This window comes from Catharus ustulatus, chromosome 4 (genome assembly GCF_009819885.2).
Source record: "Catharus ustulatus isolate bCatUst1 chromosome 4, bCatUst1.pri.v2, whole genome shotgun sequence".
Lineage (NCBI taxonomy): Eukaryota > Metazoa > Chordata > Aves > Passeriformes > Turdidae > Catharus > Catharus ustulatus.
In genome coordinates this window covers 33,228,937-33,301,025 of record NC_046224.1, presented here as the reverse complement: position 1 = coordinate 33,301,025, position 72,089 = coordinate 33,228,937, and the positions used below count along the sequence as shown (strand labels likewise).

General features: G+C 40.0%; 1 protein-coding gene across 1 annotated transcript; it reads right to left on the bottom strand.

The window, feature by feature from the left end:
* Window positions 1–37,992: 37,992 nt before the first annotated feature.
* Window positions 37,993–66,459, bottom strand: TES (testin LIM domain protein). The gene is made up of 7 exons (XM_033059279.2): window positions 66,342–66,459; window positions 55,622–55,707; window positions 46,231–46,480; window positions 44,764–45,102; window positions 41,297–41,512; window positions 40,616–40,774; window positions 37,993–40,101 (listed from the first exon to the last, which is right to left on the bottom strand). Exons 1-7 carry the CDS (start codon window positions 66,366–66,368, stop codon window positions 39,910–39,912), a joined length of 1,269 nt encoding a protein of 422 aa, XP_032915170.1. The 5' UTR covers window positions 66,369–66,459; the 3' UTR covers window positions 37,993–39,909.
* Window positions 66,460–72,089: the final 5,630 nt, after the last annotated feature.

Sequence of the window (72,089 nt, the reverse complement as noted above, 5' to 3'; positions counted from 1 at the left end):
TCAAGGAAGTTCTAACACGGACCCTAGATGTGAAAGCTGAAAAGCAAATTTTGAATTCTCCTGTTCAGCTGCCTAAACTCTGGATGCCCAAACACCACTGAATGCTGATTATTTTACTCCAAGGTTCCCTAGGGGCTTTCTGTGCAAATGCAAAGCATCTTGGCATCTGTCTCAGGACTGAGTAATTAGTAATTATGTATAGAGAAATACCTAATGGTATCCCTATGCTGAGCACTCCCAGGGGACCATCTTTACTGCCAGTCCATGTGTTATGTGAGATGGGAGAAGGCAGGAGTGCATTTTACCTTTCTTCTCTAAACTGTGTTACTACACAGAGGGTTGGGGGTGAGGAAGAGCTAAGAGTCTGTGCTACACAGTGTGTGAGAAACCATAAGGACCAGAAATGAGGTTTTCCCTATTTCCTGCACTCTAGATGAGTCATCTTGATGACAGCTCATTTCCCTCTTTCCTCCTTTCTTTTCCCATGCCCGTCTCTGCTCCTGCCTGCTGCTCTACAACTCTCCTTCTCACATAATTCTTTATTACTGCTCTTTCATTATCAGCTCTCTATCATCGGGTCACTGCTTCTACCCTGCCTTCAGATCCCAAACATTTGAGCAGCGGGATCTTAACATGCACACAGCTTTCACATCCAGACCTGTGAGTTCTTCCTTTTTGCTACAGTTGCACAGAGCACCTTGAGACGGTACAGAACCAGTGAAGAAACTACAAAGTCCCAATAAAACTCCATTGTCCATGGAAAATGGAATTTGTCAGGGAGTTGTAACACAGTGCATTAGTGATTTTCTAAGGGACTTCAAAAAGTACATCCTACCTCTTACTTTTCTACTAAATTCAAGTCCCTCCTTCCTACTAAGCAGAAGAATTTCTCAATACAAATACCTTAAAAAATTCTTTGACATAGAGAGAACATGTATTTTCCCTTGACCTTATCCTGGACAACAGCCACAGCTGGGGTTTTAAAGCCTGCATGTGGAAAATTAAAAAGGGATCAAATTCCCTATTGACTTAAAAATGCACAGAAACTGCATCTGCTTAAGCTATTGCCAAAACTGGCCTCTCATATCTTCCTCAAAAACATTTCAAAATGATAACACTTTTCAATATAATTCTCAGTATGGTTAGTGAAAATGACTACTTGAATCATGTTGATTTAAGAAGTGTTTGTCACATAGCCACTGGCTGTTATGAGTTTTTCTGTACTGGTGTGTAGCAACCTATCTGAAGCACTTTAGCACAAAATGTGCTCCAGACTCTCCCTATTGCTCACTTCTGAGTTTCAATCCATTGAATCATCTCGCATGGTATCAGGATGCATTTTTTGCAATCTTCCTGACTTCGCCTACTGCTTTAACAGCACATGTGCCCCAGTACAGTTCAGCTGTATGGAATTCAGGAATAGGTGGTAGGACAAGATGACCCACCAGAGATTTGTGCTGAGAATAGAAAAACTGAGATTGTGCAATGAATTTCTGTACAAAACTGTAAATACACAATAATAATTCAGCTGAACATGCTGAAGTTTAAAAAAAGTAGTTAAAAGGACATCTTCAAAACCTATGCGTATCTTCTAGCTAGTAACATTTAAAAAGAATCAGCAAAGAATAGCTGATTTTGAGAGAGGACAAGGTGTTCACTCGGGCAGTGTGAAGGTCTTTGGTGAATACGTTTTGTTCTTTGCACGCCTCACTCAGCTGCTTTCCTGGTCTGGCGTTAAGTTAGCCCAAGTGGAGCTGCGTGCTTTGCTTCCTTTCCAAACATCTGCCCTCGAGGATGTTTTTGTTTGTGCCTGCCCCAGAAACGCGGGAGCACGGAGCTTCCAGCTCTGTCCCCTCCCGACTCCAAGCTGCTGTGGAGCAGCCATCGCCTCCCTGCCCTGCCCTGCTGCTCTCAGCCTCGGGGGACCTGACAGCCCCGGTGGCCCTGGCTGGGAGCATCCCAGGGCTGTGTTTTCCTGCCCCCTCTGGGCAGCCCCGGCGAGGCAGCAGGATCTCGCTGTGACTCAGACAGGAGCAGGCTGCAGGGCAGAGCCTGTCCCTGCATGGGATAAAGGTGCTGGCCCGGCACATGTCAGCGCAGCAGAGGAGTGCTGGCACTTGCATGAGATGCTTCTGGCTCCTTGCGAGGGCTTGCACCAGCATGGCCTGTGAAGCAAGGAGTCCCAACCCTGCAGGAGAACAAATTCATTCCTCTGGGGCACTGTGTGCCAGCCCTGTGCTGCTACCAGAGAGTCAAGAGACATTTTGCAATATCTGCTCTCGGTCCCAAACGTGGCAACACATGCCAGATAATGCAACTGAACAGCACTCAGCAAGCTGTGTTCTTGTCTGGCCAAGTCTTTCCCTAAACAAGCTGGCTTTATGAAAATATTTGGGTGAACTTCTGCTGTGGAGTTGGGCTTCAGTGCTGTCAACTTTGTTTGAATGTAAGAATGTTATAAAGAGAGCATTGAAGAGCAATGCTGGGCAGAGCTCTGGTGGCCGAGGGGAGCGAGGTTTGTACCAGAGACACCGACAGGGAGGGAAATGCAGCAGTGCTGCAGCTCTCTGTCCCCACACAACTGCCGGTACTTTGCTGTGTTTCCTTTCTGTTTGTTTTTCTGCTTCCCCTCTAAACTTTTTGCATCATCCTGGCAGCTTTCCCGAGCTGAGGCTCAGCGCCTCGTTTGCTCTCTGAGTCCTCCCACTGCCCTCCTGCACAGGCACTAAACGGTGTTGCCATGGGAAGGGGCTGTTTGTTACCTATTGCACCAGGCTCCAAAACTGGGGAGGACAGGTCCCGGTTAAGTCAACATACTGCTGGAAAAGTGCATGAACTTTTGTGATATACACACTGAGGAAAAAAAAAGAAGGCAGATTTTGGCTGCTTTGAATGCACTTGAACTGGGCAGTGCCCATACCACAGCTCTGACTAACCCATTTGGCACAGCCCGGATCCCCAGGGCTGGGTTCTCCTTGGAGGTAAATTACAGCACTCTAGAAGTACCTTGGAGGTACTGGAGAGGGTGGTTCCAATTGGCAAAGGGCAAGCACCTGAGCAAAGCCTTTGTTCACCTTGTGTTGAGGAAAGCCCAGCTGAAGCCTGGCAACGCTCCCTGCCTCAGCCACGGCAGCTGAATGGGGAGCACAGGAGGACAGAGATGTTAGGTGCAAAAGCTCTGATCATGCTGAAGTTTTACCATGGAAATTGACTTTGTGCAATTAATAAGAACAGGAAATACTTCTTTTTTTCTCTCAGGAGGGAAACATTAAGTAATGGCTTTATCTTAATTTTTCAGGCTTTGCCCTAGGGACCAAAATTAAATGGCTGGAAGCCAGCGTAGACTTGAAAACTGAAGCATTAACACTCCGATAAATAAAAAAGAATTCATTTTAATTAGTTTTCCAGCTGAAAAATAATGAAGCTCTACATGCCAAAAAGCTGTAATGGAGTAATGGAAAGGCCTGTGCTTATACAATGGAGCCTGATTGCGATCTCAGGGCTCCATTTGTATTCGTTTGTAGCATGAAACAAAGGAAGGTGTTTGGATTCTCTCTCTTTATATAAAGCCTCTGCTCCAGCACTCTGGGCTGGTCTTCAACCAGGCTTCCCACAGTCCTACTGCCAAATCTACAAAATTTTCCTGGCTGACATTCAGGAAAGTACTGCTCGGGCTCTAGGATGGAAAGTTAAAAGACTTTGCCTGGTTACTCTGAAACATATACAAACAGTACTTGACGTATGGCACTGATTCATCCTGCACAGGCTGTCCCTGCTGTATCCCAGGGGGATACAGCATTGTAAAGTTCCCTGAAAGCATCTCACTCACTAGTGTTAGAATCTAGTGAGAGGAGTCCTCTTTAACACTTGTAGGGACACTTTCCCTTGGAGGATTAGCAGCATGTAGCTAGACTGTAACACTCATCGGATCCAGGCTGGTATTTGCCTGGGATAAACAGCCCAGATGCATTTATAAAAAGCAGTGCTATGGTCAAAAATACCGTTAGCTGATGTGACTAAGAGGCTGTCCTGACTGTTGGAGGAGTGATAGACACTTCAGTGCCCAGAGCTCTTATTTCCTGGTGCAGAGGGCTAGTAGAATTTGAGTCACAAGCTCATATTTACTTACTGTATTGCTATCCAATTAGTAACAGATTAAAAAAAAAGAATCCCTGCTCAGGGGAGCAAATAGAGAAGGAATAGGAAATGTCTCCCTGCCATGAACAGTCTAACAGATATGCACCTTGTTTATAAAACCACATTGTCTCTCTGAAGACAATGATCAGCTGGGAAAACATGTCCCTGGCTCTGCCCAGAGATCATGCTTTAGGGAGCAGGACTTGGAGGCTGATTTGGTGGTTGCCCTGCTGTGCTAGTGTCCAGTGGGGAGGTGCACAGCAGGAGCAGGCACAGCATGCCTACAGCTGCCTGCTTCCGGAGGATTAGTCCTGGAAGGGTGGCATGCACTGTTCCAGTCCCCACGAAGGATGCAGCCACCTCCACAGAGGAAGCAATGTACACTGTGCCCTTTGCAGCACTCCTCCCAGCCAGGACAGCCTTGGTTCCTGCCATATACCTCAGCATTTCTATTTGCTTCTCCATAAATGGCCTGGATATATAAAGACAAGAATTTACCCTTTGCTCACCATTACTTCAATTACCTTCTGCCCACAAGGAGCAGGACTGCTCTGTTTTTCACACTCAAAAAGCACTTGTGTAGTCTGCAGCCAAAATGACACTGAGGAGAAGAGCCCAATGCAAAATCAGATATTGTTCTTAACCAGGACCCCATGAGAAAGCACAATGTAAGGTATTCTACATACTTGGAGTTAGAAAAATATGAGTTAAGCAGCAAAAAGCAACAGACGGGCTTAAAACTGAAGCAGTGCTGGTTTTCCTTTTTTACATCTGGCATTTTCAGGCTTTACGTCAAGTTGTCAGGCCTTTCTGGTCTTAAACCTTCTCTTAAGAGTGAATTCAGTGTCTTAAGGACAACGATGTAGTCCTGGAAGCTAGGAGTCCCCAGATATTAAAAAAAAAAAAAATAAAAAAAGGAAAAGGTAACATTGAAGCACTGATGTCAGGAGCAATCACCCATTTTCAGTTTGTTAAGAGTTGGTTTGGGTTGACTTTCCCAGCTGCAAGCTATGATGGAGAACAAATATGACTTGTATACTGTCAGTCCCATGGCAGGGGAGTAGAATCCTTTCCATACAAAGCTGTCATGTGCCGAAGACAAGCCGGAAGCAAACAAGCAAAAGGTAGTCAATAAAGAAAAAACCCTATAAAAGTTAGGAAAATAGAAAAAAATATTTATCATAGAATCATGGAATGCTTTGAGTTGGAAGGGACCTTAAGCACCATCTAGTTCAAACCCACCTGCCATGGGCAGGGATGCCACTCACAAGGTGAGGTTGTTCAAAGTCCCATCCAGCTCTTCCAGGGATGGAGAATCCACAACTTCTCTTGGAAACCTGCTCCAGTTCCACCCTCACAGTAAAGAATTTTTTTTCCTAACATGGAATCTAAACCTTCCCTCCAGCAGTTTGAAGCCATTCCCCCTGTCCAATCACTACACACCCTTGTAAAAAGTCCATCTCCATCTCTCCTGAAGGCCCTCTGATCATCTTTGTGGTCTCCTCTGGACTTGCTCTGACAGGTTCACATCCTTTTTAAGTTGGGGGCCCCAGAGCTGGATGCAGCACTCCAAGGTGGGGTCTCACCAGAGCAGAGCAGTGGGACAGAATCCCAGAATCCTCAACCTGCTGGCCACACTGCTTCTGATGCAGACCAGGATATGGCTGGCATTCTGAACTGCTGCACATTGCTGGGTCATGCTGAGCTTCTTGTCCATCAACACCCCCAAGTCTTTCTCCTCAAGACTACTCTCAATTCCTTCTCTGCTCAGACTGCACTTGTGTTTGGGATTGCAATGAGCTGGATGCAGCACCTTACACTTGGCCTTGTTGAACTTCTTGAGCTTCACATGGGACGACCTCTCAAGCTGATCCAGGTCTCCCTGCACAACATCCCTTCCCTCCAGCGGGTCAGTGGCACCACACACCAACAAATTTACTGAACATGCACTCAGTCTCTCTGTCCGTGTCACCAGCTAGGTGTTAAACGGTGTTACCAATCCAAGAGACAGGAGCACAAAGCAAATAAACAACTGTTTTCATAGAGTCAAAAAAGGATGAGACATTAGTTATTAGGTTTACTTGGTTGCATTTAAGTTGGGCATTTTATTTATTTATTGTGCAATATTGTTTATGAGGGATGGCTGTTACCCAAAGTTTTGAACAAGCACCTTTCTGTTTAAAATTAAAAAATATGAAAATAAAAGACTGAGCAGATTTTTAAGGAATAATGAGTATTTAGGGACAGAAGAAAGCCCTGGAAAACTTAACACAGACTGAAGTGTTTTGTCTCACTGTTTTGCAACTGATCCTACAGCTTGTCTTTGATTGAAACATATACTGAAAGGGATACAATCTTGATTACAGATGTGAACAGACAGATAATCCATCACTTGATGTGATGACTTCTTTAAATAATTATGGGTCCTGATTTTAAAAGACTTTTTTCAAAAGCTACATTTTTCTTTTGACTTGTCTGACCTTCTTCTGTTGGCTCTTGTTGTGTTTGGCCTCTTAGTACCAGGAATGTCTTTCAGTAAGATGTTTATGCCCATGTGTGGCAAAAACATGCTGTTTTTTCAAGGCTAGTGTTTTTCTCAGGGGAAAAAAATAGAAAATAAGTAATTTTGTAATGGATTGAACTAAACTGTTGTGAGGAGCCTTCTGTGTCATGTCTATGAATAATCATCTTTCTGCCACTTTCAGCTCTAGAAAATCTGAACCCTAAACCAACACAGAAGGTGTGCATGGCTATTATTTAGTCAGTGGCTGTATCATTCAGAACCTGTGTCTTCATTGATTGAAAACAGATTAAATGCCTTCTGCGAGATACAGAGATTAGTTGACTGAACTGCCTGGTTGTCAGATGTCATAGAATCAGAGAAAATGCTGAGTTGGAGTGGACCCAGAAGAATCATCAAAGTTGAAATCCTGGCCCTGCACAGAACAACCCCAAGGGTCACACCATGTGCCCAAACACTTCTTGAGCTCTGTCAAACTGGTGCCATGACCACTTCCCCGGGCACCCTGTTCCAGTACTCAGCCACCCTCTGTGTGAAAACCTTTTCTGGATATCCAATTTAAACCTCTCTTGACTCAGTTTCATGCCTTTTCCTTGAGTCCTGTCACTGGTCGTGAGGGTGAAGTGGTTGGTACCTTCCCCTCTGCTTCCCCTTGTGTAGGTGTTGAAGACCATAATGAGGCCTTCTCCCAGTCTCCTCTTCTCTAGGTTTAACAAACAAACAAACAAACAAACAAACAAACAAACAAACAAACAAATGCTTGTGTTTAAGTAGACAGGGTTTTTTACTGTTTCTGTGATTCAACCGTTGTTCTCAAATCGAATGTTGCATAGAGTCTCGTTATTTTGTGTGTAGGTGTTCAACAATCCAGTGTCAAGTGCTCCTACAGATCTAAAAACATGTTAAAAGTCAACTGTGAGTGAAACAATTTTAAAATAGTATTTCTTCGTACAAGCAATTGCAACGATGGTGTCATGTAGCCTTAAATAGAAACAGTCCATGCCATAGCACAGAGAAGCCTCATCAAGCTTTGAGCCAGATCTGCTATTTAGTGCTGTAAGTTACAGCATAGAAGTAAAAATCTTATGGGTAGCTTAAGTCTAAATATCATAAAAGAAAGACTAAGAAAATGGTATTTTGATTGTAGGCTGTTGCCATTGCACTTACAAAAATGGTATTTGATTCAAGACAAGTGTAGTACCGATCTGGACATTAGAGTCAAAATGAGGAACAATTATCTGCCAAATAATTGTGATAATCTGGTAAGATATGTTAATCAAATAATTAGTTTTTATTTTAAATTGTCATCTTTGTGACTAAAGCAGTGATTTACATAGATAAATGGTATGTTTCAACAGTACCCTCACCTCCCAGCTTCAAGTCCTTGGTTATGTCAGAAAGCCAGGTTTGTAGGAAATTATGTAAAAACTTCCCAAAATCAAACTAAATAAATGAGAGCAGTGGCAGTGGTGGGTTTTGCTGAAAAATCCCTGTTCTAGCTGTGCCCAGCAGGTGTGTGGTAGGGCTACCCCAAAATTACTTGTGAAAAACAAATAATATTCAGGTGGAGTATTCAGAGAAGGTTCTGGAATCTTATTGCCATGTGAAGCACATCATCAAGCCACCTTCAAGACCTCTGCCAAAGTGCTGTAATCCAAAATAGTGTTTCTGGAGTGCAGCAGCCTTCCATCTGGTACTTTGAGGATCTAAAGGAGCATTTTTCTGGTTCAGCCAAACACTACCTTCTCAATAAATTGATGGTACCTACATAGGCTTTTGCTCTTCCAACAGAATATTACAGATTCCAGATCCCACAGCGCATATACATGAATGACAAGTTTTTAGAAAGGGGTGTGAAGTCTAACCATTTACCCATTTACTGTTTTCAAAAAGGATGCTAAAAAGTCAAGACAATAAGAACTGTAAAAAAAAATCACAGAACTCATTTACAAAAGGAAACAAAATTGAACTGCTAAAAAACCAGGAAGTTCTTGAAAATGTTTGTATTTGTAACTACTATTCAAATTTAACAATAGACTGTGAGAATGTTCCCAGTATAATGGCTGTTAGGAGTGTCAGATACAGAAAGAAAATCTGCTGCTGAATGGGAGGTCTATCGCAGCAAGTTTCAGCGTGTCAGAGAATTCATTTCAGTGTTCAGTTCTGCTCACCATTTGGTCACCATTGCTTAACATCTGCAAGGATAACCTCCTATCTTCCAATCTAAAACACAGTGAACATAGTTTTCTTGTTATTGACACCTCTGTCATAAAGAATTATTCCCATTCAAAGTCACCTGAGAGACCAATGTAACTTAAAGGTTAAACAAGAGTAGTGTGTTTGTGGCTGTACCCAAAATGTGTTTACTGGCTCACCACACCTCACTCTTGTGGTCTTGCTGTCATCATTTGTAATCTGCTTTTGCTCTGTGTGATTGAGCTGTGAATGCTTTTGGCATGATACTTTCATTCATCATGTTTTCACAGCACTTCACAAAACCTTTGGTTTCTAAACCTGATGTTTCATTACCAGAGAAAGAAGAGAAAGAAATATTGCTTAAAGTGCCAAAATCAAACATTGCTTAAGATTGATACGAGTTGGTATTTTTAAATGTGAATTTTCTAATTTTGTTTTCCTGAACTCACAGGTTCTGTGTCTCATTCTGGTGTTGCATCCTGCATTACCATGGGCGCTTGGACCTGGACTCATTCTCATTCTGACAAGATTAGGAGAACATCTTCCCTGAGATCCTTGTACAATGGGGAGAGGTGAAGAGTGTGTTGAGTTCTCATGTCTGTCCAAAAAGTCTCTGAGCAAGAATCTGTGGAAATGGCTTCCATTATCTTCTACCACAATTATATAGTTTGTGAGATTTATGTTGTCCAAATTTCTACCAATACGTAAATGTAGTCATAATGAGGTCAGAAATTGTGATTGCAGTATTTAGAACTTTCACATTGCTGCATAAACTAGAAATTTTAAAAATTTTCAATAAAAGAATGTTTTACTGCAAAGCTGCTTGGTATATGTCTTTGAAAAAGTATTTTGTATTTTTGACTATGTATAAAAATTTATTTACAAAATTAAGAATCTTAAAAATACACAAAAAATTTATACTACTTTGAAAGAGGAGATTATGCTAATTTTATTGAATTTTTTTGATGCAAAATATAAATTTTTATATTTTAAACATCAGCTTATAGAAACTAAATTATCTGTTGGAAAAAAGTTTTCTTTGAGACTTTCAGCTTGTTATATCTAGAAGCCCATAGTTTATATTACAGAGAGGGAAGAAATTAGAAAACCCTGTCAGAGCCACTCCGATAAATTGGTTACTGAATTTTAGTCCATGGGAAAGGGAATCTGTTGGGAAAGGATGTAAAGAAATCCAAACCTATGACTGTACTATCATCACTTCAGTGTCTACATGTTTTGCAGGTCAAACTAATCTGTGTGGCTCAGGCTGTCCATCACCAGAGGCTCTCAGGCTTGCCATCAGTCTGTCAACAGGCTGGGACCAAACCCTTCTCCTGAAAGTTACCTTCTGCCAGATTAATTTATTTTGTGTGGTTTATTTGAATGCAATGGATGAGTTTCCTGAGGCCAGAGCCATATTCCAAACAGAGGAGGCACAAATGAGTTTTACGGCACTTTCAAGTAGGATCACAGGCCTGATAGAAATTGTAGGGTTTTGCTGGTATTTGGGAATATGCATGTGATGAGGATGAGGTTACCAGCTCAGTGCATCTGAGAACATCTGGTCTGGCTGAGACATCACAAGAGGCATTGTCACTGCCTAGCACTACACAAGTAACATGAGGAGCTTGGTTCCCCAGTTGTCCTGATACTGAGGAAAGTGGAACATCCAAAAAGAAAATCAGAAGAAAAGTTTAATGTGTTGAGGAATATGACATTTTCTGGGTCTTTTTAGTTTTGGTTTTTTTTTTTTTTTATTTTGTGGAATTAAAATGGTGAGATACAGCTCAAGAACTACACTCCTTTGATAATACCCAAATTTCTCCAGTGTAAAATATTTAATCGAAAAAATCTAAATAAGCTCTAGTGAAAATTTGCAGGTCAGGGTAAAGATACAATGCAACAAATTTATAGAGCAGGTTTCACATAATTTGCAGCCTTTAAATCAAGAAAACATTTCTTACTAAAAGATATATGATGCTTTATCTCCAATTAATGGGATTCGGTGCAAGAATTACTGGGTAAAATTTGATAGCCTATGCTATGCAGGTCAGACTAAATGTTCACATTGGCCCTTGACCTTTGCAGCTATTAATCTTTCATGAGAGCAAAGCCATAAAAGACAGATGAATGCAATAAAAGGGAACTGCTGTCTCTGGAGGACTATTTAGAAGGTTCTCTTGAATTAGCTAATGTGAGGAAAAGACGTTTTCTGATAGAAAGGCCTCCAAATCCCTGAAGTTACACAGATTATCTTTCATTTTGACATGAGAGGAAATTGCATTTTGGTTAAAGATATTGTTTACTAATATCTTCTTGTTTCTGATCATTTGGAATGTGACCAGAAAGTGGAAGAGATTTACTGAAAAAAATGGAAGACGAAAATGTTGCAGGGTTGGCCCTTTTGGAGCTTTCACTATTTTTTATCTTTCAAAAAACCAAGTCACTTTGGTGATAAAGTAAAATTTTCTCTCTCCTGTGGTGTGATCAGGATTTATAGATGCACTTAGGGCACTGGCTGTGTCTTTTGTCCTCTCTCCCTCCATCCAGTGTCCTTGAGGCGGGGTTTGGGTGGGAGGTGCACCAGCTCTGCCCTTTGGGAGTAGAACACAAGTGGTTTGCTCACACAAATACCCAGCCAGGAGGACACTGCCCTGTGGCCAGGGAATCTTGGTCAGTAGGTGCTCAGGTCTTCTGTCCTGATCACGATGAGCTGAAGGGGCTGAAGGACACCTGAGCTGCTGCCCAGAGCCCTGTAAGCCATATCCTGAGGAAGAAAGGGCCCTCAGGAACTGATAGGATGTTTCTTCCCTGAAATGGTTTTTTTTTTTGATACCTGTAATTAGGGCTTTATTAATTCAGCTACCTCTGTTACTACTTGTCCCTTTTGGTTTTACATCCTTGCCATGAATTACACTATTATTTGAACATATGTGTTGCAATCTAGAGGACAGTCTCTTACTGTGGCAAGAAACAATGCATCTCTCCATAAGAAACATACATCAACACCTGGCTCTGGAGATTCATTTTCATCTTCTCATGGAATTTTTATAATTCTATCGAATCACTCCTTCTGGGGTGATTTTTAAAAATTCTGGATGTAGGGTATACCTCGTAAATGAGTGCAATATGCCAAGCTGTTGCAAGTGGCAGCAATGAAGCTGCAACAGCTGGTTCTCATGGAGGACATGGTCTGACTAATACACAATTTACCATGGTTAGAGACAAGTGCAGGGAATGCAGCTTGCCAGCTGAGCTCACTTTCTGACAGCTGAGATAGAGCTGAAAAAGGTTTTTTTTAATGACTGTCCCACCACCGCCAAAGACCAGAGGAGACAGCTCAGGATTTAGTCCCGCCACCAGCAGCGTGGGTCCTCACTGAGCCCAAGGTTGGCTTTGCTGGCTGCTGGCTTACAACCCATATATCAGTTAGGAGCACAAAACTTTTCTTCTCCAGCTCATCTTATGTTCCCTAACCACAGAATTTCCACCATCACTCTTATGTATATTATTTTCTAATACCTGTGTGTATTTTTCAGTCGTTACTTAAATAGGTCTTCTCCAGTGAACTGTGCCTAAGGCATTTTGCTGAGTCACAGGTATAGCTTTTCCCACAGGGATGTTTAAATTAGCTGAAATGGGAAGGCCATTATAGGTGAGCAGCTTTTCTTTTCTGCCTAGTTTCAGCTGAATCCTGGCTGTGAGTGCACTTGGTATGTGCTCAGCTCCTCGCTCGTATTCCCGCTCCATGGGCGCTGACTCACCCTTGCTGGCTGAGTCAAGGTATAGGAACAGATACTGAAGGCTGCCAGATGGAATAATAGGAAAAACACTTAGGCCAGAGTTTTACAGCAAATACCAAAGCAGTTGAGCCTGTTTAATTTCTTGTTCTAGAATAAAGGTTTTCATTGTTGTCTAAGCTCTTGCACTTTCCTTTCTCATGCTTTTTTTGCCGAGGTTTGGATCTGTCTTGTTCTGAAACAGAACAGAAAGCCCATGGTGAGACTGAAGGAAAGATTTCCTCCAACAAACATCAAATAATAACTTGAAGATGAAGGCAAAGAATAAAAACTGTTGATGGGATTCCCACACTGCAGTGTCCTTCCTTTGCAGAATATTTATTTCCACTCTCTATGTTGCCTTTTTTTGATCAGCACCTAATTTTGCTCTTCTCCACACAATATGTGGGCAAATGTATGCCTTAGACTTACTGTCTATGGCTTTATTCACATTTAGAGCTTACTGAAATAAAGCACATAAAGAAGAAAGTTCTTCAAAGAGTGGCAAAAGGCTGTCGGTGTCATTTTTCAGCTGGGTGAGATTTCTGTGAAGTGCTTGTGACAAGGCTCATTCCTCAGAACACTCTCCATAATAGGATGAAGGCTCTGGCTTTTCATGTATAATCCATCTCCAGTGATTTGTCATTCTCTTCTGCAAAGAGAACATTACATTTCAGACAGGGCTGTATGAATCTTGCCTTAGTTAACATCAGCAAATAAGCCCATATCTTTTGCAACTAAGACAGATATCTTTATTCCTTAAACTGAAGAGCTGTTAAATTAATAATTTTTCCAGACTTGCATTCTCTGTTATTTGGGAGCAGTTACACACACACATGCCAGTGACTTATATAAATGAAAAAAAAAGTAGTGAAACACAATTCCCATTAGTCAGGAACTCCAGATTATTTCCCTGATTTTGGTATAAGCCCATGGTATATAGTGGGCAGAGGCTGAATTATAAATTCAGAGGCGAATTTATAAACTGTGCCCAAGTCTTCAAAACTGGCATGATATTGTTAAAACTGTAAAACACACATAGCTGGAAGATGTTCCATGCAGAGAAGAAATTCCATGTAGATGGTCTTCTCATGTGTTCACACAAGGTTTTGCAGCATTACATGCAGCATTTGGGCCAATAAATTATATTGCTGCAGATTTTACAGATTTAGAGACCTCTCTAGGTTATTGCCTTTGGAAGGTCAGGTACCTACTAAAGGAAATCTGGTTTGGTTGCAAAGAATGCATGAAAAATCCTGTTATCCTGAAATTAGTGAGGAACAAGAGGGGCCAGTTTTCTCTCTTTAAAGTGTGCAGCTTCTCTAAAAGAAGCCTCTTCTGGCCTTCCCTACTCTATCACCCTCTAATTGCTTGCTCACCTCTCTCATCCTGGCTATTTCTGCTGTACAGACATGGATTTTTTGGACACCCATGGCTCCAGTAATCAATGCCAGTACTTCCCCTGCAGAAGTCTGTCACCCAGCTTCTTCCCCCAGCAGTAGCTTGCCCTTGTTCAGAGCTTGGTTTCATTTTCAGAAGTGCTTGGCACAGTGGAAAGTAGAGATATGTTCAGGATCTGATCTTCTTTCTGCTCTTCTTCCCTGGACACCATAATCTGGACTTGAATTTTTTACTAGGGATCAAATCTGAAAAAATTCAATATCAAGTAGGAAAACATAATTGGTAAGAGTCAGTCCAATTAAAAATAGAAATAAAATCAGTAATACATAAACTTATTTTATTCTATTAGTAATTGGCCTTGTCATAATATTATTCAAAGTTGGCTTTAATTAATTGCATTTTCTTTTCTTTTCTTGATTATTGCTCAAGGCAAATTGCTAGTACTTCAACACTGCTGTTACTGCTCCTTCTGTTTACTTTATAATTTCCTTTTTCTTCTCTTGCCACTGCCCTTTCGTTGTGGCAGGCCCTAGTCTGAGCCTTATTAATCAGTCTTTTTTCCTGCCACACAATAAAACAGTATTGAATATGGAAATCTCAACTCAGAAACCTCTGCTCTTTTTTTCTCTTTTCCCTTAGTGTGTTTAGTTGTCTCCTTTGTGTTTTCAGCATTATGTCTTTTGGTAGTGCCCATTCAATGAGCCCTTGCAATATGTTTCCAGTTCTCATGTTTTCTCACATGCAGACTGTGATTTGAATACTCTGTATTCTTTTCCACTCTCTTCACCTACAGCTACAGCTCTATTTTTGCCCTAAATGTTCTTTAACTTTTCTCCCACTACTGTTATGGTATAAAAAAATGAATCACAAATAATGTTTGCTTATAGAAGTAGCTTGATTCAGTTTGGCGTCCTGCTGATCTCTGTGTTCTTCACTACATTTGTAGAAACCTGCTTTTCTCGTGAAAGAGTCTTTGCATTTAACTTTTAAAGAACGCTTTAAGGACATATGGCTTTTCTATCCTGCTAGATGCTTCAACTAAGGTGTGACAACTCTTCATTTTGTTACCTTTCTTTTCATTTCCATTGCAATTTCGCAACTTCATGATACAGAACAATTCAGAAAGTTAATGCCCCTGTTTCCATTTCATATGCTTAAGCCAAGAATATGACATGCCACACTGTGTTTTCCCCCTTTTTGTCCCTATTTCATTTTCTAATAATCCCAAAAGAATCCTCTTGTCCCAACATACTGTTCAAAGGCAAGGGAGAAACAAAAGCAAGAAAGAAAAGAAAGAAAATTCAAGGCTTTATTCTGGTTTTATCCTTTTCCTAAGTGAGACCAGTCTGCAGGGAGAGCTGGTGACAGCAGCTCAGGCAGCACTTTTCTCATCAGTTTTGGCTGTTATGTGCACAATAGCAGCACTGTTGCTGCCTCCCTGCACCTTGCCCTCTCTCTGTCTTGGAGGCATTCTCTAAGTCTCTATACAATTCTCTAAGTCTCTATACCGCCCCTGCATAAAGCTTGAAGAAAATAAAAGCTTGTCTCCTTTACAATCTCTCTTGGCTTGGACAAAACCACGTGCCATCAAGCAATCAGTCAATCAGTTCAGTGCTAGCTGTACATTTTACACTGTTGCCACTAGTGAATGTTACTCCAAGCTCTCCTCTCTGATTATTGGATTTTATTAAGGGTTCTTCTTTCAAGGACCTTGCTGTGTCACACACAGAGAGGTACAATTTACAGTTCCGCAGACAGAAGACTATACTAGTTAAATTTTTGTTTGGCATGATTTCAGTGCGAGGTTTTGTTTTAAATTATTTTTGATTGCTTGTGTCCCCATTTGTTTGGGTTTTTTTTCCCCCTTTTTCCTTTATACCTGTTGCAGTAACCTTCTTAAGCTTTCTGGAAAGAAATCATTATTGTGCTTATATTAACCTTTAGATTGCTTCTCTTAGGTTATAGTATGCAGAGATCACTCTTCAGCTTCCCTTGATCCACAATGCTCTCCTGCTCTTCTCATTTAGGCATTAGTTCCATATATTGCTTTCTGTTTGCTTCTTCTTAGTGGAAGTTGGGGGCTTTGCAGCCACAGAAACTCAGTTGTTATTCGGGTGACAAGTTGAGCAAAGAGCTTGGAACCCTTCAGCCTTGTGCATTATCTGGATTTACAGTGCAGCTCTTTAGAGGCTTCTGATATCTGAAACAAATAGTAGCCAAAAAAGTTCTAAACCCTATGCTTTATTCCTTGCTGTAAATAACACAGAAGTATCTCACCATTCACACAAATCTGTAAGACTGGACACAACTTTCTCTGCTACTGATATTTTGGGCTTTGTCTCTCCCCACTCCCAGGTTTTTTCTAAGTTCAAGTCAGATTCCTCTATGCATCTGTGATCTTGTCTCTGCAAACACTCTGAGTTTGGGGCACAGCCCTGCTCCTTTAAATATTCACAGCCTTGTCAAGCTCCATCCTGTTCTGTCACCCAGCTCTCTGGGCAGTGTGTGCCCATACATCTGTCCAGATATTTAGTTTGGGAGGAGAGGATGGAGTGGAAACAATTTTGAAATTTCCAGGGAGACATGGAAAAAGTAAGTCAAGTGATTGAGCTCAAGAAAGATGAACAAAATAATGGAAACTACAAAAAGATTTCTTTTCAGGTCAACTCCTCAGCAGTAAAATCACAGTTTATTTCCCATACCATAGGTCCCTATGCACAGACAAAAAGATGAAATTTGAAATTAATTTAACAAGCATCATTTTATTTCAGCCAGTGAATCACTTTTATCTGTCTACTTATTTTCTATGGTTGCCTTCATCATTGTATATGTAGAACTCTCATATAAACATGATTTACCATCACAACACTTCTCCAAGGCAGAGAATCACTGTGAGCTTATTGTGTCTGGAAAACTGAGGTGCAGAAAAATTAACCTCTTGCACAAGGTTACAGAAAGATGTTCAGACTCAGCCCCATTTCACTGACTTTCCTCCTCCATTTTTATAGGTTTGTTTATATCTATCTATCTATATCTATATCTATATCTATATCTATATCTATATCTATATCTATATCTATATCTATATCTATATCTATATCTATCTATATCTATATCATCTATATCTATATCTATGTCTATATCTATATCTATATCTATATCTATATCTATCTGTTGTGCTTTTGAGAATATTATAACTGTTAAATGACTGATTATTAAATAGCAATTCATTCATTTATTAAAGAACTAGAACTCTTAGTACTGCTGATAGATACATTGAATTGGGATTCTCGGCATATGAGTCACAAATTACATGTATTATTCAGAGGTTTCATAGACAGGAATATGACTGCAGTTTATAACTCTGCTCTCCCAAGGGATTTATGCTAATTTGCTCTGATGGAACCACCAGGGAAAAAAGTAGGTATTTATATCTAAACTAATGCTGGGAAGACAGGTGGGTTTGGTGCCTGAACTTCCCCTACTTTTTTGTGACTGCATAGGCCAAATATGTTTCTGTGCTTTTTTGCATATCTTGTTATATTTCATTACATATCCAATTGTCATTGTTACAACAACCGTGACAGATTGAAATAACAGTGAAAGATTGAAATTGTAGAAGGGCCATGGAATTATCTACTTTTTAACTCCATTCCCCTTAGTCTAAAGATCAGAGCACTAAAAAAATATAAAACAGTTTTAACATTAAGTTTCTGGGTTCCCTAGAAAAGTGTGTCAAGCAAATCTGTGCATATAACTTTTTTAAAGACTGAATTAAAACATTTAATCATAAAACCCCATTATTTGTGACAGGCTCATGCTTTAAATGGATATAAAAATAAAACTACAGTAATTTCACGATTATAAGCCGCACTGAGTATAAGCCGCACTTCTGGGTTTCAGCAACTTTTTGGTTTTTTGTCCATATATAAGCCGCACCTGATTATAAGCCGCATGTTACAATACAGAGTGTGATAAAAGGTATCTGTTCTATCACCATCTGTTGAGGGTGGGGACAGTGATCCTTATCTCAATGGCAGATAATCTGCTAATGGGTCATCCATTAAAACCAGGAAGGGCATTGTTCTTCATCTTTTCACAACCCATCCTTCCTCCAGGGAGTCATTGTCTGCTAATGGCCCATTGAGTCCCACTGTGTCACTGATAAAATTACTGCATCCCATTGGAAGTTGTTCCAGCCAGGGGGAAGAGCCAGCATTTCTTACCAAGATAAAAACAGAGGCTTTGGGACACTAAGGGAGCCCCTTTCTCCACTGGACTCCAGTGGAAATCCGGATTTCTCCACATCACCACTGGACCTCCAGAGGGAAACTGCGCCTTCTACAGGAGCACTGCTCCAACTGAATCACATCTGTCACTGCAGGAGGATGCAACCACCATTTAATGGGACTGCTACCAACATCCTGCCTGACAGGGTGTCAGGTTGTCCTCTGACTTTGTCAGGGTTTGGAGTTTGTTTCTTTGTAGTACTGTATTTCTATTTTGATTTCCCTAGAAAAGAACTGTTATTCCTAATTTCCATATTTTTACCTGAAAGCCCCTTGATTTCCAAATTATAGTAATTTGGAGAGAGGGGGTTTACGTTCTCCATTTCAAAGAGAAGTTCCTGCCTTTCTCAGCAGATACCTGTCCTCCAAACTAAAACAGCAACTTTTTGTTCTTTGTCCATATATAAGCCGCACCTGATTATAAGCTGCACTTTGGGTTGGGACCAAAATTTTAGTCAAAATGGTGCGGCTTATAATCATGAAATTACTGTAATTTAAAATATTTAAATAAAAGTAAACACTTCACTGGATTAGAAAAAATGAATAATGTATGGGATTTTAAATAAAATCAAATAAAATTCAATAAAAAGAGGATACTCTTTTCCAGTTCAGCCCTGGTAACCTTGCTCTCCAAAGGTTACAGCATTCAATTACAATGCAGTAAAGAACAAAAAAGTACCTGCTGCAACTAGCTTTGAGTATCAGTTGCAGTTCTTCCACTCTGGTACAGATTAAAGCTATTCTGCTGTTTAGATTCATGTAAGGCCTAAAAAAAGTGTATAGGGCATTCTCCCCTGTTAATGATTCACTGTTTGAATACAGTGTCATTATTTCTATTTTTCTCATTGGTACATCCTCACCAAAATGATTTCTATGATTTTCCATGAAAGGTCTTGCTGCAAAGGGTCCCAAATGCCAGGCTGACAATATAGAAGTTTACCTAAGAATTGACAGTTACTTTCATCCATAGGCAAGAGTTGTTTTTTCCTCATTTCATTTTAGTTCACTTTAGGTCATTCTTCTTTTGTGCAATTTCTAAGGATAATCTGTGGACCCTGAGCATACATCACTGAGGATGCAGGAGCTAATTTTTGGAATAAAACATAGCTGAATTAAGGAATAACAAAGATTTACCTTATCTCTTTGGAGACTGTTTCTGTTGGGTTGTGATGTGTCCTGGTACAAGCATTAGTTTTGATAAATTACTAAAACAGGTATTTAGGGGATAAGTGCAAGTTGATGAGATTCTGGCACAATTACCATCAACAGGAATTTTGTCAGTGACTATAATGGACTTGCAAATTCACCCATTTAAAGAAATGAAATGAATGAACAAATCCTTTTTATTCTTGTTGCCATTGTTTTAACATTTTTTCTCCTTACATAATTTTCACAATAATAAGTTACCAGTTAATTTCATCCTGTTTTTTGAGCCTCTTGGAGAGTATGCTTTACAAGAAGATCAAAAGAGCCTCCCCAGTCTTTTTCTCTGTCTTTGCCTGGACCAGCCTGCTTGGGTTTCCCTGTTGAGAACCCTCCTGCCTACATCCAAGTGCACGTCACTGGCTCCAGGAGGAACCTCTGGTTATGGCATGTTCTGAAGGCAACTCGCCCAGGGTAGGGAGGAGGGAGGAGAGGTGGGTGTTTATTTCCATAGTGGCTGATTTCCCAAATGAAGAACCTAATTATTCATCTCCCTTGGTGAGTTTATGCCTGTGAATAAAGCAAACATGTGGCAGTAGCTGTGATAGGGAGGGTCCCTGGTTCTGGAGAGTAAATGCTGGGGTGGTCCCTGCTCTGGAGCAGAGTTTGCTGTTGAAGTACCCTTGTGTAGTACAAAGGGAGGTTATATTTTTGGGTACATTTTAATTCTTGCTGGTGGTAGTCATAGCCTCGGTGAGTCATCAATCTGGCTCACAAAGTAAAAACAGATTTACCCTTTATAGGGTTTGGCAGTTGGCAGAAGATTGTTTCCCCTCTATGAATCAGACTTTTATTTATTTAGTGTAATCAAGAAGGAACTGTCTGTTTTGTGACCTTCTAGGTTAGTGAAAGGGAACAAAGGATTTCTCTTTATTATTATTATTTTTTGGCATCATGCAGTCAGCAGAACAATGCAAAACTATGATAAAGAATCATGCTCTGGTTGGCTGGCTGCTCAGACTGTAGCTGCATGCCACATTATTATTCCAGTTGGTCTGAGGAACTCTTTTACATGAGCAGAAACAAGCTATTTATGACAAATAAAGTAGAATCCATATGCTTTAGAATCAGTCAGGAAACATTGTTCCCTTTTAACAGACACCTAGATAACCATTTAACATTAAAGCACTAAAAGTTCCTCGAATAACTTTGCTAAGCTGGACAAAAATAACAGGAGGCTTTTGCAACATGCTTAGCTGCTGGATAGAGTATATCCTGCCAGATTACAGGCATATCTCATGCAAATTACAAAAAAAAAAGTAAATCTCAGGTGGCAGTCAGGGACTCTAGTAAGCAACTCAAGGACAGCAATTTGGGTAACAGACCTAAAATACACTTAGAAATTGCTTAATGACCTTGGAGCTGAAAGAAATTAGAAAAAAAAAGCTAAGCATAACTAACCAGAAATTATAAATTGGTTACTGCTCCTTATTCAGATAAGGACAAAATGCCATTTGGAAAGTTCATGTGGCTCCTAAACTTTGCATTTTGTTTAAAGAAAATGGCTTCACCAGCATGAAGCACATTAATTCGCTCTCTGGGCCTGGCGCTCTGGAGGAATTTTGCAGAGACCTGTAAATGATCTGCAATATGTTCAAGGAATGCCAACAAACATTATTCCTCACTAGAGCTGCATTTGTTACATACTTTTCTAGGCTGGCTATTTCTAAACGTTTTTCCTTTTGCATTTAGCCAGCACAAGGTTTCACATGCAGTGGAAGCCCTTGGTGCTGAGGGGCCCTGCAGGGTGGGCTGCAGTGGGTGGTGTGCCCTGACCACGAGTTTCTTGTCCTCACTGTGAAGGCTATAAATGTGCTGGTTTATTAAAAACCTTGGTTAAGTAATGGTATGGTAGGTAGAAAAGCTGGGAAACCACTAGTTCCTCAAGCTAAGTGTTGCAGCAGACCTCTCATTAGGGGTAACAATGAGCCAAGACACAGACTCTCATTAAACAACATGAAAAGGGTCCTGGTTTATTCTTCTTTGCAGCTCAGCCATCCTGACTCTGGCTACAGCAAGTTCCTACTGCAGGGTCCAGATACAGACTCCGACTGCTGGCTATTTCCTGCTGGACTGGGACTGCAAGTGTTGGTTTGCAGACTCTGAACACAGCTTTAAACCATCTCAGCTATGACTGCAGGCTCCAATAGCAGGCTCTGACTTCATCAGACCCAGAATGACCTCATAGCAGATCTTTTACTGCAGCAACTCTCTTGTTTCATTCTTCTTTTTGCCTCTCTGGTTCACTTGTTTCTTCTTCCTCCTCATAGTCCTCTTTTTCCAGGTCCTCTGCCTCCAAGATTCCCCTGACCACACAACCCACCTCTTTTATCACATGTATCTTCATTAGCCACAGGTATGACCCATTAATGGCAAGGCTATTCTTTGGTAATTAGTACAACCGTGACTTAACAGGGGCAAGGTTGCCTGCAATTTCTTCTACACCTACAGCTGAGTACTTGCAAAGGTGCATTGCAAAGTAACCCATGCTTCTTTTAAATCAGCACTTTCTAGGGTGTTAAAAGTCTCCATGTTTGAAATGGGAAAAAATCTGCATTAGTTATAAATAAAGCATCAATCAGTTTAGCTGGGCTGGAGGCATTACAATAAGAGCTTCCATGAACAATTTCTCTATGAAGAAAAATCTTATTCCTTAATTAGCAGATCTCACCAAATTACCAAACTGAGAGTGTTTTTCAGCAAACAGCATGCTTTGCTTAGAGGTGCATGAGACATTGGAGGACCAAGGGATAATGCAGGTTCTTCCTCACTGGGATCTGCAGACAGGATAAACAATCACCTGTGGGGAATGGTTTCAGTGGAAGGTGCATCAGTGATCTCTTGAGAGCTCTTTCACCACTCTGCTTTTATCTGTTAAGGGAAAGATAAAATAATAGAAACCACGTTTGTTGGCTTGAATTCAGAGATGCATAATTTGGCATGAAATTCATTCATTCTGTTTCTCTTGGAGGTCAATGCATCTCTGGACAGACCCCACTTCATTCTCAAAGCTATAGTGTTATTGGCTTAAGAGAAGACATAAAGAAGTGCTTATCTTGAAGAATGTACTTACGGAACATTCCAAGATCCTTTACTCTGACCTTGATTATACCTTGACACACCATTGTGACCACAATTTTAACGTGGCTTTACCTGAAATACTCAGAAAGCAAATGCTCTTGAATTTCACAGTGTGAGCTATCTTGCGGTAAAATGGTCTTGAATGCAACTAGACCAAGGAGAAAAATACTTGCAGACACACAAGTGTACTTTATTCTTCCAGTTTCTTTTCCTCAGAAGCTTAATACTCCTGAGACCAGCAACTGTCAAAAATAAAACAGTGAAAATAATACACAGTATTTGTGTAAAGATACAGTGATTGAAGTTAATTATATTCAGTATTTGATTATGGCTTTCAAGATTTTTAGTGTTCTTCAAGCCTTCTTTTCTCCCATTTCTCTTGTGCCATGTGAGACACTCTACAATTGCTTAATAAAAGAAGATTCTAATCCACATAATGTGAAGAAAGACCTTAAGAGTTCATTACCAGATGCAGAATAAAAAGAAAGAAGAGAGATTGTTTTCTTCTTGTAAGTATTACAATTTCAAAGTCAACCTAGAAGTTTATTTGTCCTTCCACTGGATTTGGGGTCTCTGTATACTAAGAAAACAGCAGACTCACTTCCAACTAACCTTTCTGTGTATGTATACTAGATAAGCAAAGGGCGGGGGAAGCAAACTATTGTTAAAAATGTGGAAATTAAGGGATTTACCTGCCAGTACTTTCAACACTTGGTTATACAGATGAGGTCACAGCCCAAGAGGGCACAGAAGCAGCCTGCAGGAGAGCTGAGAACTGACCCCAATTACTCCTGGGGAGGAGACACAAGTGGCATTAGTAAAGAAAAACAAACAAAAAACCCCAGGGCCCAGCAGTGATATAACAGCTGTGAAGCTCAGTACTTTCTTAATGAGTGTCTCTGTGAAAAACTCAATGGACTGCCACAATTGTTCATGCTTTTGTCTCTAGGTTAAGGGACACAGACAAGAAACAAAGAGCACAAATTATTGCTCTTTGTGGAATAGTTCAGCTTGGAAACTACTTGCCACAGGGTGCTGTGAATTCTAAAAGTTTACAGAGCATTGAAAGGAAACTGGGCAAGCCCACAGGTAAGAAATCAGTAAATCGCACCAAATTGAAAAACACCCAACAAAACCAAACTGAAACCTTCAACATACCCATAGTGTTCCTAGGGTTTACTTTTATTTGAAAATCACTCAAGGGGGAGAATGCACTTCAGCGATATATTTTCTGCTTTCCTTGTTCCCACACTCTTCCTGACACAGACTTGTGGTTGCTGCTGGAGGCAGGATGTTGGTGTAAATGGGGTTTTGTTGTGAGCTACTACCACTGTCCCAAGGCTATAATCTTATGGGGGACATGTTCTGACAGCAGCTGAAAATTTAACCTGTGAGCTGTTGGAAATTTTCTTAGCTGCTATGTGGACGTTGTGGCTATTAAGTAGTTTCCAGAGATGTCTTTTCCCAGAATCTCTTGGGCCTGCAAATAAAGCAATTCTGCATGGTTCTATCTGCTTTAGACTCTCTGTGAGTCGGTTGTTGGGATTGCAGCTCATGGAAGGGATCAAATGCCTTGTTACCAAGGGCAGGCTGCACCACACTGGAAAATTTTTTTCCTCAGTATACCCCTGACATTTCTAAAATCTAAGAAATGGGTTTCTACAAACAAACAACATCTGTGTGTTATCAGTATTATCCATCTTCAAGATGGAAGACATTCATCTGGGCAGACCCTGAAAGCCCTCCCAGGAATATTTCAAATCCATTTTCTAGGTAAAGCAAACAGATACTTCTGTCCCAGCCCTGCATCCCACACTGACTCTTGCATTCTCAAGGAGCCCCAGTGACCTCTCTGGGTCCTTACTGGCTAACCAGACTGCAGGGCAGTGCATTACCTTTTAGAATTAGTACAGTGTGGTTTTCAATGAGTATACTTCAATGTTGCCACCTCTCCCAACAAGAAAATTCCTTTTAAAATGGCATCAATGAATAAATTGAAACTTGTAAAGGTCATTTAAATGAAAAAGTGTCAAGTATCCACATAAGCTCAAATCAGAAATATAAGCTATCAGATGAGAAACACAGGTTTGACAAGAAAGGTGCATCAATAGATTTATTTTAAAAAATGCATTTCTGTGTGATTAAAAGAAAGATCTGGAGGTGATGTAAAGAGTTTGGAGTAGTTAATAAACCAGCCCCACTCTAATAATTTATTAAAAAGAAATACGGATGAATTTTAATAATTTGTAGAAATATAGCCCAAATTTGTAGGAAAAATAATCACAACAATTTTATCAAACTGTGGCTCAGACTTACACTGTAGTATAATTATTTACCATCTAAAAAAAGAAAAATGTAGTGAACAGGAAAATCTTACCATTTCCCCCCGAAATCCACTGCTGAAAGAATCAGTAGCTCTTTAGGCTCTCATTTCCAATTCCATTTGCCTTGATTGCAAGATATTACTGGTTTTCAGTGATCTGGTAGAGACCAACTGCTCCAAGAGTGTTCCTGGCCTGTTTCAAATGCAAAGGAAGCTGGGTTTATAAGCAGTCACCCATGAAGATTGGTTGAGCTGCCTGTTTGCAACGGGCTGGGACCATGTGCACATCCAGCCACTGCCATTTGGCTGACAGACAGCTAAGATATGTTAACTTGAGCTTGTGAGAGCAAACCATTAAATGCCTTCACTGCACTCAAAAATATGTTGTGTCAAGCTTGTGATAAATGTTTTATTTATTGATTTATTTATTGATACTACATGGAAATTAATATAAAACCAGATATTGTGCAAAAGTTTACATCTTCTATCCACTTTTGACTCGTTCTAGATTTTTATGATGGAGGTTTCCATTTCTTCCTTTCAGTACTAAGTGCACTTAGATATTAGCACAGTTTTTAACAGATTTTATCAGAATTCAGAGGATCTCAAGACCACACATGGAGATCTTTGGCAAATCTCAGCTACAGAGTTTTCCACAATGCTGTGTGGCTGACTTTTGATGATCTTTGGCTTTAGTTGTAACCCATTTGTTGAAAAACTTTTCAATGTGCAAGAATGGAAGTGCTGAGCTTTGTTTTTTTTTTCTCAACAAGTTATTAATTAATTTTTAGCTGAGACTCCACATCTAGATAAGAGCTCTACTCCTAATAGGCAGTTACTTCTCACTGCCTGAATTCTTTCCATCCAAACACTAGGTATAAATTTATCACTGTGGGTGTGACAACAATCTGTAGATTCATTAGTAGATATGAAGACAATAAATTATTTCTCTCTGACAATTTCGTTTCCAAGTGATTTCACTCTTGTGTAATATTGAAAAAAAAAAAGAGTTCAAGGGGCTGGTAGCATTTATTTTCTCTTCCTGCTTACATGTAATAACAGAGGGACACAGACCTTATCTTTGCACTCAAATTATAGAAATATTTTAAGCTGATACATAGATTAAATGAAATCACTACAAATTCTACAGAAATTAATAGGTAATTAAACTGAATTACTTTGACACTCAGAAAGTTAGGTGTGTAGTCTAAGCCAAAGGGCTACCATTTGAGAGAGTGAGAAAGAGACGAGTGAGTGGCAAAAATTCAGTAATTCATAAATAAATGTCTAAAATAGGATCACCCTCTGCAGATGCTTTCACCTCCTCTCTTTAGTAACAGGCTGAGTTTTGATAATTAACTTCAGATTGACATCTTACTGTTAAATGGCTAAAATTAGGTCACATGAACCTTATCTTGCCATTATCTATTTTCTCCCAATACAGCAAAGCATTTAATAGCAATTTTATGTAAAAAATTGCCATAAATCTTTTGAAATGTATTGCTGGATCAGGTCAAGAGTGCTCATCAGTTTGCAGGATTAAATACTGTATCTCTAATGGTGCTAAGCACTTAAAATCCCTATCAATATCATGGCTCTAATTTGCAGTTACAGCTTTAAAATATGAGCACCAGATTTGAAAGGATTTGTTTACCACTTGTCTAATCTGCCTTTACCAGAGGGAAATGAAGGTGTAGGAAAAAGAGCTTGCACATCTCAAATCTGGCTGAATATTAAGCATCTGAAAGTTATTTGCTTTTGTTATCTTAAAAAAGCAGGAAAAGGGGAAAGCAGAGACACTGAAGTGGAAATGGGTTTAACATACAATTATTACTTCTACTTAGTGATTTATTCTGCTTACTTTAGCCATCTACCTTAGGTGCAATTAAGGAAATGCAAGTTTAGGAAGCCAGATTCCCTGGAAGGAGACACCCAAAGGGCCAGTGGGAACATCAGCATTTGGCTGCCCATAATATCCAATGTTACCTATTTTTCTATTTAATTGCAACATTATTACCTGGGTGTTTCCTGGCAAGGTATAAAGTACACATGGAAAAATTAGATATTGCAAGAACAGAGAGCACCTTTTTGAGCCCATTTAACTCCCCTGCAAATTGGCAAGCAAACCCTGCCTTCTCTGAAGTCTTGTGTCTAAGCAACACAAAAATGTTTTTCACGCAGTATTTACCATATTTTACAGCACTATTTCACAGCAGTCTAGATAAGTGGCTTGCATAAACTGTGTTGCAGTTTGACCATGAGAGGCTAAGTCTATTAGTGTACATATCAAAAAGATAAAATAGAAGCAACTAAACAGCGTTATGCCTTGACTTTGAACATGGTGAGTATAGCACATTATCATCCGGCAAAAACAAACATGTTGAATTTTCTACAAATATTCAGGAAATTAAACTTTGACTCAATTAACCATCCACTTTAGTTTCCAAAATGACTGAAAGAGTAAAATACTTCTCTTGCCTGCATTACTGTTGTTTTAGGCCAAGGAGAGGATTGGCTTCAGCAGCTCTGCTCTGACTTTTATTATATTGTTTGACTTATTACAAATCTAGTCAAAACAAAGGAAAGAAAACATTTCATATTTTGAAGGCTATTACATACTGGCTTATTTGCAGCTAATATAAAACATTTTGCATGGAGTTTGCATTTTCTTCTCTGAATCTAGTTGCCACAATATGTGTTTTTGCTGCTCATTCAAGATTGTCTCGTGCAAATATCTTCACTCTGAGAAAAGTCTTGTCTAAGATGGTGGCCTAAATCTTCACTCTTCTACCCATGGTGGGAAGTGAAACATCTGCTTAAGTTGGCAGACATTGACTGGTCAGTGTGCTAGAGATGTGCTCCAGAAAAGAAATAAATTTTGTGAAGGATGAACCAATTTTTTACGCAAAGGGAAAGAGAAATTACTTTCTTGATCTATTTGCTGATGTGAAGCATCATTTATTAGTCTAAAGAAATTATTTTATTCTTACATGCTTGCTAAGATAAAATGTGGATCTTCTAATAGCTCCTTCTAAGACAACACCTAGTGCAGTCTGGTATCCTAAGAGACAGTTTGGAGACCCAAAAGCAACCTTCCAAAGGAAATAACTTTTGTCTTCTTCCCACCTCAGTTTTCTATTATTATTCTCCAGACTTTACATCATTGCTTAACCATAAATCGTCCCATGCTACTTTTCTAGGTGCAGAGTGCATGCAGCCTCGATGTTATGCTCAAAGTAAGCTGCTGCACAGTCCTGATAATGTGAGCATCTATAAAGCATTTTTTTTAAACACTAGAGAAAGTCTCAGCTGTATGCAGATGCTGTGGACAATGGGCTTTTTAGCCTTTTGCCCTTATTAAAGCAAATTTTTCCCCCGCGACATTTTCTGACTTAAGCCCATGTACTGGTTTGAACTGAGGTGTCGTGGACTGAGGGGCTGTGTTTTGGATTTGTGCTGAAAGGAGTCCGATAATATCAAGATGTTTTTGCTGAGCAGTGCTGGTGAGAAGACTGGGAATGCATGGCAAGCTGGGAGGAGACACAACCAGGGCAGGTGATTCAAGCTGACCAAAGCGATATTCCATATATTACCATGTATGTTCAGTATGTAAAGTGGGAGGATGGAAGCGGAAGGGGGAGATGTTCAGTTACGGCATTTGACTTCCCAGGTCAAATGTGATGGGGCTCTGCTTTCCTGGAGATGGCTGAACAGCTGCTGCCCATGGGAATCTATGAATTAATGCCTTGTTTTGCTTTGCTTGTGTGTATGGCTTTTGCTTTCCCTATTAAACTGTCTCTATCTCAATCCCTTCTGGTTTTACCCCCCAATCCTAGTGATGGGACAGTGAGTGAGTAGCTGTGTGGGGTTTGGTTGTTGGCTAGGGTAAAAACACAACAAAAAGAGCCTCTCCTAAACTGGAGAACTTCCCTCCTGTACTCAGCACTGGTGATGCCACATCTTGACTACAGTTCAGTTTTGGGCCTCTCACTTTGAAAAGGCCATGGAGACTTGCCCAGTGAAGGGCAGTAAGGTGAAATGTCTAGAAAACCTGTTTTATGAGGAGTGGCTGAGGGAGCTGGGTTTGTTCAGTCTCAAGAAGAGGACACTCAGGAGCTCATCGCTCTCCACAACTCCCTGAAAAGAGGCTGCCGTGAGGTGGGGACTGGTCTCTTGTACTGTGCCTGCAGTGAGAGGATCAGAGGAAATTGCCTTAAGCTGGCACAGGGGAGATTCAGATTAGATATTAGAAAAGCATTCACTGTTGGGGTGGTCAGGCATTGGAATAAATTGCCCAGGGAGGTGCTTGACTCACCATACCTGGAGATGTTTAAGAGGCATCTGGATCTGGCACTGGATGATTTAGTGGTTAGAGTGGTGGTGCTGGATGGATGGTTAGACTGGAAAATCTTTAAGATCTCTTCCAACTGTGATCATTCTATGATTCTATCAGTCAGCTGACTTGGCTGCAGATTGGTATCAGCAGGCAGCTGGCCAGGTCTCACTTTTGTACCTTCCCTCTGACAAGGTTTCTTGTAGGGGTCATGATTAGCAATAGAAGAGACAATGTCACTGGCTTGGGGTAAAAGAACCGTGCTTGACCAAAAATTATACCTCCACATTTCTTGTCCACTCTGTGAGAGGTGGGAAATCTGTGAAAGTAATTTGCTAGATTAGATGACTCTGATGACTCAGTGTTGCCTCACTTGTGGTTGTCAGCCCTATCACTATGAATGTAAAGTGAAGGATATGGGTTAGCTGATGGGGTGGGACTCCGACATTCCTCAGAAGCTTCTAATTCCTGTCCTATTTCTGGAGTCCCTAGAGAGCCCTCCCAAAGAGCTCTGTTTTCCTATTACCTCTGCTAATGGGACTGAGACCTGTGTACCACCACGTATCAAGAATGCTGGCAGGCTCCTCTGAGATGGGAGTCTAAAATTCCACATGCTATTCCCTTTCCACAGACTTCTGTCAGTAGTGACCTGTTCTTGTCAGTTTGAAAGATGAAGCATTTGCTGATACCACCTTTTCCTGATACCACCTTCCTCTCACTAATGAGTCTCCCAGCCTATAGATGTTCTCTGAATGATCAGTAGTGCAGACTAGTATAGTGCTGCTACAGCAAACAATACTTCTAATCATGCAATCCTAATGACACCATTTGGGATTAAAAGATATTAGGTTTTTTAAATTTTGATTTTATTTGGTTCTTCATTTAAATGCTGTCTTCTGGTAAGTAAATAAATAGCTGCAGTTAACTCAGTATGCAAGTTCAATTGGCCGAACTAAGAAGTAAAATTTACCTGCAGTAACAGCATCAAGGTATTTCTGAAATACAAGATACCACACCTTGAGCCAAGATTCAGAGCAGGGGAGCTGACTGGCAGCATACATCTAAAACCTCATGTAATAGCCAGGTATTGACAGCCAAGAAAATGTCTATATTGAGTTCTGTGAAACTGGAATGTTGAGAACAGTTACCTGGAGTAAACATTTACCATTTTTCAACTTAAAGTAATTTTAAAATTATTAATTGAATCCAGAAGGCTCCAGAAACATTGGTGTTGCCATCCTCATTAAAAAAATTAAACCACAGAATTAGAAAATGTAATGGCTTTCTCTAAGTGGTTAGCAATGAGAGAAAGAAAACCCAGACTCAAGATGATATCACAGAATTTCTGTTTTTCAGAACTAGCTTTCAGTTTAAAAAGTTGCATCTCCTCCAAGCCACTCACAATATACCCAATACTGCACCTTTTCTTCCTAAGTAGAAATAAATCCTCAGATTGGGGTATCACATTTGGGTCAGGTTTGGATGCAGCACAGCCCTCTCTGGAACAGTGTGTGCTCTCCAAGTCTGGTCAGACACACATTGTACAACTGTGCCTGAAGGCAAGTGGCAGTGGTTTACATTAGGATCAGAACTGGGCTTGGGACAGTGAGTTCAGCAAGCATGAGAATAATGCTTCTTTCTTTAGCCATCTGCAGGCTCCACCCCATTTCTCAAAATTGCTGAACTATTTACAAATGTTTAAGAGAATCTCTGTGTGATGTTTACACTGCCATGCATTTCAGATGCAGGCAGAGCTATACAACCAAGGCCCACCCCAAAGACAAGAGCTGTGCTGTATTATCAAAATATGTACTGGTTCCACTCTCCACTACCATACAAGGCAGTTCTGCATTCCTCCTGGTAACCTTTCATTACCTCCTAAGTTTTCCAGATCACTGCCAGATTTCTTAAACTTCATGGAATTGTTACAGGCTTCCTAAATATAAACCCCAGATTCTGTTTGGCAGTTTTGTATGGGAATTTCAAAATGAAGAAAAAAGGTATTTCAGGAAAGACCGTTAAGACTATTTGCAGAACTGCACTGCAGTTATACAGTTTACAGATCCAAAAAACTTTACCGGTTAGAGTGAACCTCAAAATATCACCATGAAGTTGCTATTACACCCATCCCACATAGGATGGAAATCGAGGAACAGAATGCCCAAGGAATTTAGACAATGTCCTGTTGCATTCAGCCAGCAACTGGAATTAGATTTTGGATGTTTCTGCTTTGCAGTCATAATCTGCAGTCTGTGCTGATGCTTTTAGGCAGGAAAGAAGTATTACATAAAAAGGATTCCAAACAGCATATATTGATAATTTCCATGCATTACAATTAAACTAGAGTGGGCTAAGAACCTGTTTGTTTGCTGCAATTTGGAAATTTGTAGAAGATATTCAGTTTTAGAGATCATTTCCCTAACATATTAAAAAAACCACCAAAACAAAATTAAAAAAAAGAAACAATGGAATAAACACAATTCCACAAAAGTGGCCTGAAAAACTTCTGAATGCCTACCGTATTGAGAGTTTTTGAAGCGAAAAAAAGTGCATTGAATTCCTGGAATGAGAAAGATGCTGTTTGTATTCTGCCCACAGTGTTCTGGCTCCCTATTCTGGAAGGTCATTAAAATGTTTTCTAAGAACTGATGAAATGCTTACTGATTTTATTCTTACTGATTATTCTTGATTTGTCTCCTGAATACACCATCAAACTTACTAATTAAAAATACCTCCTAGCTTGTTTCAACTGGAAATTCAAGCTGTGTTGTTGACTTTTTTCAGTATTTTCTTTGATGAATGCGTGTCCAACTGAGACAAGATAAGCCTCAATAACTTTAATTGAGTCAAAATTCTACACAATCTAACTAAAAGGTGTCAGTACCTAAAACTTGTCTGTCAGAATGTGCCATTTTTGGGTCCAGAACTTGAAATGTATAAAGGTTAGAACCAAAAAGCCAACATGCTGAGCAGAGGGTCTCTCCCACCAAAACACACCAGTAGGAAATGCTGCAGATGCTGAACATGGATTTTTCTGTCTGTTCTGAAGCTTCCTATTGTCACATAGAAATGGGTGCAGACCACACTGAAGTGTTAGTTAAGATACTTTTGGAAAGACTCTTCAGGCTGAGTCATGTGTGGATGTGTTTTCCATGTAGGCGGTCTGTGTGTGAGACAGAGGAGCCTCTTCTCCTGTAACCTTAGCCAAACTTGGCAGAGGGACAGACATCTAATATTAAGTTCCTAAAAGTTTCAAAAAACTTGCAAAACAAGTTTTGTCTGTTAATGCTGAACCTCTGCTGAGCCTCAGCCTCTTAAAAGACAACAGAAATTTCACATGGGCAAATAAGATCGAATGAATTCCTTAATCATGGGAAATGCATTAGTCAGAGGTTATATATTAAGGTGCAGAAAACCTCAGAGTTCTTGCTTGTATGGAGTCTCTGCTACCTAGCAAATGTAGATGATGATAAAAGTCATAAATACATTTATAAGTATGGTTTCCCAATTAGATTCTTTGAAGTCTCTAAAGGAGAAACTCTGGCTGTAAATTAATATAACACAATTAGATTGTCAATTAATCACAAAACCTCTGGGAGCTAAACTGCTTTGGTTCAGCTATTTGGAAACGCTCTGACCTTCGTAAGGAAGACACTAGGGAGCAATGATCTCAGAGGGAGAAATGGCAGTTGGTAGGTACCTTTTCAGTGATGTGTGACAGTGAAAACCAGAGCAGGTCTGGAGATACAAATGACTAAATTACAAGTGCCACTGGAATAAGCAGGTTGTGACTATGACTTGACTGGACAAGGCCCTGAGTAACAACATACCCACAAAATTTACCCTGCTTTCAGCAGAGGATTGAACAGGATGACTCCTAGAGGTCTCTTCAGTTTAAATCTTTGTGCGATGTAATGAGCCCTCAAACACTGGTTCCACAGTCGAAAGATGGGTAGTTGGTTTTGCTTTTATATTGCTTAGCTGTTACCAGTGCATGAACATCTGGCCTGGATGCCCCTAGCTTTTGGAAAATTTAAATGGACAAGTGTCTTGCTTGTTTAGGAACATAGGAATCACCTCAGACTTTTCCAAATGCCTTCCAAATGAGTTTAATTTCTGCTCTAATTTCTCAGAATAAGAAGTGAAATTCCTCAGAATCAAATCTCTTTGCTAGGAAGAGTCATAAAGCTAACCTCAGGCAGCAGACTCCAGTACAGTGCATCAGACCATTAGCACACAAAAAACCTTTTGCTTTATTGAAAGGAGACACAGCTATTAATCACCATACAGGTGTAACAGATAACTTTTTAGATATAAGAGTGCAGCATTAGGAGCATGCATTACTGCTGAACCATGGAATCACTGAATGGGTAAGACTGCAAAGGACCACAGCTGGTCATCTGGTCCAACTTCCCTGCTCAAGCAGGGTCATCTCAGACCACATGGCACAGGATTGTGTTCAGGTCGTTCTTGAATTCTCCAGTGAGGCAGACTACACAACCTCTCTGGGCAAACTACGCAGTACACGGTCACCTGCACAGTAAGGTTCTTATAGACAGGTGAATATGTCATGCACTTCTTGTGCATCAGGTTCTGCCTGTTGCCCTTTGTCCTATTGCTCGGCACCCTAAGCAGAGCCTGGCTCCATCCCTTTGCCACCCTCTCTTCAGACACTGATAGACATTGATAAGGTGCCCACTGAATTTCTCTCCTGAAGGTTGAACAGGTCCAGCTCCCTCAGCCTTTCCTTGTAAGAGAGATGCTCCAGCCCCTCAATTAGCTTTGTTGTCCTCTGCTGAAACCCCTCCAGAAGCTCCAGATCTCAGTACAAGCTCAGCTTATACTGAGGAGCCCAAAACTGGACACAGCACTCCAGATATGCCTCACCAGGGCTGAAGAACAACCTCGTCTCACCACCTGTTGTCTTGAAGTCCTTTTCTTCTTATCTCACAGCCTTGGTTACTGCAGCCTCATGGCCTGATTTCTACCCACAGGAATTAAACAGCATCATCAATTTTCCTTTTCTAGAGCTATTGAAGTTCTGCACTTCATGTTTTTTACCTTTCAATAGTCAAAAGGATTTCACAGTGCTTCAATGATTCAGCATGATGCTCCAGCTTATTACATATTTTTGCTCTATTTTCCCACTCTACTCATGTTCATTCTAAAATATCTTTCTTGTGCCTTTTTCTCCTAGCCAAATCCCTGGTCATGCTGTTTTGCTGTTCTGCACTGCCTGTTCTGTCGTCATCTTACTCCTTCTTAAAGCCTTCAGAACACCTCTTTCAGTTGAAAACTTACTTTCCTGCTGTTTCCCAGAGCCCTGCCCTGTGGATGCAGCAGCCTGTGCGCTGGGCGCAGCACAGACGGCATCTGCTGGGGAACTGAGGAACATCAGGTGGCTGCTTCCAAGAATTCAGTTACTGCCAGTATAAAAATCAAGCCTTGACTTGTAAACAACTCATTCAGGGCAACCAATAAATAGCCTCGATGCTTTATTGCAACACTAATTTTTTTTTTTTTTAACAAATGAAAAGTTAACAAATATATGAAGTTTGACTAGTTTCTCATAAACTGGGGGCAGAAGTTTTCTATGACAATGCTGGGCATGAATTCAAAGTTGAACAATACTGGACTTAATCTGTAGCAGGAACATCCTCTTATTTGGTTCTTTTCTCACTTGTTTAGTGGGGAGGCAAAGGGGGAAATTGATCTGTAGCACTTTGTCATGATTGTTTACAGCAACCACCAAAACCTGACACTGCTGCTCTGGTGGCAGCACTGTGAAGCAGGTACTACCTCAGTGCTTGCCAGAGGTAAAGCCTATCTGGCTCACTTTTGTGGGCTTTTGTGAAGTAGTGAACACAGGGTGACAGTCTATAATCTGAGCCTAATCTTGGCTCAGATGGTTTTGGACTTTAGTTCCCTAAAGCTCCTTTACCCATCATATTATGTTAATAAGGACATGGAAAAAAATGAGCATGTTATTTTCAGTACTTGATGATAATTAGATCATATATTTTGCATTTAGCATTTACTTGTAGGACCTCTTTAGCAGTACACTTAACTTTTTAAAGTACTATTCTTTGGCCTTACACTTAATCAACAAATTCAGTTTACTTTTTTACTGAAGGATTGAGTAAAGGCAGAGGTAGAAGGCCCTGGCCCATAGACTTCTTCAACCTCAGCACTTTGAAGCAGTAAAGAAGAAGGTACAATGAGTGCAGAGAGGCTCCAACATTACATCATTAATAAGCAGCTCTTTGCAACACAAAAATCACCAAATCTACTTGTGTGTGATCCTACTCACTGCTGAGTGCTAACAACACAGCAATACAGCTTCAATGGTGTATTTCAGTTAGCATTAGAAATCATCAGCTGCATCATGTGTAGTTTAGGTTGACTATGAAATTCTTAACTGCTTTGGTCTACCTACAACAGATGATATGAAGAGTGCCTACTTGGGGCTGACACCACAGCTTCATGGCTGGGCCATTCTCCCAGAAAGTGAGAGGGAGAATTTGGAGATAAAATGCTTGGGGACCGCCTTGAATCCAGACTTCCCATTTCAGGAAGCAAACACTTCACTCATTCAGAGACACAAAAGAAGGTAAACAAACTTTCACACTAAAAACTATAAAGAAAACAACATTTGTGCTCAAGGCAGACTGATGGGTATGTAAGGAGCAGTTGAGTGGGTTCCTGTCAGTTCTAGGATAAAACAGGGCGTTCCACAGTCCTGACACATGAAGGTCTAGCAAAAGATTTTCTACTGGCGTCTCCTACCCTTTTTCATCACACAAAAGCATTCATATTTATTGATGTGAATCAGACTGGAATCTTCTCTATCAGTGTTTTGCTGGGGTTGACAAAGGAAAACTACTCGGGCCCCAGAGGACTGCTCTTGTGGAGGTGATTTTAAGATGGTTTTCCACTGAGATTCAACAAGGTATGGGACACTGCTGAAGTGGAAGAGCACACTCAGGACCTGGGAACAGCCTACCCGAACTCTGAATTTCTGCCCTTGAACTCACACTAGCTCCCTTCGTCCTGCTCTCTTAGTACAGCCATGGTGTCCCTGGTCCCTTGGAGAGCTTGCTGCTAGGTCAATTGCTGACCCTTTCGGACTGCCAACCTCCTCCTTGTCACCCATTCCTAACTCCAGCATTCCAAATCCATGCTATATTTACCAGAGTCTATTGAGCAAAACATTACCATCATTCTATTACCCTTACCTCACCAATTCTTCTGGGAACAGAGGGTCTAGAGTATCCAAGTACTTCTAGTACTGCAAGCAAACACTTCTGTGCTAATGGTCATTACTACTACCAAGTCAGATAATTTTGCTTCACACCATTAACTGTGCTCCATAAGACTCAAAACCTATGATTCTGGAAGCAAATGGGAAGTTCCTGTGTTGATTGTTCTTTCGCACGTCATTTAACACACAAACTTTAGATTACCAGAGGCAAAAAATACATATAAGACCTCATTAAAATATGTTTTTCCTTTATTTCTAGCATATGCATAACCATACTAAGTTTGAAATGCAATCCAAATCTCAGTAAAAGTTACAGATTATTCCTACCATGTATAAATATGTTACTAATTCAGAGGCATTTCCTTAGCTTTGTTCTTTTAGTTTTTGAAAAGCTTTTACCAGCCCCAGTTTTACAGACCCACAGGATAACTCTTCCTTAAATAAAAAGATTTAGCTGTCAAAATGACTGCTTGTAACTCTTTCTTACCAAAGAAGCTTTACTCTTAAGCAAAGAACTTCAACATTCAAGAGAGGTCAAAATTTCATCTGGAAAGTATATATTTTTATTACTGAAGTATGTGAAAGCCTCCAGCTTCTATTCTTAGCTTATTAAGATAAATAGGTCTACAGGGACTTCTAATAAAATAGCCAAAAAATGCAAGAGAAAAAACCCCAACACTTTACTGCCAATACTTTTATTATGACAGTAACAGAATGAAATCTCCTTAATGCTTGTTTTTGAGCTCCAGTATATTGACATATCACTCAGCTAACACAAAAAGCGTTATCTGCAGGAACATAAATTCCTTCCTAGCTCATTACAAGAACAGTTCAGCACTCCTAATCATCTCTGACCTACTGTGAAGTCATGCATCAGTATCTTTGCCTACTCTCTAAATCACCTGTACGTTACACTTGATGTTCTTAAGAAATGATCCATTTCAATTACTGTACAAACAGAAATTAAATTTTGGATACCCCATAGAAGAAACACCTAGATGCATCAGGTTCCAGGGAGGAGAGCCAGAGGGACCAAGCAGGCAAGGAAAGATACTCAAGAAGAGTGCCAGCTAAAGCCAGCATGCCAACATGCTTCAGAAGAGGCATGGAAAAAGTCAGTCCTAATTGATGGACTATTGAAATTGTTTGGTTTGACATAAATTTCCTCAGCAATTATGTCTTGATGGAATAAGTAACCTCTGAGGTATCTCCTGCTCAGCCTTCTAAATGAAAGTTACACAATAATAAATTGTAATAAACAAAACTGTTCAGAAAAAATTTATAGTGAAAAGTATGACTGCTATCAGTCCAAGTAATCACATTAATGAGAAAGCTGTTACACAGAGCAGCAGGGGAAGGGAAGAAAAAGGTGCAAATGATCTGTTCATAGATCTTTACAAAGGTCAGCTGCATCTTCCAGAAGAGATGTTAGTGAATGGGTGAGACATAAAACCCAGTCACTATTAAGCCATCCTTATTGATAATCATTAAATAAGACCTTATCCCACCTGCAAACAGCGTTCTCACAGCATGTCCTGAACAGGTTAAAGTATGCAACTTGCTACAGGTTAAGTAGCACTTACATGGAAAAAATCTGCTCTTACTGAGACATTCCTTGGTTTAAACCTGCAAATCTGGCAAGAATACAGATTACTGGTATGAGCTGAAATATATATACTTTTTTGTGCATCCTGAGGATCTCTGAGACAAGCTGTACAGGTTTCAAGAACATGGATGTAAAGTTTACAACTTAAACAATATATAGAAAAACCCAATGTATCTCAGCAGGTCTTGTTTTCACAGCACTCAAAGGATCACAATGCACTTTATTTTCTCAACGCATTACTTCACTTGGATGAATTCAAAACTTCCCATTTAATGTCTTAAAATAGTTTATGTGAACAAAAAATAACACTAAGTTCTGAAGTTGTGTTGGAACAAGACCCACTGTTTTGCACCTATAAACACATTGACAATGTTACACAAGACAGTAACCATTGCATAGTAGTACAGGCCTTCAGCTTTTAGGAAGTAATGTCCAAGCTAAAGTAAAGTATGGGAACTTTTCCCTTCCTCCTTGCCTCCCCTGAAGGAGATTGAAGAAGAACAGAATTAGTAGACAACTTAAGTGAAAAACACTAATTTTATTCATAGGTGTTACAATACAATCACCATAAAACTTACAAGAACTGAACATAAGACTTGCATAGACTTTTCTTTTAAAAATAATTATTTTATTTTTTTTTCAGGCCAAAGACTCCCTGTTTAGTGTTTGGCACAAACATATCTAAGAAGCTTCACTGTAGGTCTATAATTATTAAAAAAAGAAAGAACCACACATTTGGTTTACCTAGTAAGCAAAGCTAATATACCGCTGTGAATTTTTTCACTCAAATACTGGAAGATTTCTGGGAAAGACTTCTTCATGCTTTGGTTCAGAATTTGGAAATCAAAAGCAGGATCCATTTGCAGAAATACATTCTTGGAAATGCATACAGTACTGTGTGCCACATCCCTCTTGATAGAAGGCACAGCTTATGAAAGGAACATTCATGATATAAAACAGCAGCCAGCTCTGAAAGGCTAACAGTGACACCCACTATTTCTGGTGGATTTTTTCAATCTAAGCAAGACTTGCTCTTATTTTCTAACACCAACACTCCCCACCCTCAAGCTACAATATAACTTCAGTATTTGTAAAATTAAAGCTTTTTCAGGCATGAACACTTGCAAGAAAGAAACATGAGCCAACATTTTTCTACTGGTGGAGTTACTTACAAAACTAGACATAAGAGTAGTCACTATCCCCCAAGAACCCATGTGTCAAAACCAAAGAAATCATTAAAGGCAAATTTTTAAAAGTGTCATTCTTCCTGCATACTTGAAGTCAGGAAAACAAAGCTGTTTATGCAAGTAAAACTGATTATTTTGTCTAAAGTGCTTGATGAAAGCAGAAAAACTATAAAAATGATAAATTAGTGAAACCAGAGGTGGAAGAGTTACATTTATCATACAAAACAAGACAAATTGGAGCATTTTCACATTTTCTTGTTCCATTAGACAAGATACAGCAAAAAGATTCCTCACAGTAAAGAGCTCCCTTAGAACGTATAGAGCTTCTAACACATTTTTTCTTACATTTCTTTGATATGGAGTAATTTGAAATAAGACTCAGAAAGAGTATCCCAAAAAAAGTATTATTACAGCTAAGAAATGAAGATTACATAGGAAGGTTTAGAGATTAAAAAAAAAATCTTTGGGAAATTCTATTTAATACTTTCAATAATTTTAAATGCCCTGACACCTGACACTATATATTTTACAGTAGAAATGCAAGAAACTTTGGAACACAGCAACACTTGATTAGTTCTGTGCATGTCTTCTTTTATGACATCATCTTTCCCTTACATTCCAATGAGCAGAAAAGCATCCCTTCCATAGATATGAACTTCTGGCCAATCAGACACTTGCTGCAACAGGAGCACAAGAAGCATTCCGGAGTAGCATGCCAGTTGAAGTTGTTGTATGTTACACGCTGAACCTCTGGATCTATAGCATTATGACAGCCTTGGCAGATCTGTTTAGAAACAAAACAACACTGAAATAAAGCACACACATGCTCTCTGCAAGTGTAATAAAACCTAGAACTCCTAAATGTTTTTGGATAAGAGAGGCAGGGGTTAAAGGAAGCCTTTTTAAAAAAGTCTTTTAGCAGATCAGCTGAAATTGGTTCCCACCAGGCTCAATGAACTGCAATTGACTGCAAAAAACTAAACGTTTAGCAGCATCACTCATCTTCACTTACTTTACTCCTTCTGTTACCAAACCCTGCTTCACCACTGGCTAAGTTCCAGGTGTTTTTCCAACAGGGTTCCACCCCCACCCTGGCAGTAGCTTTTGTTCAAGTTTTGTTCAAGTGACAAAACTCATGCCTGCCTAAAGTTGTGGGTTTTGGTTTAAGGGAAAGAAGACAAACTGACTCAAGCCAAAACACACATTCTTCAGATACTCCCAGACTGAGAAAGAGTTTGAAGCTCCATAGACTTATGTTCCCTTCCTTCACAGCATCGAGACATCTGTAAGGACCTTACCGCAGCATGGTTCTTCATGTAGCAGGATTTGCAGACTGGCTTGTCATTCACTGTTATATAGGTTATCCCAGCCAGAACACAATCACAATCAAAACAGCAGAAGTGTTTCAGATGCCAGTTTTGCCCTTCTGCGAGAGTATATTCATTGCTGAATATTAGCTATGAGGAAGATATAAACAAGCACACAAGTAAACAAGCGCATTCATTTGAACAGTGTACCTTTTAATAAAACAGCCTCTGTTTGTTTTGTGATTTGCAAGAATTCCCAGTGGTACCATCATTGTTTAACTGTTTCCCAAATGCCTCCATGCTGCTCCACAGCATGGAACTCACAGATGCCAGAGGCCCCAGGAGTGCTGTTCCCTGTTGCTGCCCAGGGTCAGTTTGGCCCCTAGTGCCCCTGATAAGGAAACAACTGCATAAGTGGAACGTGTTGGAAGAATTTGCCCTCACGTATCACATCCTGTGTCTCCACAGATTGTGCAAAATCACCACCAAATCCAAAAGAAACTTCCCAAAAGTGAAGTGTCCACACTGGTTTCAGTTCTTTGTATCTAAAATACCAACTATACTGGTGAAGGCATATCATCTTCCTGCAGTGAAACGTTTTACTAGAACTCCCAATCACTTCTCAAGGGAACAAACTTATATGCTAGAAGAAACAACTAGGATATTTCCTACCTCATCACATCCAGCACAGCGGGGTCTTTCACTGTCACAATAATGTCTTCCACAATACAGGTTACCATTCTTCCAGAAATAGATCATGTCTACTAGAAGTTCACCGCAGGTGTAACAGACGAAACAACCTGGATGCCACAACTTGTCATATCCAGCACGTTCTGCATAGACAGCTGGGTCACCTTCCTTCATGTTCAGATTGCAGTGATAGCAGGACTGGAAAGAGGTTATTACCAAGTTAATTAAGTCTTTGAGAGCTGTATTTACAAAAATTACATACTGTAGATATATTTAATAAATTCCATCTTTCCAGACTGAAATTAAAGCATTAGTTTAATCCTATGAGTAGGCAGTAGTGGTTCAATATATGCCTTTTTCAATAGTTTAGATTGAACTAAGCAATTCAAGATGATGCACATTCTACTGTCATAGCATTAGTGCTCCTTAAAATGATTGTTGTACTTTGCTGTATTCGCATTTGCAATTGCAGTCCAGTGTTTAAAGAAAACAACAGGCAATTAAAGTTCATGTTATGCTCTGTAAACCTTACATGCTTAGGAACAAGGAGAGGATAATGAACCTCCATCCAAGCTAACCAATTATGACTAGAACTCATGACAAGAAAATGGTTGTACTTATGGGTCATGAGAAGACCGAGCCATATCTGGATCACTGGTGGGGAAAAGAAAAAATAAGTGAATATTTCAAACTGATTCTGTTTAAAGCTGTGTGCTACGGATGCTAGTCACTGATGGCTGCTATCCAACAGTCAGTGAATAATGATTTTAGGACAGGGAGAGTGACTACAAATAACTACAAAGCATACATACACAGCTACAATATAAGTACTTCCCGAGAGTTCATACCCAGTCTTCTGCCCTATACCTGTTTACAGAGAGGTTTTTGCCATCAAGTAAAAAAACACAGATGATTTATTTTACTGAACCAAATTTTTTTAATCTACAGTTTAATCACCAGTCTGGCATTTCCTGCACTCCAGCTGGTCTGTGGATGGGGCTGAACATCCTGGGAAGGTTTTCCTCTATGACTCACATCAGCAACAAATGGCTTTGTGTGTGCACATAAAAATAAAATACATATAAAGTGCCTCAGCTGTAAGGCATATTGATCAGATCCCAGGTGCCAGACAATTTCAAAAGGTATACAGAAAGCCACCAAAAGAGGAAGAACAACTTGGAACAGAAACAGAATGCAGAATGCAGGGAAATTAAAGAAAGGGAAAGTTCAAATATACATGTTTATAAAGGTTTCTGATCTTTCTACTTTAGACTTCACTCCAAGAGAAGGCCACTGGAAGGTTAAGCAGCTGCCTAGAATTAAATCTAGGCAGTAATTAATTTGCAATCTCCAGCTTTGGTGGGGTTAAAAAGTACATAAAAATTTCCTTCTTTACAAGATGAAAATATGCTGAGCACCTATTTTTCTTTAATTCAGCTTTCGGTCATGGTAAAAAAACTTTATATTTGTAAACACAGAGGCAATTATTATAGGTATGTTTACATTAATAGTGGAGACTTGGTTGTTACTGTTGACATGTTCGCATTTTTTATTTTTTATCAGGTTTCAAAGACGTGCTGTCTATTCCTATAATGAAAATTAATTTTTCAAGAGATTCTTTTTACCACAGCTACAGGAATACAGCTTTCAAACTCAGTCTGAAGACAACATACAAAAAAATCTGATGAGCAAAAATGCAGAACCAATAAAACAATGTAGACAAGGATGCCACTCTTCTGCTAAGTATTGAAGAGTTCTTCTTTGTATCAATTTATGTTGAACTGTTAAGTAGTTGAGATAATGCTAAATCATACAGCTGAAACAAAGTCTCATTGCTGAAATTAGACCTCCCCCCAAATACTTACAAATAACATATCTAAATCCTGATTATTTAACACAGTGTAAACTCAGTACCTAACAACAGATAAGAAACCTAAATGTTCACTTATGCTGTTATGCAGCTACAAGTCTCTTTTGAAATCACAGCCCACAGTGATAATATATGCTAGGCTTAAACTGCAGGAAGAATACTCAGGTGCTGGAGTAAGAAAAGCCTGGAAGTGATAAACAGGTGCAATGTAAAAACAAAGCACCTTCTGATACAATTACTCAAGGGGACATATAATGCCTCCTGCTATTGACTTATTATAGTCCAAGGCAGTTGGTCAGCAGGGTATAATACAAGATGTGTATTTCTGTAGATCTTCCTTGAGGAGCTAAGTTAAAAATTGCTGTTGTGAAACTAAAGTAAACCATCAGGAAAGGTTGATTTAAGACAAAATGACACTAACCTATTCAAGCCATGGTATAAGAACTTTTTAGTTTCTTAGATTCTCCATAACAAGACAGTGACCAAAAAAAAAAAGTTAGAAAACAGTTAAATGGCACAGCTTGAAAACTTCTGGGGTAAGTGGCCATGTTGAAAGCTAAAACCTAAATGTTGATTTTGTATTCCACACCAGTAGTCATATATACAGTCAGTTCAGAAACAAACAACAAAACATCCACCAAACCCCCAATAACACCACAAGAAAAGCCACATTCTACAACCAATGTTAAGCAAACCTTTTCTCCAGCTAGAATTTGTTAATTTTCTGTAAGCAACCCGAAGGAAAATAATTTTAAGGATTCATACATATAATAGCAACATTTCTAGAAATCTACTTATAGTAGAGCTTTTGGCACTCCTAAGTAATGTCTACCCCCCACTAAACTGATTTAATGTTCCTTCAATAATCCTACCTCTATTTTGTATTTGTAATTGGTAGCTGAGACATGTACAGCCATAGTTATGTCAGAAATACTTGATTAAGGCTATAATTTTTGAAGTATCAATGAAAACTGGGTAGTTTTATATACTTTGTGTCTTGTTGAACTATTACAAGGAGAAATCACATGCAAAAGAAAAAATAGGTAAGAAAACGGAGTTGAAAATGAAAAGAAGGCTAGTCAAAAGACCATCGTACGGTTCAACTTGTGGGACACAGGATGGAGAAGCGTTTCTTTTCTATTCCTTAATTTCATTTCATTTTAAACACAATTGACAAGTGGGTAATTTCAGTGCTGTTCCAAGAAAGAGGAGGAAACAAGCTTCTAAAATTAAATTAACTCTTCAAGAGGAGAAGAATGTAACAATTAGTCCATAAGACAAAACAAGATTTTGATTATTCTTCTGTAAAAGCCACCCTAATATACTATCTCCAAGCTAACAAGTTTTTTGCACTGAGGATGAAAGTGTCACCCAGGAAGTTATTTGCTGCAATGCATTAAATACTGTCAGAAACCAGGACTCTGTGCAGACATTCACAACATTTTCCAGTTCCCCTTCTTTCTTTCCCACGTTTTTGCGATTCCAAATGAAAAAAAAAAATTATTGGGCTAAAATGACCAAATACAGCACTCAGATAATAATTTACCTTCTTGCTTTATCTTTCCCCTCTAATACTTACGTATTGAGATGGTTTCTGATGTGGAGTCTTCTTCTCCATTGCTCCAACAGCAGATGAAGTACCTCTGCCAACAACATTCTTCAAGTTCTTCTCATCAGGAGCTCTCACTTCCACCTCACCAGGGAGCTTGACATCTCCTACACCAAGTGCCTCTTTTTTGTACTTCTTCACAAATTGTTCCATATGCCTAACTTCACTGGGGGAAAGCTCGTGGCATTTTGAAGGATCCTGATCATGAGCAGGCAGCTGCTTTGCCAACTGCTTCTTCCTGTATTGTGCGCCTTCCGAGCCAGCAACAGGCTGCTTCTCCTTTGGTAACATCTGCATGTACTGTCTAGCCTGAATCAGGAGGAATTAGATATCAGATGGCACTTCAACTACAGACCCATTCTCATAAGCAAACACAACTAAAATAATCTCTACTGTTTTTAGCGACAGTCAAATTTGTCAAAAACAAGGTTCTTTCCATAAACATTAAGCTCCCAAAACAGTAATGGAGATAAAATACAGCAGATGCATTAATTGGCTTCTTCCCAGAGTAAGACACAGGCTCCTTTTTAAGCCTTTTACAGCATAGAGAAAAGAGTTATTACTTCTCTGAGTAAATAACATTTACACAGCACCTTGTCTCTCTCTATGAATACTGACCATGAGTATAGTCTTAAAAAAGTAGAATCTGAAATAATCTGCTTGAAGAAATAACTCTAGCTAAATTAAGGAAAAAATGCCCTAGTTTTAATAAAGCAATGACAAAGCTAAAAAATCAAATTGGTAACTGAATGTTAAATAAGTCTTAGATGCACAAGGTTTGATCAATTCACGGAAAAGAAATAATTTGAGATAATGTCATTCTGGCATGGATTACACAACATTTTTGTACAATAAATCAATAATCAAAGTCTGAAAAGTGAAGTAAGATCCTCAGAAGGCTATCTACCATCTCAGCTACTTCAGCTGAAAATATACTGGAAGAGAGCTGCTCTTTTAGATGTCAACACTGACCTTGTTCTTACCATATACAGTAAAAGCTATAAGCAAGGCTAAGTGTTTCCCTTAATTTAAAACAATGATATAAATTGATGTGGTGATGGGTTTTTGTTTTTCTTTTTTCCTTTAAGCCCACACTCCCTGCAAATTTTTCAACTTTATTTTTAAAAAAAGGCAAAAAAAACCTGCAAAAAAAAAAAGGCAGGTTACAGAAACTAGACTTCAGGGACTTAGTAGGTAACTCTTAATCCTATGTATTAAAAACTACCTTATCTCCCCAGGTTTTTAAGAATTTCTACATACAAACATCCATGAAGCATGATGAAAGATGCAAGACTCATTAAACAGGCAGCATATTTTCAGTTTTGAGAAGGAGCAAAGGAAGACTACAAGACACAAAGTTAGCCTTCCAGTAAGGTCTACTACTTTATCTCCCACCAGCTCCTGCCTTGAATTTGAAAAAATGTGAGTTGGACTTACAAGTGTCTGATTCTGAACAGGAGGAGTCCACTCATAAGTCACAGTATCGGTGGATACGTTCTTGGCTGGCACTGGGTTGGTCAGTATCATGACATTGCGTTTATACATGGGACTGCTATCACTCTTCAGCTTTGCAATGAGGGTTGTGTATTTTGTATCTTCAAAGAGTTTCCCCACTTTCCGATCTTCCTCATTGCTTGAAGGGATATCATGCTCCTCCTGGCCACATTTGCAGTTGCGGCATATTTTCCTGAAATTCATGGAAACAGCAACAAAATTACAATTTCACACCATCTGGGTTGTATAGTAACATCACCAAGAACCCAAATCCTCTTTTTCAGTGCTTTGTTTAGAAATACACATGCTTTTTTGCAATATGTCAAGCACTTTCTTAGGTGTCTTGTTGTATTATTTACATTTTTATTTACAGATACTGTTACCAGATAGATATCAGTTGACTACACCAATGCATTTTTAATATGAAGCTATGTCATTTCTTCAGTTACATCTCAGTACTGATCAAACACATATATATCCTTTATCAGTCACCTATCAGATTTGTTGTAACTTCATGCATCAACATGATTCCCCCAGCAACCGTTTGCTTGGGACCGTCATATATTCAAAGTTATACACACTATACTATTTTCTCCATATGTATTTCACTGTATGCATGATATGTGGTTATCACTGGGTTGCTATCATGTGGAAACAAATACTTCCTAGAAAGGAAGAAAATGCATACAGATGTACAAAGAGTGTAATTGCACCAAGTTCTGTTCAAAGCACAGAACATAAAGAGAAGATGAAAGAAAAGTTAAAGGCTTATATGGATAAAGCCTTTCAAAACAGCTCTGAACCAAGTCAGAGGTATTCTGGCACATGCTGTAGAGAGAATTTTCACAGAAAACAGCCTTAAAAGGTAGAAGCATATCTACTTACTTGGATAAATTATATTCTTTCATATACAACACATTTCAACTGCTTTAGCTAACGAATATTAGGAAGTAATTTGTTACCTTAAGCATAATTAAACAATTCACATATAATGAACAGAACCTTGGATTAGACAAGCTAGTTCATTATTTGTTAACAGCATCCCCAGAACTTCAGTTCAAAGCAGTCAGCCAGAAATCAGTGCAACTAGATGTTAACTAAAGGTTCTTACTACAGACTAAGAAAACGTATCAACCTTCTGGATCTCTAGACCTTGAAGAGCAAGGAGCAGCGTTTTACCCCATTATTTATCCTTCACACAGCAAATAGCATAAACTGCTAACTATAAAATGTTTCTGAACCCTGCTTGCCAAAACCCATCAAACTCTTACCATTGCTCTGCATTTTGCTTTATACAGCCTTGAAGACAAGTTAAGTGCCATAAGCCACAGGAACACAAGAACATGCCATGACTACAGCAAGCCCCTGAGGTAATGGAAAAGGAAAGAGGACCTTTAATGGGTTTCCTGAAGTGATAAACAGCTAGCCCCAAACCTATGCTTTCTATATGTGCACCAGTTTAGGATGTGGGGTACTAACATTTCAGTGTATGGTGGAAGCTGCACTGGTCATTTGGTTACACAGAAAAATTACATTGTGGTAATTTAAGTTGTAAAGCTCACTCTGAATAAAAATACCTAACTCTGCAATAAAAACCCACGCAAAATAAGAATGTTAAGCAGAAGTGACTCCACTTTGCAACACGAATTCCTAAAGAGATCACTAACTGGGGTGTAGACTGTCTGTCAGCATGCAACTCATTTCCACAACAGGAAAGATGTGCAGATTTTCAAAACTGACACTTAGCTGGATAGAGATACTATACACTAATCACTCTGCAATCTTCCAGTTTACCAAAACATTCAAGCATGAACTAGCATTGCCCATTAACCCTAAAAGCTTCACTGTGCATCTCAAGCACTCAAAACATAAAATTTTGCAAGATCTTCAGCATCTGTCTACATAAGTCCTTTACACAGCTAATACTTAGAGATTATTTAATATAATAATAAAGTAATTCATATTCACTTTGCTCATCTTTTATGGCATACATGTGATTGATTATACCTTATTACCAATTCTGTCATATCTTTTTTGAGATCCAATACCAGGTGGCAGAATCAGACCTTGCTTTTTGCATTTAGTGATTTACATCATGATCACAACGCAGCTTTATGCCTCACAGCACACATGCTACTGGAATTGAAGCAGTTTGTTCATCCACCAGTTAAAACCAAACACTTTATTTACTCTTAAAAGTTAAATCTTTAGCAACAGGAACCCCAGTTTCAGTCTGCTGTCTGGATTTAACAACATGGATGAACGACCAGACATTCTTGGGTTCCCTGCACAGACTTAGATAATTGAAGTATGACCATGCTGTCTAGAACTGTTCTGCTTGCAAGACAGACCTCAGTGAGAATAGTTCATATTGCTGTATTGCCTGTGTGACAGGCCGTGCACTCTCCCCACTCTACAGCATCCAACTGCAGTAAAGCAGACCACCCCCCACAAGCTGTGGTAGAATTCATCCTAAGACTTTCACATGGGCTGAAAAAGCCACAAGAGCACTTAATTGTTGCTCATGTCATGAAATTGCGTATCTTTTTTCTAATAGTATTCTTTCAGAATGCAGAATAGCTTAGAGATCCTATTTCTGTTTTCAATTAGATGAACACCCTGACTCAGATGCTGTCATTATTCTTGGTCACACCTTGAAGGTTTAACATGTTTCACTGACTGCAGTATCTGTGAGAGATTTGTTTTTGCTTTCCTCATAAATAGATAGTTGCAAAGAAGTGAAAGCACACAATTTGTCCTTAGGTCCTTCCTGGGACTCACTGTGAAAACTACTGCACTTATACTTGTATTGAAAATAATGAGGAAGCCACTAATCTTCCCCACTCCTGCATCCAGTGAAATTAAGAATTTGACTATGTGCATTTCAATCTAATCTCCTGCTCTTTCAAAGTTAAGTGAATAATTATTCGCCAACAGTTTGCAAGAAGCTGTTACCGGGGCTATGTTAAAAATGTAATAGTGGCCTTGGCATTAGAACGTGTGTATCATTATGCCTCTGAATACAGGACAAAACAATACAGAAAGAATGTGGAGAATGCTGAGTCACAACTGATGTCAGCATATCTCACTAAATCGAAGGAAAATCCCCTAGGCTGTTGCCATTTCCCATGCTCCCCAGGATCTCAGCCACATGAAGATGGCTGTACAGCTGCTAACAGCCCAAAAAAGTATCCTCTCCTGATTTATAATCCTTCCTCTTGAGTAATTTTCAGTACTAAAAGATATCCAGTTGATATTTACACATGTAACAGTTCCTGCATAGTACTGTTTACAATTTAATCCTAACTTCTTTCACTAGTTGCCACAGCACAGTCCTGCTCATTAGTCACTCACAGACCCTTCTGCAGAAGGTACACGGCCAACTACTACTCTTTAGAACAGACTGGCTGGTCATTTTTTTGGTCACTGAAGTGACTCCATTCCATTACCTCAAATTTATAGTTCACAAGTCTGTCTGATAACTGACACTTTATTTTCATCTTTCATGTTAAAGTGAACACTTCATGTGCAAGAAAAAACAATTGCTGTTACATGTACCTAAAGACATACAAATATATAAAAACATGCTTAGACAATCTTATCTCCTTTGACTGTCAAGAGGACAGGCAGTGAAAATTTCTTGTTCCTTCCATCTGCATTGTTAAAAACATTTTCTCTTCACCTGAGGAGATTCAGAAGATCCCTGCAGAAAGAGGTGTTACCAACTCCTGCTTATGTCATCACCTCCTCAAAGCAGAGCAATGTTCCTCCACACCCATCTCAAAATTTGAAAATCTTTTCCCACTCAAAACATGGAAGATAGGGAGGAAGCTTCAAAATCCGTGGAATGAAAAGCTGTGTATCAGTGCAAAGACAGGTCTATTAGTGCCTTGCTAGCAAGTGTCAAGTAGTTAGAACAAAGAAGAAAGGTAGAGATTCCATCCTCTCGAGTGATGAATTCCTGTGTCCTGAACGTCTACTGACAGGAAGGATCAAAAACTTCCACTTCCTTCTCCAAAATCAAATGTTAACCATCCTCCTGATTGTCTACGTTTTGGTGTACGGAGAAGAAAAATATGATGAACAATGATCCTTCCTATGCTGGCTCCTAGTGACAGCAGGCAGTAGCTGCAAGCATAGAGATATCCTCAACAAGGACCTGGCAAATCCCGAGGCTTCTGCCCCTCCATCTAGAACAATTAACCTCTTCCTATTACAGAATCACAGAAATCCAGACGGCTCTTGCATATCTCATGTGGGGGAGACTCCAAAGCCTCACTGGGCAACCTACTCCAGTGTTTGGTCACCTTTCCAAACTGAAGAAGTTCTTCCTCATATTCAGGTGGAACCTCCTGTGCATGAGTTTCTGCCTGTTGCCCTTTGTCCTATTGCTTGGCACCTCTGAGCAGAGCCTGATTCCATCCCCTTGGCACCCTTCCTTCAGACAGTGATAGACATTGATGAGGTCCCCTCTCAATTGTCACTTCTCAAGGCTGAACAGGCCCAGATCCAGCCCCTTAATCATCTTTGCTGCCCTTCACTGAACCCACTCCAGGAGCTCCAGGTCTCTCTTGTACTGAGGAGCAGTGAACAGGAAACAGCACTCCACATGCAGAATGCACCCCAGGACACCACTGGCCTTCTTGGTCCCCAGGCCACACTACTGGCTCAGGGACAGCTTGGACCTCCAGATCCTTCTCCACAGAGCTGCTTTCCAGCAGGTCAGCCTCAAGCTTGTCCTGGAGCAAGGGGTTATTCTTCCCCAGGTGCAGGATCTTGCATTTGCCTTTGTTGAATTCCAGATGGTTCTTCTCTGCCCATCTCTCCAACTTGTCAAAATCCTGCTGCACAGCCACTCCTCCCAGCTTTGCATCATTAGTGGAATTATTGAGAAGGCACTTTGCTTCTTCATCCAAGTCTGTGACTTTGTAATTCCTTCTGTTTTCTCACTATTAATGGAGCTATAAGTAATTGCAACTGCTTTGAACTGCATCACAATGCTTCCCTGTCAGCTGTAGTATCAGAAAATCTTAAAGCCAACTTAAGGCTCTGCCTACTTTTCATGCACTGTATTTGTGCAAAGAAAACAAATGCTGAAAAGATCATCCCCAAGCTTAAGATTCTTGTTTTCAAAAGTTTTTTTTAACATCTTAGGAAGTCACATCAGGGACAATTACCACTTTCTGGTACATACACAACCAAGATAAATCAGAACCTTTCCCTCCTTCTCACTCCTGTCCCACAGTTCCCTCTAGTGGGAGATACATTCCCAAGGAGCAATATGTAACTGAGCAGCAATCTCTTACATCCAGCCTGACCTTCTGGACATGTGTGAGGTTGTTTTGAAGTCTGAAATAACACAATTTGAAAAGCAAAAGCTATTAACACACTAAGATAAACCAGGCAATTGTTAATCATTCAACTACCATTGTAAACCACATCTCTCATTTTATTAATTTTGTGTTCAGCTCACACTGAGGCTATCAGAACATTAAAATTTAGGAATAAATTTTACTGAAGGCTATACTTCTATACTAGCCTCAATTTACTGTTCTGCACCTATAAAACCTGCTCATACAGTGTGTCACGATTTACAGCACAAATGTATGTGCTACCCCAGAAGAGATAAATTTCAAATAGTCCCAGTATAGAGAAAAAAGGTGTAATAGCTTCTTGCTACTAGAGAGGTACACTTGGGTTTTTTGTGCGCTTTACAATCTGACTCCCTGGAGAAAAAAATTGAGGGTCTTTTGTGTGGAAATACAAAAAGAAATGGCACGTTGGCGCTTTGAGGAGCAGCGTTTTCATGCATCAGCCCCAGGGCCGTGCGATGGGCTGAAGCTCCTCGGCTGTCCCCAGGAGAGGGCAGTGTCAGCTGCGCACAGCCCGCAGCAGCACCGCGCCCGGCACACGCCTCGGATGGAGCTCACAACGCCTTACGGAGCCGTGCTTTGGCTTTGTAGGCAAACAGCCTTGTAGGCACAAAGTCAGGGCTTCCAAGGCCTCCCCATTTTTGAACTCTGCCCCCACCTCAGCAAGTAGAGAAGCTGGGAAAGGGCACAGCTGACAAATGGGTCGGGGTGGGGGGTTGAATGCTATACAACGTCATGATAAGCAATAAAACAAAGAGAAGATGAAGAAGTCAGGGTTTCTGACTTCTGAAGTAGTTACTGCTTGGAGACTGGCTGGGCATCAGTGTGGTGGTGGGAGATGGCCAGTGATTCCCTTTGCATCACTTGTTCACCCACCACTTCTATTAAACTGACTGTTTCAATTCATGAGTTACCTCATTTTTGTTTCTCCTTTTTTGTCTCCTACCCTGATGTCTGGGATACGGAGTGAGCAGCAGTGTAGGCGTTTGGCTGCTGACCAGGGTCAATTCCTATCCCCAATTATTCTCCCAATGTGTAACTGTTTCTTTAATTACAATTCTTACTTCAACACATCTTTTACAGATGCGTTAGAGTGGGTAAACTTGAACTGATTTTGATTATTCATGTTACAAAGATAATATTCTGTCCACTTGTGCTACAGTTTGATCCTACTTAAAACAGTTTCAGATTTAAAGGCTAACAACTAAGTAAACAGATATTTGGGATGCATCACTTTCCATTTCAGTTGGGGACTACCAAAATATATGCATAATGCAAAGCATATTAATATTTTTTTGCTTTGAAAAGTATTCGCACAAAACTGAATTGAGACTTCAGATTCACACTCTTACTGCTCCCAATAGCAGTTCTGCTGGAGAAACAGCTACATAGTCACTGTTTTAACATCTTTCATTACTTGCGCTTTAATCCACTGCTGTCTACAAAGTCATACTTTCTAGAAGAGACTGTGTTCTGATGAGCTATATACTCAGGACCTGGTACAATAAGCCCTAAACCACAGGAAGATAGAGCAATATAGATAAAGAAAAACATAGGCAAAATCCCCAAATATCCACATAGAAGCAGATATCTTTTAACTTCACAATGATACTATGTGACTAAACCACTACACCCATTTTATTTTTCTTTTTATTCAAAATTATTTCATGTTAAAGAATACAGTAATTTCATGACTATAAGGTGCACCCTTTTGACTAAAATTTCAGCCCGAACCCGGAAGTGCGACTTATAGTCCCGGTGTGCCTTACATGATCTACAAAGTTGCGACACTTGCCAACCCGGAAGTGTGAGCTGCAGTGGGGGGGCAGTGTTGCAGGAGCGCCGAGTTGGGAGAGGAGCAGGTGGGCGCGGCTGGCAGGAGCCACGCGGGGAGGGAGAGAGCCGGCCCCGGCCATTGCGCAGGAAAGGAGGGAGCTGCCGCCGCCGACACGGCGCGGGCGGTGCGGAGAAGGAGGCAGGGAGCAGCCACTGCCGCCGACACAGCGCGGGCGGTGCTGAGAAGGAGGCAGGGAGCAGCCACCGCCGCCACACGGCGCAGGCGGTGCGGAGGAGGAGGGAGAGAGCAGCCACCACTGCCAACACGGCACAGGCGGTGCGTAGGAGGCGGCAGAGAGCAGCCACCGGCATGGCGCCGGTGGCGCAGAGAAGGAGGAACCGGGCGGCCACAGAAGCCTCGAGCTGCAGCCACCCTGAGTCAACCCAGACCGCGGGCAGCCCCGAACAGCCGCAAGCCGTGGCCGCCCTGAGCTGTGCCTCGCCAGCCGGTGCTGGGGGCGGACGGGAGTGCCGGGGCCCACAGCACGGGGCTTCTGTGGCCTGGGGCTGCATTTAAAGGCTAGGTCAATCTGTGAAAAATGTTTCCAATTTGAGCACATGCCAGTAAACCCGCAATGATGAGCTTCTGTTACCAATTCGTTACTTTGTTGCACACCACGCAGCTCCTCGTTGCAAAAAAAAAGTGTGCCTTATAGTCCGGTGCGCCTTATGTTCGTGAAATTACTGTAATATAGCAATTACATGGTGTAACATTGGCAACTAAGTTTAAAAAAAACCACCAGAAAGTTAACAGGACTTTTTCCTCCTCCACTTTTAATTTTCCCATCTTGCATGGTCACTGTGAACTAATAAGCTTTCAAGTAGAAAGTAATACAATTTCTCATCTAACCATGGATAAACACTATTGACCCTTGCACTTTTTAGAATTCTATTTTATTGCATTACTTACATTAATTCTGTTTTTTTTTACTATTACTTCTACACACAACCCCTCAGGGATGAAGTGCATATTGAAAAAGTCTCCCCATAAATCAATTATTTCTTTTATCTTTAGATGATCATGTTTACTTACTAGTGCATTACCACTTCTTGATCCATGTCATTATTTCTAAGTTGTTTCTATAGCTACATATTACAGATAAGAACATAGCTTCTTGATTATGTATCAGCTTCTAACAAGTTTTTGCTGTGTTTTTTGTTTGCCTGATTATTTTCTAAACAGTCTCATCTGCAGTCAAATATTTGGGCAAAGATGGAAAATCTCCTAGGCCTTATCAGCACCTAATGCCGCTACGGCTGGGATACAAAGGCTACATTATGAAACAAAATTCTACTGCAAATGCAGTTTTCACTGTAGCTAGTTAACATTGGTTAAACGCAACAATTTTCATTGACAGCATGTGCTAGTGCTACCAACAACTGTTTTTCTGTTGTTTGCAGGCTTTTCCCTTTGAGAAGAACCTTTTTTCTAAAAAAAAAATCAGAATTACTAAGCTATATCTTAGAGCACACCTAGTATTATGAGTGAACTGGGCCAGTGATACATAAATGCATTAATATGTATAATTACATCTTGTTTCAGTAAAATGAGAAGTCTTAATGAAGCACAAAGTTTCTGCATAAGTAATGACAGACTATTTACTGATTTAGGAACAGTACACCATCCAAGGCTCAGTACTACCTAACTTATTTGAATTTATGTGATACTCACAAATTACACCTCTTCCCCATTAAATAAGTTGTAGGTGTATACAAAGTTTCAAATATTTTCAAAATAATTTTACCTAGCATCTTAGATCAAAGCTTAGACATTTGATCAGGAGTTGAAAAAGCATTTTATTACAGAAATAAGACACTTCCCTGTTATGTCTCTTATTCTAAGGCATTTTTACAAATCTACTTCAATTATTTAGTTAGCTAAGCAAATGCTGCAGTAGAAGTACTACCATTCAATTCAGGGCTGATGAAATGTGTGTTCACAAGTGATTAGGTTCTCTCTCATAATGCAGCTGAGAAGTTCTGGCCCTGAACCCTGTCAGCTTTTTAAAAGCATCTTAATAGTTCAATGGAGAGAAAGAACAAAAATGGTTACTTAGATATTTGCATACATATGTCAAGGTCTGCAGTGCTGAGTCACAGTTTAAGACACATTTGGTGCCACTTACCTCCAGTAATGAAGCTCAAATCCTTGACACTTTTCCTTGCATTTTAAGCAGGGGGCACCAAATCCTTCCTCATGGCCCAAGCCCATCTGTGTAGAGAGGAAGATGACTACAGTCAGCTTCAAGAATTATGCTGCATGAATGATCTTACTGATGCCTTTATAGTCTGCAATCAACAGCTAAACCAAAAGATTAAGCATTTGACTAAGCTGACATAAGAACAGCATTCTGGGGTCCACTCACCTTCCTACTGTATTGTAAGCAGCAGTACTCACACAAGCCTGTACACAGGGTTGAGCTAAGCAGGCAGAAGTAGCCTTACTATTTTTCTGGTGACTTTTCTGCCTAGCCCAGCTTGCTCTACAAACTTCACACAAGGGAAGAAGCAGATTCTTTGCAGCATTTCCTTAGGTCTAAGGCTGTGAAACCAGAGTGAGACCTCAAGTCAAAGGATATTTAATCCAGCTGCCTGGACAAAGTGATTTACAGCATATGACTTGGTAAAATACACAAGATCAAGAAATACACAGACCTCACATTTATATGCATTAACCTGGAATAAAGGAAACAACTAAGTGGTTTGTCTAATATTGCCAAGAATATTTGGGGCTACTCTGATAGTGACTGAGAACAGCACACACCCTTTACAATTTCATTTTAACTGGAGTCATGCCAGCTTACTTTCTGAGGGGAAAGAGAAACAGCACAGTTAGCAAAATCAATGACCAGAAGAGATATGCAAAGGGCTTCAAAACAATGGATAACCAATTCACAATGCAGATGAAATATCAGAGAATATAGAAAACAGTACAGAGTAAAGGCATTCACACAATATATCAACACATCAACAAATTTAACCAAATAACAGTCATTTCAAGTTTGAGATGAAAAGTAAACACGAAGCACGATAATGTATGGATTTATATAAAGCAGTAAAATTAAAATGTCTCACTCCAGCACTTTAAACCTTTGAGGAACACAGATCTCCAATTAGACAGATGAAGGACCATGGAATGTGGCCACAGCTAGGTAGGTAGGCTCATGCCCAACATACAGAGAGGAACCCATCCTCACACTCCCACGCACTAGGAGGAGTGCTCCCAACTAGCTGTAGGTAGCAACTGTAGTTTAGTTTTAACCATGAAAGGAAACTGAGCTAGAACTGTCAAGTTCTGGCACTAATTTTAGTTCTGGCAACAACACCACAATACCAAAGTTAATAATAAAACTGTATCACCACATCTAATTAAGTTTGCCATTTACTGAGAGAAGTCATACTACCATTGTTGTGTGTACAAGGATATAAACCAGGTCCACTTTCAGCTTGCTTCTCTCCAAAATAAAGAACAGATTATTCACAAGTCACTTGTTTAATGCAGAACACATGGTAAATTAATGCAGGGAATATAATGTTTTCAGTTATTTTATAATTTAAAGGATCACTGCCTCAACAGTCATCAGCCATCCCTGAGGAAAACTTCCCTGAAGATCATGATCCATTTAGTGAAGAGAGGTATGTTGGCAGCTATTAAGCTACTGCAGGGATGGACAGAAGGAAATAACATTATTTCTTTCATATATGGAAGATGAAATACAAGCTGGTTGTGATCATGGTGAAATCTTCGTCAACCTAAGGGCTGAAGAAGTTCATGTAATAGGTGCTAATCTGAAGATACGTAAAAAAAGCATAATTTTAAAGATTAGACTCTTCATCATCTACACTTTTGATAAACTAACTAGTTAATAAAAGTCCATCTTCTGAAGATGGGCATTTATTCACACAATAACAAATTGTGTCTTCTCTGGGAACCAGAGATCTCCCATACAAACACACACCACAAATCACAAAAAAACTAAGCACTCTTCCCAATTCACACTCAGAGAACAAGATGTTGGCCAGAATATTTGTTAAAGGGAAAAAGGAAGTTAAAGTAACACAAAAAAACCTTTTTTTTTTTTTTTTTTTTATTCCTTGGGGGTGGGGCGGGAGTGGTGGAGGCAGTTGCGGAGGGAAGAGGGAGAGACAGGTTGTTTATTATTTGGTGTTGTCTTGTTGTTAAACTTTAAATAAGTTTGTACTGCCCTGAAAAACAAACTAAACTCCCACAAAACCCCAATCTCCTCCTCCCCCACTGCAAAATCCAACATTAACCCATTTTCTCTTGCTGCTACTTCAATTACAAACTGGCATTATTTCTTTATGCTCAGGTTCTCCCTTCCTTCAAAGGGAGTGGAATGAGAAGGGAAAAAATTATAAACTCATTAGTATTGTAATTAGAAGATTTAGAAACATACGACCACTTGTTTAGAGAGGATGTTTTATACTACAGAGAAATAAGCTTGACGTTTAAAGAATTCCCAAAATGGAACCTGAAGTTCAAGTAAGAAATATTTTAAAAATTGCAAAAACCATATAAACTATCATTTCCAAGCCTCCTAACATTTAAGTTTGGGGTTTTTTTCTTTTTTAAGCTAAAAAAATACCTCTTCAGAAACAAATTAAGGAGAGGAAATATGTCCTATCTAAATGTTCCACCCAGAACATTCTCTCCAGACTATAGAGACAACAACCAGCCAGTCTACTTGCACTTTCCCAGCCAGCAGTCATAGCGCACATTTCTTCAGAAATACAGCATTCTACATCCCTCCCCAGAAATAAAGTGCACATCATTATATAAATGCTTGTGCAGCTCAAGACAAATAAACGGAATTGGCAAATGAGACTTGTTTTGAAACCGGTTTTTCAGTTTGCTGTGAAGCGGAAAGAAGGAAATTATGCTTTGATACAGAATGTCTGGGCACCTTATGGAATAGGTTTAGCTCAAGACTGAAAGGGATGCTAAAAACCAAGTCAGATGTCATTCTAGATGCACACACAGCCTCAGCCTTTTTTCTGACAGAGAAGCTACATGGCTGGTTGCCAAAAATTAAGATATAAAATAGCCAAACTCAAAAGCACTGTGGGCTATTGTTATCCACAAGTCAGTGTATAACACATATCTCTCCAGAGTCCTGTAACATCCTCCAGGACATCCTTCAGCTGTAAGAAAGCATTAGCACCAGAAATAACTTTGTTCTTCAGTAGCCAATTCAGCTGTAGTTTAGGAAATCTGTAAAGCCTAAAAAGATTTAGCATGCTGCTTCTTTACCACTACCCATATCTATCTCCACATCTTCTGCAGAACATGGCCAGCTCCAAGCAGAAGCACTCACAGATACAAAGCAGGATGAGTACTGGAGAGGTAATGTACGTTGGAGAACAGCAGGGAACCAATTTTCCCCATAAATGGAGTTATGGGAGAAATGGCACAGATAGGTCAGCAGAAATACTGCCAGAAGAAGGTTCCTGTCTGTCTACCTCTATTAATTTTCATTTTACAGCAAAAGCTAACCAAACCCATCTGGTATTACCAAAATACCCAGTGATTTAAATAGCCTGAATACAGAAGATAACTATGACTGAAATCATCTGTTGCATGCTGCTTTCAAGATTACACAGTACCCAAAGGCAAAAAGCTTTAAGCGGTTACAGCCGAGCGACAATTACTGAAAGATTGCCCCTTTCCATTCACACTGGAATCTAGTGACAAAAGCTGACTGACTTTACAGTAAGGAGTCATGCATAGAAACTTACTATCCTCTTAAAAACCCAAATGATCATATTCAAGTGTCTAAAAGTTTGCTCAGAAGTGGAAGAGAACCAGTAGTTCCTACATAATAGTTTAAACCTGGCTTATCAAAGGGTTTATTCTTAAGTTTATTAAACACTTCTTCTTATCACCTCAGTCCCATCACAAGACCAGAATTAAGTCTGGCTTCAGCTGCTTTTCCTTCCTCACTCCAAGAGGACTCCTGTGCTACCAGACGGGTGAGCCTCACCCTGCCACAGTCAGCAAGACACAATATTGGTACTTAGCCTCTGCAAAAGATCAAAAACCCTTCCAATGTTACAGATACCTCCAGAATTTGAAAGGATGTGGCTACACAGTGTGAGTGTTGTCACTAACGGATTGCAACAATTAAGTGAGCCTCAGATGAGAACTAAATCCTCTTCACTATTCTTTTTGCAGCTGTTCCTCCTGTGCTCCTCATGAAGAGTGAAGTGATCCATGCTAAAATTATTATTGGATTTACCATAAAATCCTAGGAATGTTCTGGTTTGAAGATTAGTTAACTATTGATCTGTTTGGATATTTGAGTGGAAAAGCACCTGTAGAGCACAACAGATTTCTAGTACATCTTAATGTGCTTTAGGCACTTTCAAAGAAGGGAAGGTAAAGCAGGAAGGAGAAATAAAATAAACCCAAAAAACATGAGAAATCTCAGTGCTGTGCATGCTCTATTGCTGAGACCTGATCTTCTATCACTATATTCTGTATCATAAGAAGTCTTCTCTGGCAGAAAAAAACAGATGTAAAATTGAAATAGGTTACAGCATTTAAACTTCAAAAACGTAAGAGCAATGATACTTCTTACAATTCCAGAATGAAAAAAAGAACAAACTACTACAAAAGAAATATGAATATCTGGATAATGCTCTTTTAAAACTTTGACAGACACTGTATGAGAAGGAAAAAGAAAATTCAGATCTGCAACAAAGAGCAGTATCCCACAAACCACTTTATATTTGTTTTTAACATGTCAACTAAAATTGATGGCAAGTGTGACCCCATTTTGTTTTAATATGTTTTTTGATTTAGGGGAAAGGTGACTGGAATTAAGAAGCCTGGGTACAGAAGTCCATTTTGCACAGAAAGAAGGATGCCAAAAAATGGTGCCATCCAAGAAAAATATTTGGAAGATGATCTGAGCAGGACAGGCAGAGGAATAAATCCAGGAGCTGCAGTAGGCTGATAGTACAAAAGTCCTGGGAATTTATTTTATTGTGATATCTTCTACTAAATACCAAATAGGTCAGTATTTAAATATTTAGGGCACTGCTACATACTGTACTTTCAAAAGGCTAAGAGCTATTAAAGATAGCTCAGCTGGACAGAAAACAAGTGCTGCTTATGCACAAAGTCCAGCACTACAGTAGCTAAGTTTGAATGGAGCTGACACACACTATAACACCATCTGTAAACATCCAATATAACACCATCCAGCATCCAGTACTGCAGAGGTAATTTTCACAATACTCCATGTATTTTGTTTTGACATCACTCTTACCCAGTTGCATCCTCTAACACTATGTTTTGAGAAGCAGACCTGGAAACCTACACATTCATTTCTTAGGAGCTTTAGTCAAGCAGGAAAGTGCCTGGTTTTTTTCTGTTTTTAAAACTCTGGCTAGGCAACCTCAGACTGAAAACAAATAAAGAGTTAGGCAGACTTTAAAAACAACAAAAAAAATCCCCCAACAAAACCAGAAACACAGCAGTACTAGAGTACAGTTAGATCTGGTGTATTCTGGAGGCTCATGACAGAAGCCTCCTTACTCTCTTGACCTGTTTATTTGATCAAGTTTGAGACGTTAGGTAACAGGTGTGACATGCTTTCATCTTAACAGCCCTGCTCTTCCTGAAGGTTTCCAGGATGTAAAAGAACCCTGCCAAATTTTGTCATCAGTAAAAACTATGTATTAGGGGGGGTTTGTGCATATACACCCTTATTAAGAAAATGCATATATATATTTTCACACACAACCCACACACAAGTATTAGTTAGATACACGTCTCATGTATATATATTCAGATTGTAAAATATAATTTTAAAATCGACTACATTATAGATATTTACATCTACACCCTTATAACTGTAAGCTTTGTATCTGCTAGGAAGATAGTAATTTGTATGACATGCTCAGTACACTTTCTTGAAGTAAAAAAAGTAATTTTAAGCAACTTTTACCAATAAAATTTCATTGAAAATTGCTACTCACCATTACTATCACTTACTTAGAAGAAAACAGAAACATTTCTTTCTTTTATTTTTCCAGGAACAACTGCAGAAGTAGATCCTTGTTACTTTTATGACAGAATACTGTAACTCAAAGTAAGTTAATTCCCACCCCCCCCGCCCTTGCTGTAAAATACTTGGTTTATAATTATATCCCATCCAAGAAAATTTCATCTGATCTTAAAAGTCATGCAGTCACGCATTCAAGGTTTCTTGACTTGCTGTCCAGGCATTTCATGATCTTTTATAGTCAGACACCTGGAGAGTACTTTTGCCATAGGGAAAAAAGAGTAAAAGTCAAAAAGTTTCATTTAGCTGTGCCAAGCTGCTATCCAGGGATGCTAGGCAAAAAGTAACTAGAGGCATGGATTCAGATAGCTGTTCCAAAAATTATTCACATTTATTTTTATTTTGATCGAGGAAAAAAACACCTCAAACCCCACAGCATATGCAAGAAGCAGTTACTTCGTTTCCTTGTCAACAAAATTGAAGTAGTTCCTCTCATTTACATAAATGTTTTAATTCTTCCACTTGCAGGTAAAACTCGCCCCTGAATAAAAGTATGTTTCCTTGAGCTTACTATACATATGAAACAGCAAAAAAAGATCTGCTATAATGGGTTTCCATAGCAGTAACCCCAAAACAAACAGTGACCTCAACAGGAAGTGCAGCCCAGCAGACATTACTAAATCATGCTTTGCAAAACACAGAAAAGTTGACTTTGCTCCTATACATACTTTATTCACCATTCACTTATCAAAGATGACTACAGTTGTTGACTTAGCAATGTCCAAAGCACTCAATGTTTGGTTTTCCAACTGTAACACAACAAACTAAGTCTCATGCCATTGAAAAATAACCACATACAAATTCCACATTAGAGAAGTTTCATCTCTTCCCCCCATACTGCCCTGCCCCTTCGCCATGGCAAGCAAAGTTCTTTTTATAAAGCAAGTATTATACTGTGGAAGTTTATACAGAACAGACTTACTGCCAGATTCTTATTTTCTCTAGTGAAGCATGAGACCATGCTGCCAGCAGGGCTGAAAAGCAGGACCGTGACCTACTGATTCATTTTACTAAGTTCACAGAGGTGGCAGACAGGGCAGGAATCCAGGCAGTTAGAACAAAGTTCTGCTAGACTATTCACCACAAAGCATTAAATCTTCATTTTCCCTATAGCCTCAAAGCAAGGCTTGAGAACACAGCATATATTGTATTTGGGAGAAACAGTGGTCTGTTTTTTTACACAAGTACTTCTCAAGCTGGGGCTACTGTTTTTACCCTTCAGTTCTGTTGTGTTTTATACAAACACGATCTTCATGATTCTCAAATGCAACAGCAAATCCAATTCCTTCTGAGCAAAAGGACAAAACTGTACAGTTTCCTCTAAACTCCCTGTCCCTTTGAAAGGAAAATAGTAACAGACCAGGAAAGTCATAGACTTAGTATTCACAAGGCAGCCAAAAAGACATTATTCACTGCTTAGACGTTTGCTAGTGATTTAATAGCTCTAAAATGCACGGTGGACTGACTACAAAATTCATATGTCATTCCACACATTTGCATATATATTGCTCAGTGCAGAAAGTTCATGCAGTGATTTCTGTTTCTGCAAGGTTGTGGTTGTCCAGAGCCCAGGATTCAGACCAAGCAAGACATCTGGCTGCAGAGTAGTACTGGTGCCTTTGGCCACTTGTTAAGACATCAAGATGAGTTTTCCAACACATGAAAGAAACCAAATAGAAGGTAAATTAAAAGTCTAAGCCAAAGTAATTGTGCCCTTAAGAAGGGTACATTAAACAGGACTGCTGCTTTTCTGTCCTAAGGTAGCAAATATATAAGGTGTCCATTACTAAAAGGATGGGGTAGAAATTGTGGCAGGTGGGACAGTAGTTCTTCCTGCTGAAGAACAGGTACGTTGTTGGAATCCTAGTGGTCTTGCACTAGAGGGAAGCAATTCTAGTCAGACAGGCTATGCTAGAACTGTTACATTTGGAGAAAAATCCCCACCAAACCTGGTATCAACAATGAAAACAGACTTTCTCCAAGTGTTTTTTTTCTTCATACAAACCTAGACATGTAAATATAAGTGTATGTAGCAGTTTTCCAAAGAGACAATACAGAAGCTCAAAACTGAAGAATGGACTCATGGATTACTGACACTAGATAAATCTTAGGAATGTCACCTTGGAAACTTCATCTATCAGGTTTCCCAGAAACAGAAAACATCCCAATACATAACCCTGTACAGTTTTAAATTAGTAGTTGTGGGTAGGGGAAGAAGCTTTCCTACAGCACCAGCTGAGTGTCTGAGCCTCCATACCATACGCTGCTCCAACAGGTATTCATTTCCTTCTCCCCTGCTGAACACCAGGGCTACAGAATATCCAGCATCTAAACTCAGAGTTCAAAAAATGGAATTACTTATCTGGGGACAGCATGACAATTCCTGCTTTCTTCTGCCCAGTGTTCGAGGAACTTCCTGCCCAGTAGGCAAATTAGCCATAATGTTCGCCAGGTTATTTGCCAGATAATAAATATGCACAAGTCACTACAAAATAAAAGGTTCCATAAAGTACAAAGTACAAGTAGTTCACTGGTTTTGATAAACATGACTGGAAACTTCTCAGAATGATCTTCCACCCTTCAAGAAAGAAGGAAGTTGGCAAAAAAGAGAGATGCAAAAAGATAATAAAACAAACAGGTTGAGAATTGGAATTAAAGGACTGATAAAGAACACACGCCAGTTATTCCAGAGGTGGCATGAAACTGTTATTCTATTCAGTGTACAAAATCTAAGAAGTTTTGATTAAATAAATCTTGGTAGTCAAAAAAGAAACATTTGGTACTGAACTCACTGGTACCTAGCAAATCTTCCCAATTCTCCCTGTAGGGATTTAAACAGTGCCTCTTCTGTTCTCTTGGAAAGTGAGCTCCATCCAAGTTAAAGAGAAAAAAGATGAGATGCGAGCAAGGGAGGGGAAACAGCCCAATAACAGACATAGTTTTCTGAATATGCATGTAGTAAGAAACAGAGAAAGTGTGAAGTTTTTTAAATCATAGACATCTGCATATTAGTAGAGCAGAATAGAAATACTACTATGATTAATAAGAGCTTTGCTGGTTTCTTTTGTGGCACTAGCTTCTGTGTCTATTTGAGCAGGTTCAGAAAAGTCTTCAGGAATCTTCAAAGTTGATGAAGGAGAGAAGTAAAACATAAGCAAAGAAATATATGGTAAAAATAGTCAAATAAATTTGAAGCACACACAACTACCCAATAATTACCATGCAACTTAAAGCAGATGTTCAGCAACTAAAAGTTCAAACCAAGACTCCATTATCAGCAGAACCTTCAGTCATTTCCACTCCATACTTATTTTCTCTTTAGATGAAAAAATTCTGAATTAGAATGCTCTATCTTTCCAAAATATGTGTCTCTCACCTCCTGGAGTTCAAAAAGCTTCAAGCAAACAAGTTCTGTGATGCCATCAAAATAAAGCTTTAAATTGTGCTTAGAAAACACAGGCAAACCTCCTCAAGAAGCTTATTTTCATTGCATACAAGGAGTCACACAAGGGGAACAACCCTGTGCACACAACTACTTCTAAAGACAGTGATAATACTCAGCTACTCATCGACATGCTGATGGCCTAATGACTGGGGCTTGAGATAGGCAGCTCCTCCAAAGCAGGATGCTCACCCAAGTGACATTATCACGTAGTGACATCACTAGGAGCAAGCTGTAACTCAAGGCTAACCATTGCTAGGATTCAGCCGTAACAGATTGCCTTCCACACTGCACAACTACTCCCACCCCCAAGTCACTTCCCAGCCTGCAAGATGGAAAAGCACATAAGTTTACAAAAGTGCATGTGTGCATTTTAAAACAAGTTGCTACCTTTAAATAAAGCAATTCAGGAATAAACCCCAAACACATTCATACAACATGCATTTCAAAGGACTACTTTTCACATATCAATGAAGGTTGTGTATAGATTTAACCCATGCTCACATATAAAGCCTCTTTTCCCGCTAATGAAATAGTAGCAAAACAGATACCATAAGTAAGTTTTTAATTTAAAAAAGGTAAACGCTTTAGCACTACATTTAATTTGTGAAAGAACTAGAAGCAAAGAGTTACATGAGTATCTCACGCGAAGTCAGTTTTGCATGGGAAGTTTTAAATGGTGAGTTTTGGAAAGAGATTCAATACCATTGAGTTACTTATTGTTATCTTTTATTTACCTTTTATTTCTTAACAGTTTAACGCAACAAACTAGTCAATATACCTTTAAAAAGAAACAAAATCAAGCCCAGGCTTCTCGCTCAAGGGGGCAATCCACAGGAACGCTGATAACACACTTGTAAGGAGTCAGTCACATCACAGGTCTGAAATTAATCACTAACATAGCCACAAACTGCGAGTTGGCTGCTTGCAATTTGTTTTATACCCACACACACAGCGCACGTACATGAAAACACCCATCGGATCTCAGGGGTTTACTGGGGGGACCGCACACCTTTTCCTTGCATGCCGGAACAGCGGGATATCCCCACCTGGGGAGCCAACCGCGGCGGCTCGCTGGGCTCGGGAGCAGCGAGGCAGCCCAGCTGTATGAGCACTGTGTGCCCAGCACACACTCCCTGCCTCCCACCTCCGCGGGCCCGGGCGGGAGGCGCGGGGCGCCGGGACGGGCTGACCGGGCACGGGGGCGACTCCCGGGCAGCGCCCGCGGGGGCGGCAGCGACAAGGCGGGTCCGCCGCTCCCCAGAGCGGACACCGGCGTGTGCGGCAGATCACTCAGCGGGCAGCCGCCCTTACCTTCTTCACTTTATTCTCCAGGTTCATGGCGGGGTGTGTCCGGCTGTGAGGCAGCCCGCACGGACGAGTCTCCGCTCGCGCGCACCGCGACGCTCAAACTTCCGCTGCCCTGCGGCAGTGGCTGCAGCCGAACAAAGGCCGCGCGGCAGCCAATCCCCGCCGCCCGCCGCCGGCCCGGCAGCCAATCCCCGCCCGCCGCCCGGCCCGGCCCGGCCCCGCCCGGCCCCGCCCGGCCCGGCCCGGCCGTGAGTCAGCCCCGGCGGGGCACCGACGGGGCAGCCTCTTGCCTGCGGGTACCGACGCCTGCAATGCGGGGCTTCCCGAGGCTTGAGAAAAGAGGAAATATCGGGCTATAAAGCGAGTGTGCCCTTCAGGCTAAGGAGGGCCAGTGGTAACCTCGGGTGCTTCAGCGAGAATGTGGCCAGCAGGTCAAGGGAAGCGATCCTGCCCCTCTACTCGGCCCTAGTGAGGCGACATCTGGAGCGCTGTGTTCAGTTCTGGGCTCCTCAGTACAAGAGAGACAAGAAGCTACTGGAGAGGGTCCAGAGGGGGTTCACAAAGACCATTTGGGGTCTGGAGCATCTCTCTTATGAGGAGACACTGCAGCAGCTGGGCCTGCTTGGTCTGAGAACGCTGACGGGGTCACATTAATGCACACAAGTATCTCAAAGGCGGGGGTCACTTGGATGGGGCCCGGCTCTTCTCAGCGGTGCCCAGTGACAGAACCTACAGTGGCTGTAAACTAAAACACAAAACCTTTCACCTCAGCATAAGGAAGGACTTTTTCACATTGAGGATGACAAAGCACTGAACAGGCTGCCCAGGGAGGGCGCAGGGTCTCTCTGGAGACATTCAGACCCCACCTGTGGGGAGTGCCTGTGCCACCTGCTCTAGGTGACCCTGCTCGGCAGGGGAGTTGGAATAATGATCTCCAGAGGTCCCTCCATACCCTGACAGTTCTTTCATTCTGTGGTTTATTGACATGAGCGGCAGCGGGCAAGGTCCTGCCGTGCGCCTCCCGGCCGAGGCTGCTCCCGAATTCCCAGCGACTTCCTGGGCAGGCCGTGCCCACCAGGGCTGGGTCCCAGACTCCACCTCCTCCTGCTGCCGGAAAAAAGAGCTAGACTCCGACTCCGGTCTTCCAGCACTTACTCGTGTGTTCCGTCCTGGGATGTCACTGATAATAGAAATTGTATTTTACCTATAATGTATACGTAATGCTAAATGATAGAAAAATGAAGCATTTGCAGGACTGAATACTTCCATAAATATTTTAATGTTTCATGTTTCTTTTATATTTGGAAAAATTAGCAAACATTCATCCAGACTTTATACCCTAGGAAGTGATGGTGAATAATTTGATAGATAATTTTGTCATTCATTTGCAGACTCTAATGTTTTACATTTACACGTACCAGCTTTTCTCGAGTAGGTCTTAGGTAATTTTGTTTCTTCCCCAGAGGCCAGAGATACTGATCTTTCAGTGTTTCATTTTTTTTTTTCTGACACCACTTGTTGAAAGACGTTTGCAACAAAGCAAAAATGAGACCAGATCTATTTGTTGTCTGTTAACAGATAAAAGCAAAACTGACTTTTCTGCTAAGTGGCATCGTGGTATAGGCCATGGGCCAACAGCTTCTACAGGTGAATCCATGCAGCAGGTTTTGGCCAAGAAGTTCAGGAAAAAATTGACAGGATGGGCTAAAGCTGTATCATTAGAAAAAATGAGAGAACATAGTCTACGAAGTAATACTGCTATGTGTAGTGTGTGTTTCCCTAACAGAGGTGAACTATAGGAGCTGTTGCATGCATTTTGTTTGGTTGGGTTTGAAATTTTGTTTTTAATTTCTGGTTCTCACTCTGTTTTGTGTGGTTTAGTGGTTACTTCCTGCTGGTTTGGGGGTTGAAAGACAGGGGGAAGTTAAGAGTGCCTGATGTTGGTGTATCTGGGACACTATAGTTTGAATACCATGAAGCCTCATAACTTCCTCAGACTAAGCTCAAAGGAGTAAGCAGGAGATTATTCCTGTTCAGGAAATGTAATGTGCTGTTGAATGCCAGCAATTACAAAGACTAGATAGGTGTTCTTGACCATACCATCACCAAGCAGAGAAGTGAAACCATCATAGTCCTCATTATATGCTTTTCATTTGAGAATGGATGTAGGAGCATATTTTCATATAAGGAAACAAAAAAGAAGTGAAAGAAAATCTTGTATGGTTTAAGCATATTTTGCTTATCCTTATCTGTCTGGGTATAATAGCATAATGGTTTTGATCATGTCATTTTTCTTTTTTTCCCCCCTACTAAGCTATAACACTGCTCAGTTAATAATAATTTAATTTACTTATATTTTTCCTAAACTTCTGGAGTTGGAGATGCTCTGGTTGTGATTTGTGCATATTTCAATTGTGTCACTTAGTGCCAGAATGTAGTAATCTTTTAACAACTTTCCTATCTACAAATTCATATATGAAGCCTACAAAATCATGTATATAATGGAAAATGCAGACAGTAATATAAAACTTCTGTTTTGAAAACCATCAGATTGCTGTTGGAACACACTTTCTCTGAGACCTGAATCAATAAAGAATGCATTTTAAGATTCTAACAGTTTTGTGTGTTTCCTATGGCTTTAATTTTTCTGGCAGAAATAATTTCCTATTCAGTGAATGTGATCCTGTATGACTCTTTAAAATTCTGAAGTTGCCAGTTGGCATTCCAGGGCACAGAGCTGGGCTTTAACATAACTGTCTGGGAAATATCCAATACCTGTTTTAAATATTATTATTTTCTAAGGAAAGAGCATGATGTATCCCAGCACTAACTTTCCCACAGCAACGTAGGCAGAAGATGGAAAAAGGCTAATACTTCTACCATATACGTTTCTGGGAACATGGACAGCAGAGAGTAGATGGTCTGTCAGATAGTTTTCCTGGTTTAACAGTTTTCTTTGCACTCAGATACCACAATGATAAATGTAACTACATTTCTCCAAACATTAGATATGTAGATTATATAGGTGATTTATATGTACATCCTCAGATGGAAGCTATCATAACTTAGCAATGCTGAAAAAATGTTTCCAGTAAAGCTGTTATTTAATAAACAGTTCTTCTGTTTAAATTTTTCAAGCAAATACTTGAGACTAACTTCCAGTTAAATTCTTTTAGTTTTGCAGTTTACTCAGTGCTTTATATGTTTGGAAATAATGACATTGTGCTTTTAAGATCTTTTTTTGTAAATATAATCTGAAGTGTGATATAAATATAAGGAGTCTGTCTTGCCTCAAAGTAGCTTAATACACTAATTTAGTTTTTAAAAAAAAATTTAGTTTGAGAAGGGAATAACATTTGCCTTTCTGTATCCATTTGAATAAAACAAAGGAATGTTACATGGAATGTCTTGTGCCAGGTCCAATATAAACCCAGAAGAGAATTTGGGTGCAGAAATCAAAAGCAGTAAGTCTGGAGGCATTACCGATTATCTGCTTACCAGGGAAACAGATACATGGTTCTCCATTGTACTGTAATTATTTTGCTTTTTACGTCAGATTTCAGATACTGTGAGTGTTAATATTGACACAGTAATTTTGATAATTGTTTCATGCTTGGTCCATTTAAAATCGAGGAACTAAACTTCCCTGTATTTCACTCTACAGAGAGGCTTATTATGTTAGGAAGTTTCAGACCATGCATGAAATGGAAGAGATTGAAATAGAGGCTGATTTAAGAACCTTGTGGAATTTGGTAACAGCTATTGCCTTTTTAATAGAATTTAGAAAGAAGAGGCTCTGCCTCACTTTTTCTGTAAAGCCTGAGTAGATAGTCAGAATACAAAATCTTAAGATTTTCTCAGCGTGATGGCGAAATCAAACTACAGCTTCCATCTGTTAGGACTGAGGACTAGCTACTGGACTTTGACTATGTTGTATTAATTATGCTTTTAAAGTAGTACCATGTACAGAAAAGAAAAAGTGCTCTTTGAAATAATGACAGAGTGGATCTCTCTATGTGTCTATGCAGTCCCAAGACCTAATTTGGCCAGATGTTGGGTAAACTTACAGTTTACAAATGAGGGTTTGTTATCCAAAGAACCCTTAATACAGGCTACAGTCATGCTCTTTCTTGTTCTTCCTGACTGTTCCTGTGACTTTCCAGTTCTTGAAACAATGGCAAAGCAAAATAGTGGAAAAATGTTGTGCAGCTTGATGATTATGACACTTGCTGGGAAAATCAAAGCTTCCTTCAACCAGAAGAGGAACTTGAACTTTTCCACTTTGTAAATAGTTTTAGGGGCATAAAGAGAAGGAGAGAAAACAATAAAAGACAAACCTTTTCTAAAAGGAAAGAATAAACTGTGCTCTCTTCTTTGAAAAAACTGGAATAGAAGGAGTCTCTGTTTCCCAGCAAGCAGAGATATTTTCTATCAAGTATGGGTGATTCAGCTAAGTTAGGAGACAGCTGTTTGATGACTATCATTCCTTTTTTGCTCAATATGCTTCATGGATTAGAATCCCTTCTGTATTATGGGACAGCTCCATGTACCTTAGGTCCCCTAGCGTAGAAACTAAATGTGTCACTTTTAGGTTTCTAAGTCAGTTATTGGATATAACTCAGAAATTATGTACTGGAGAAAGAAGCTAATTCTTTATTTCATCTTTATTTCATCTCTGGTTTTCAGTCCCAGTCACAACATCAGTAGTTACAACCTTAAGAAGGTTCTTGCATTATTAAATCTTTAATACAGGTAAATTTGCTTAGACAAAAAGCCCTATTCAACACCTTCTCAAAAATGTATTATCAATTATAAAAAATTAAATGTATGGTATCAGAAAAATACTTAGTAAAGCCAGAGATACACTTCTTGCTCTTTAAAAAGCTTATTATACAGTAAGTTTAATTTATTATAAATATTATAAATATTTTGTTAATGGATGAACAAGGAGCTCCTGGCAAAATTTAAACATAAAAAGGGAGTTTATAGAAGGTGGAAGCAGGGATGGGTAACCTGAGAGGAATACTGAGTCACTGTCCGGCATACAAAGATATGTCTGTGAAAGCCAAAGTCCACTTGCAGTTGAATCTGAGCAATTATGTCAAAAGCAGCAGGATAAAGGTCTTGAGTACACAAGCAGCAAAAGGAAGAGTAGGGGAAATGTGGACATGTTGCTGAATGGAGAAGTGCCCCTGGTGGCACAGGATATGCAAAAAATATTGCCATCTTCACCTTAGTCTTTACAAATAAGACTGGCCTTCAGAAATCCCAGATACCAGCGGGAAAGACTGGAACAAGGAAGACATGCCTTTGGTAGAAGATGAGGTCAGGGCATACATAAGCAAACTGGACATATGTAGGTCTATAGGTCCTAGTGGGAAATATCCAGGACTGCCAAGAAAGCTGGATGATGCTATTGTAAGACCACTTGATAATGTGGGATTCCTCATGGTGCCTGAAGACTGCAGACAAGTAAACATCACTCCTCGCTTCAAAAAAAGCAGGAGGAGGAGGAGGACCAAGGAACTAGAGGCCAGTCACCCTCACCTTTAGCCCTGTGATGGTTGAAGGAGCAGCTAATCCCAGAAACCATTTCCAAGCACATAAAGAAAAAGTAGTCAGCATGGATTTACCAAGTCATGCTTGACCAACCTGATATGATCCCGAGGTGCATATCCATGAGATAACTGGCTTGGTAGATGAGAGTAGCACACTCATTACTGGGTGGTGGGGCAGAGGTATCCACAGCAA

Excerpts from the sequence above, each read along its gene's own strand:
- TES (XM_033059279.2), bottom strand. The coding sequence starts at position 66,368 with ATGAACCTGGAGAATAAAGTGAAGAAG. Across the intron at positions 55,708-66,341 it reads TGGAGAATAAAGTGAAGAAG|ATGGGCTTGGGCCATGAGGA; the intron begins GTAAGGGCGGCT and ends CTCTCTACACAG. Across the intron at positions 41,513-44,763 it reads ATCAGAAACCATCTCAATAC|TCCTGCTATCACTGCAATCT; the intron begins GTAAGTATTAGA and ends ACCTCTTTCCAG.